Here is a 62,449-nt window from a genome sequence, read left to right on the forward strand (position 1 = left end):
TGTGAAGTAGATCAATAAAAAAATAAAAAAAATAAAAAATAAAAAAAAGAGTATTTTTTGGAGTTTTTAAGTGTGGAAGATACATCAAGACAATGAATTTTTAATTAGTCACAAGATGTACTAAAGTTTATTGATCTTGATATTGATAATGTGGGGGCACAAGGTTATGATAATGGATCCAATATGAGAGGGAAACACCAAGGTGTACAAAAAAGATTGTTAGACATAAATCCTAAAGCTTTTTATATGCCATGTGGTTCTTATTGTCTTAAAGAAAAATATTTTTTTGGAGCGTGTCAATGTATATATAATGTGTTTTCCAACTCTACAAAGCATTGGAATATTTTGCTTGAACATATTGATGGTTTAACTTTGAAATCGTTGTTAACTACTCAATGGGAAAGTCATATTGAAAGTGTTAAGGCAATTAAATCCCAAGTGTCCAGAATTATAGATGCTTTGTTTAAGCTGGTGGAAATTACGAAGAATCTCCAATTGAGCAGGGATGCATGATGCTTAGCATCATGAGAACTTTCAAGTTTTGACTTTGTATTAAGTTTGGTTATTTGGTATGACATTTTGTTAAAGATTAACATGGTGAGCACAAAAATTACAATCTAAAGACATACGTCTTGATATTGCTGTGAAGGCATTGGAAGCACTTGTTATGTTTTTTGAAAACTTCATAAAACTGGTTTGCTTCTACCATGAGTAATGCTAAAGAAATTGCACTTGATTCAGAAATTGGCCATATTTTTCAAACTAAACATCATAGAACTAGAAAAAAAGATCATGATGCAATTGTTGGTAGTGAGAGGGAACAACAGTCTGCTGAAGCATCATTTAGAACAATTATTTTCTTGTTATTATGGATATTGCTTTTTCACAACCAATGTTTGAAATATCTTGGATATGCTCGATATTTTCACGGAAATATTCAAAAATTTAGGGAACAATATGGAAAGAATGGGGTGAAGTACGAGATATTTTCGGAAATCAGTCAATTTCCTCGATATTTTCAGGAAATATCCAATGTTTGCAGACAATTTACAAAAAGTTTGCAGGAAATATCCATGAGCCTATTTATTATTTATTTTTTAAATTCTTTCTTTATGGTATTAGTTTACTTCAATAAAACTTGTACTGCTTTCATGAAGAAAATTTCAATTAAATTATGTATAATTTATTCTTTCTGGTGAAATGCTTTATCTTATTACTTGTCACTAGAAGGAAGTTTTTCTTCTCACATATCACATACTTATTGGTTACACAGTAACTAATAATTAATTCTTGATTCATACATGTGTTGTGGCTTCATTTGACATTCCCTAAAAACTAATTTTAAATTTTCATGTTTTTGAGCAAATTTCTATTATTTCTTTCAATATCGATATACGATATATTCATCGATATTTCCACAAATTTGTCTATCGATATTTCTACAGGTATTGATATTTTAAACAATGTTCTCAACTAAAACACATGTTTGAACAGTCGAAGAATTTTGAATCTATTTTTGACTTCTTATTCGATACAACAAAGTTAATTTCATTGGATGATCAAGAGCTAAAAGAATGTTGTATGAATTTTGAAGCACATTTGAAACATGGAAATTCCATTAATGTAGATCGAGTTGTCTTATATTCTGAATTATAGATATTGTATACGATGTTACCTGAAGAATCATTTCATTCTAATAGGCTTTGGACATCTATGGAAATAACAGGGTTAGCAAGAGAAATTGACATGTGTCCAAATGTGTTGATTACTTGCTGTGTATTGTTGACCGTACCTGCGACTGTGATATCTGCAGAAATAAGTTTTTCAAAATTGAAATTATTGACCTCTTACTTGCAGACCACTATGACTTAAGATAAGCTAAATGGATTACCAATCTTAAGCATTGAAAATGATGAGGTTGAAGACTTTGGAGTATGATGATATAATTGTCACATCCCAGCCCGGGCGGGATGTGACAATTTGGTATTAGAGCCTAACCCTGGCCGCGTGTGTGCCGACGAGGACGTCGGGCCCCTAAGGGGGGTGGATTGTGACATCCCACATCGCCCAGAGGAGTAATCCTTATATGTTTATTCCCATCCCAACCTAGCACGAGACCTTTTGGGAGCTCACGGGCTTCGGGTTCCATGGGAACTCCAAAGTTAAGTGAGTAGTGCACGAGAGCACTCCCAAGATGGGTGACCCATTGGGAAGTTCTCGTGTGAGTTCCCAGAAACAAAACCGTGAGGGTGTAGTCGGGGCCCAAAGCGGACAATATCGTGTTACGGTGGTGGAGCGAGCCCGGGAAGTGATCCGCCCCGGGCCGGGATGTGACAATAATCGATGATTTTGCTTCAAAATAAAAAAATGCAAGAAGATGATTTTGTAAAGGTTGAAATTTCAAAGAGTTTTGTGTGGATTGGTTGTATATGATTTTTCTTTTAATCGTCGGGGTTTAGGTACTATGTCCCCCCTTATGTATTTTTTTTTTTAGGTAATATAATAGGGACATGAAGGCCTAGTCCCCCAACTTTGGTTGGGTTCCAGCCCTCTTAAATTGTTTTTTATTTTTTATTTTTTTTATTATTTTAATATATGTTGGTGTATTGAAAAAGGATACTTTTTTAGCCTTCGACCCAGGCACCAAAAAAGACAAGATCAACCCTAATCTCAATATGAGTGGTGCATGTTAAGAAACTTCAAGTTTTTATGGCACTTTTACAAAACTTCAGGTGCATAATACCTGCAAACAGATGCAGTATCTACAAGACAATATATATGACCAATTGAAAACAAACATGATAACATTGGGTCGCTTCAGAACCTTTTTGTGTGAAAGTATAGGAAATGGCCATAGAGCTTCAGGTTCAATAAATTATTATTTTAATCGCTAGACAGTAGGCTAGCAAGAAAGAAATTAGGTTGATAGAACCCAGGCCCAAATATTGGGCTAAGAAAGAAAAAGTGAAAAATGGCTCCCATAAAATGGGGCAGTTTTTAATGAGGGCCCAAAAGAAAAAATCTATGTTTTTCGTTTGCTTGTCTGTTGGCCATAATAGCAAAAATGGGCTAAGAGTCCAGGCCACAAAAGGGCTTCTAGGTTCAAGCAGCAAAGGCTGCTGGCTTCCAAGTCCAAAGAAGAAAAAACAGATATAGAAGCCCAAATTCAAAAATTGAATGGGTTGTTTAAGTTGCAAGCCCAATTAGGGCTGCTAGCCTTTTGAAATCCAAGCCCAACAATGCCTAGTTTTTTACTAGGAAACCTCGACGGAAAAGCCACGGCAGGTTACAGTTCACAGACACGAACAACAAAAACGGTGTTGAAGAGTTTGATCTCAGACGAGTTAGATCCGGGATTAACTAGAACTCTTGATTTCATGACAAAGAGTAAATATTAACGTCGGGATCATTAAAAAGACGGCTGTGGAGGCAACCTCGAGATGCTCGAGCTTCAACAAGCATGGAATTTGTGTGCTATTCCTTAATCCTTGTGCTTTTATTTATAGTAAACCAAGGAGCATTCATTTCCTTACAAGTAATACAATCATAAAGGGAAAGGATCTTCTAGTATCGTAAAGAATCTACTAGATTTACACAATCATACATATGCTAAAATTATGTTCACAATATCCCATTATGATTTTGAGCCCATTATGATTTACATGTTTAGTGAGAGCGTTGATTTGGAGTTATGGGGAGAATGAATAATGAGGGGAAGGCATGTTGGGTGTACGTTGAGAGTGTATGTAGGGGTGTGAGGGTAGTATAGAAAAGTATGCGAGTGTGTGTTAAAAAAAAAATTGATTGAAAAAGTAAATGTGAGGTGTATTTAGTATGTGGATTGTATTCAACAATATACAAACAATCCAAAAAATTCATCATTTATATCTAGTAGTGCCATAATATTTCAGACGGGGGTTCTTAATTACCTTTGCGATGATGTTAATGCTTTGTTACTTCATATCAAGAGTTTTGGTCTGAGTGGCATCAATATATCAATTACTAAAAAATATAGAGATAGGTCGCAAGATAAAATATATGTATACATAACTACTTAAAACAATGCATAAAATTGCTTCGCTTCAAATGTCAAGTTACACATTCATAAAAACAGACTCTTATTTTTTAGGATAGAAAATAAACTTCAGAAGAACAAAAAAAAAAAAAAAAAAAAGGATAGGATTATTAGGCATTTGCATGTTGGATTATCAGGATCATAACCCAAAACTTATTTTTGAAAGCTCTCTTGTCTACTTGTAGAATTCCATGACCCAGAGATTAGCAGCAAAACATTCATATCTGATGCCACTAAAACCAGCACCAGTTGCTAGGGCCATGAATTCTTCTTGGCTCCTCTCCATCCCTCCCGGGGTTTGAGTCATCATATGCAGATCCAGTTGGGCGTTGGTCCTCACAGATATGTTATTATCTGGTTTGATTGGGAGAAGTGCCTCCACCACAATCACTTTTCCATCGTCTGGAATTGCATTGTAACAATTTTTCAACAATTTTATGCAGTCTTCATCTAACCAATCATGAAGTATGAACTACAAAAGAAAATGGAATTATTAATTAAATAGAAAAGCTTCAATTAATGATCATTTGATTTTATGGCACTATAGAAGGAGGTTTCTCATAGTATAAAAGATAAAATAAAGAGACAAAAATCCAACTTATCATATTTCTTTGCTCAGGTCAAACAAAATATTATGCAAACAAAAATAATGCATGAATGAGGAGTTTAAGAATCACCTTCAAAAAAATGGCATCCCCATTTGGAATACTTGTAAACATGTCTCCTCCAACATTTTCAACCCCTGCAAAATAAATTCACTACAATCTTTTAGAAAGGAAAAATATAGAATCCAAATCGTAGATCATAACATTATAACTGTAAAGTCATACCCGGATAAGAGGTGGCATGTTTTATAACATGAGGCAAGTCAAAATTGATTCCCTTAATGTGTGGATATTTACAAGTGATTAGACTAATTGCCCCTCCCAGATTACCACCAACATCAACAAGCTGCTTAACGTGCTCAAAACCTTTGTAGAGATGAAGAATTCTCTTCATAACAATGGTGCTATGGTTGAACATTGCCTTGTTGAACATTTTATTAAACCGAAGGTCGACACCTGGATACTGAAAGTGGTGCATGCCATGGGCTTTGTCAAATGCAATTCCTCCTTCAATAACTGCATCTTTCACTCTAGGCCTGTTGATATTCACAAAATTAAAGTTAGCTAGCTACCTTTAATTTTTTATTATGTTCATTGTTATTTTTGAAATTTGGATACATTTTATTCATAGTTTTTATGCTATTTTTTTCTTGAAAAAAAATGGGACAACTGATGGCAAGTCACAATTATTCATCACTTCTAGGTCCAAAGAGGCTATGAGAAATTTCACCCTACTTGTGGCCATAGTCAAATAATATTTTAAAAAAATAATAAATCATACGCATATATTAGAAATGATGAACATATTAATATAATACAAAATTGATTGGATGTATATAAAAATGTATACCAAATATTAAGAATAAAGAATATGCATATATGAAAAAGTTCGAGATATAAAAAAACTTGTCAAATATATATGAGTTCCAAATTTTGTTCTAAAAATTCAAAGATAACTCCAATTCCAAAAAATTATGAGTAATAGAATATTTTGGAATTTAAAATTTTCGATCTCATCCAAAAATTTTGGAATAAAAATTGTAAACGAGACATTTTATTCGAACCCATATAACTTTACTCTGCACCCAACTTAAACTGTAAATGTGAATAATCTTATTTACTCTATTGCATAACTACCATCAAGTATAAGATGAAATTAACAATGAAACTAAAATTTTTCAATAAACCCACACCTAATAATCAAACCATACTATCACGCAATCTTTATCTTATGTTCATTCTAGCTAAAACAAAGTGTTCCAAAAGAGATAAAAAATAATAATAAGAGACAAAAGTTTTGAGTTATCTAAAAATATCATTTATCTACTTACCATGACAAGTTCGGAACCATGGCTCACGAATTTTCAAATTAAAAATCAAAACTCCAATTGGATTAAATTCTTAAGTCAATACTCCCTTTCTCATCAAAATGTGATCATGACAACCAACACTTTACGATAATTTTTTTTCGTATTTTAAAACATAAAAAGAAGCAAATAACATGGAGATGGAGACTATATATACTATAAAATTTTAATTTCCTTGGCATCAATTTATGTTTTAACAATCAAGGCCTGCAATTGTTCACCCCTTTGCTGTACCTTGCTGTTTTTGGTATGGACCTTCTTTGCAACATACACTACCAAGAGGCTAGGGCGAAGGCTGACCATGTTAATTGCTGGGATTTTCTTCGGAGTTGGTAGTAATGCTTCATTTCAAGTATTATACAGTTCTTGATTTTGGATTTGTATTTTTAAATGGGTGTGAAGATAACTTTACATATTGAATTAGGTTTGTGAGAGTAATTTAGGAAGTAAATTTGGGTTTAAAGAGATATTGATCGATTAATTAAAAGAAAAACTAACAAAAAGTCCTCAAAAACTTTAGTTATAATGAAAATGACAAAATAAAGATGTGAATGAATAGTGTAAAAATATCATTTTTTGTTAAAAGTGAACAGTAATATGGGTGTTTCATTAAAACTACCTTAATTAAAAATAATATGAGTGTAAAAAGTAAGTTGGTGTAAAAAAAAAAAAAATTATATGAATCCAAATAAAATTTTCCAATTGTAAACCTTATTTCCGATCCGATCCTTCAACAAGTATGGGACTCATTCATGTATGTCCGACAAATTTGGGACACTTTCATTCCGCAAATTGGGCATTGATCAACTTTATACATACATGAAAATGCCCAATTTTTTAAATTGAATTGACCCTTATTAAATTTACTGCCAATTTAACCAACAAGTCTTGACCAAAAAAACATACCAGCTTTTTAAGAAGACCTCATCTTGAACCATAGTCAACACAGGGGCTAATGAAACACCATCTTCATCGGTCACAAAGTGCTTGGCCACAGGGGTAAGGCTGTATAGCCTCCGGAAACACTTGTCAACTTTACCGTTAACAACCGTGCAATCGAGGACGGAGTTGCTGGCCAGGACAGCTAGAAGGCGATCTAGCATCATGGGTCCGTCAGGGGTCTTGGTGCCGATGTGAGTTGCAATCTCAGATGCAGAGAGCTTGGCATTTGGACCCTCTTTCGCTATGATGTCAAAAACGCCAAGCTCAATTGCCGATTGCATGGAGAAAGACAGCACAGAAGAAACCACCAGCTGCAGTGCATGGCAGTAGCTCTCTTCTTCTCTCCTTGCTTCATCATCAAGAGGAATTTTAGGAAGGCCTTTTGGTTCCTCCAGAGAAGCCATTGGATTAGTGCTTGTGCATCTAGTTAAGCTGTCTACATTGATTTATATGCTAAAAATTCTTGGATTTATTAGGGTAAATGTTCTCTTTTTCTTTTTCTTTGTGTTATTTTTAACTGGAATTTATTTTAATATTTTATTTTGATATTTAATATATTAAGCTAACAAGTTGTGAATAATCAAACCAAAATATCTGCGCCGGCGGGCATGGATCCAAGAAATTTGAATAATCAAATTATGTAATGGGAAGTAATTTTGTGAATGACAGTAAGCGTAGAGACTATTTTATATATATATATATATATTTTTTTTTTTTTTTGACAAACCATAAAATATCTATGTTAAATTAGTGAGAGAGGATTTCAAACTTATAACTTCAGATGTAAGGATAAATGCTATAACTAAGTGAGCTACATAATATTATATGATCGAACAACATACATATATGAATATGAGAATGTGAGTTTTTGTCTCTAAATTTAGTAACACATCATTTAGTTTGCAATTTTAGTCTCCAAATTTAGTCTCTCTATTAATAGGTAATATAGATACGTAGGTTTTAAGGGAGTATTTTTGCTCACAACCATAATTAAGGTGTATACTCACTGTACACCTAATTATTTATCATGTGTTTTTTTCACCGAACTCTAGTTAACTTTCACATTAAATATTCCCTTTTTAATTTTTGAAAAAAAAATTAACCAAAATTAAGTGAAATAACGCGTAACACATAATTAGGTGTATGGTGAGTATACATCAAAATTTAAGTTAAGTAAAAATCCTCCCTAGGTTTCCGAAAAGGGATCCCATGATGGGGATCGTCAATGGTACATTGTGCAGTTAGAAAATTTTAAATTTTAAATTAAATATAAATAGTACTTAACGAAAACTGACTACAAAATATACGATAAACGATTCCGATCACGAAATCTCTAAAATCCTCAAAAAAATAATCCGACAAGGGTCCTATTCCCTAGGTTTCAACCTTGAAACATAAATTTTTTTGAGTAGCAGACTAGAATTCTCCAGACGACTAGTTCAGCTAAAGTTGCTGTGGAATAACGGATACGTTTGACTGAGCAGCCTAAAATTCTCCAACTACTAAGTCAATTAAAGTTGCTGTCGAATTGCTGATGATGAATTGCTGATTACTAATTGATTTCATTTGACTGAATCTGTACCAATGCGACGAACGGGTGACCCTTAGTCAAAATAAATACTTGATCTGGATTAAGCACACGATTTGTTAGTCAAAACAAATTATTATTAAATTCGTTTTTCACGGAATTTGAATCTCACACATTTTATTTACAATAATTATTTTTATATCTTTAAACAATCTTTTCCTACCGAGTCATGGAATCCATTGTTTGTTGCTTTTTCAAGGCCTCTGCTATTGCAATTTTAGAACCATACAACCAAATAAAGAAAAGAGGGCTGCCAGCATGAGTTGTTAGAACAGCCGCCCCCTCACTTGCGAAAATGACTTGGCTCTTTAAGATGGAGAAGGAGTTCTTCTTCAAATAATTTGTGATAAAATATGAAACCTCATGTTTATAATCAGAATTGTTTATATTATAAATTATTATGTAAAGATTATTTTTACAAAAAAAAATAAAATAAAATAAAATAAGGTCATTTAGTCAATGACTCAATCAACCGTAACAATTAGATTTGTAATTCTTTTACCAGATTTGTCTATTGCCTTTATACAGTTTAATGATTTTTTTTACTGATTTTTTGCATATATGATCTTTATATAGTGATTAATAATATGAACAGTTTCGATCATGATTATGAAATTTTGTAACTAAGTATTTTGAGGAGAAACTCCTCCTCAATCGCAAGGAGCCAAGCTAATTCCCTCACTTGGTGGAAAAGACTTGCCTCTCTCAAGTATTGAGGGGGAACTCATTTTTAAGAGACCTGGTGGTCAATTAATAAGGATCGTCTCTACAAGAAATAAAAAGAAAAAAAAATATAAGATCATTTAGTTATCAAATAATATAAAACAAATGGTTAGTACTAGCAAAAATTTTACGAACCATCTATCTCTTTACTGTTGGATATATGTCAACAATCTGTGATAAAATTATATATGCTAATAAATAACAAATGTGAATAGGCAATTAACAGAGTATGAACAACGAAATAATATTGAACAGAAATATTGAAGATCGAGGCTTGCGTACTGTAACGTCCTTGAAACAAAAATTTCATCCTTACTCAGTGCTTGTAGTTCTACGAACGTATGCTTCACCAGGATTCAACGATCAAGTCATAATTCCAACACCGGAAAATTTGACTTCTTGCGAATTTCTATTTGGTTCTCTCAGTAATGATGTTTTGGATTATAGAAGAAGAATTGTTTTTTCTGTGTTCTAAATGCCATGTAGATGTATGTATATATAATATGATTATGCATGTTCGCAACAGGTATGAGGAAGGGATGCATCTGTTGGGAGACATCTTCTCAAAGGGATGTTTTCTTTCTGCGTTTTTTCACACTTCAGACTTCATCTGAAAAGATGAGTCTGTTGGTAAGAAAAATAATTAATTAATTAAATTCGAAATTAATTAAAAATAATTACTTAAATCTGAAATTAATTAATTAATTTAATTATTAGAGCCCCAAGGCCTAAGGCCCATCTTTTGATAAATAATTATATATTAATTATAATTAATTATATATTAATTACCAATTAATTAGTACACCTCAAAACCCAACCCCAAGGGTGAGCTCAATTTTAGTCTCCAAGGCCTGTCACTCCAATCACTCTCTATAAGGGACAAAGCCTTATAAAGTGAGGAAACCTTTTGGGAATGACCAATGTGGGACAATGAAATTTTTACTCAAAATTTTCAACAATACCCCACATTTGAGTTGAAATTTCATTCAAACTCCAACAACTACCCCACATTTGAATGCAAATGTATGACTAGGCTACCTAAAACTGAGAAAGAATAGACATGATATGCATCGGGTGAAGTGTCTTTTGGACTTGAACTTACCCTAGTGAAAACATATCGGGTTTACTTTGTGACGCAGTGGATGTGGAAGATCTTGAACTGTTCACCGCAGTAGTAAACCGAGACAATATGCTACACACATATCATGTCTGCCACACGTCAATTCATACAGTTGTGTTCATTTCGGCCCTGAACAGATCCCGGATTTCGTAGGAGCTTTAGAGAATTTAGCCATTTCAATTCTCACAAATGCGGCCCCATTTACTCTTATATAGGTGACATTAATTAAGAATAGTCTGCCATAGTCCTTTTGATAACAAGATATTAATGTCATTAAATGTATAAAACATAACCCTTCAAACTCAACAAACAACACACATTTTACCATAAGAATGGATAAGTTGTGTGTTCAACTTTTGAATCAAACTTAACCAGTTGGCCAATTGAACCTAGACCATGGGATCTCCAATCAGCTAGGTTAGGTTTCTGCCTAGTTCGATTCATTGAATTTGCTTGAGACCTATCCTCTCGATGTAAATAATATTTGCTCTCTTGGTAAGCCTTTTGTCAAAGGATCAACTATATTTTCCTTTGACTTTACATAATCAATGGATATTATTCCATTGGAGAGCAACTTCTTAAGAGTATTATGCCGACGCCTGATGTGTCACGACTTGCCATTGTATACATGACTTTTGGCCTTTGATTGCACAACCATACTGTCACAATGTATACATATAGCAGTCACAGGCTTTGGCCACATTGGAATATCCTTCAGAAAATGTTTGAGCCACTCGGCTTCATCTCCAGCCAAGTCTAAAGCTATAAACTTTGACTCCATGGTGGACCGAGCTATATATTTCTGTTTAGAGGATTTCCAAGATATTGCTACACCTCCCAAGGTAAAAACATATCCACTTGTTGACTTGGATTCTGTAGTGTCAGAAATCCAATTGGCATCATTGAAGCCTTCTACAACAGGTGGATACTTTGTGTAGTGTAATCCGTAGTTAAGTGTATTTTTCAAATACCTTAACACTCTTACTAAAGCATCCCAATGCTTTTGTGCCGGATTACTTGTATATCTACTAAGCCTACTTACTGCATACGCTAAGTCAGGCCTAATTGAATTCATCAAGTACATTAGACTTCCAATTACTTGAGAATATTCAAGTTGAGATATGGCATTGCCTTTATTTTTCTCCAACTTGCATCCAGCATCAAAAGGAGTTGCAGCAGGTTTGCAGTCAAATTGACCAAACCTTCGTAATATTTTTTCTGCATAATGAGATTGTGTAAGGACATGCCCTTCACTATTTCTCTTAATCTGAATTCCTAAAATGACATCGGCTTGACCTAAGTCTTTCATGTCAAAACTTGAATTCAACATTTTCTTTGTTTTGTTTATTACATCTTTATCGCTTCCCATTATGAGCATATCATCCATATACAAGCAGACAATAACACAAGCTTTATCATTACTCTTAATGTAGACACATTTATGAGATTCATTTATTTTGAACCCATGTGTCAACAAAGTATGATCAAATTTCTTGTGCCATTGTTTTGGTGCTTGTTTAAGTCCATATAATGACTTAACTAATTTGCACACTTTGCTTTCTTGTCCTTTAAGCACAAACCCTTCAGGTTGTTCCATGTATATTTCTTCATCTAGTTCTCCATTTAAAAATGCTGTTTTGACATCCATTTGATGTATATCAAAGTTGTATACAGCCGCAATCGTTATTAACATCCTAATTGACCATGTATATCAAAGTTGTATACAGCCGCAATCGTTATTAACATCCTAATTGACCTTATGCGAGAAACTGGAGAATAGGTGCGAAATAATCCAACCCTTCCTTTTGGCTATAACCTATGGCTACTAAACATGCCTTGAACTTATCAATGGTTCCATCCGCCTTAAGTTTCTTCTTGAAAATCCATTTATGACCAATTGGTTTACTACCGAGAGGTAAATCAACCAATTCCCATGTGTTATTTTCCATAATGGATTCCATTTCACTTTTAATTGCTTCCTTCCATAAAGGAGCATCGGAAGAAGACATTGCTTCTTTAAAAGTTCTAGGTTCATTCTCAGACAAGAAAGCAAAGAAATCTGGTCCAAAGTTTTTAGAAACATTTATTCTTTTTCCTCTTCTTGGTTCCACATCTTGGACACCAAAAGAAGAGGCTTCATCATGACTATGATCATGAACCCTCTTTGTATTAGAACCAGATTCCTTGTCTTTGTAAGGAAATATATCCTCAAAGAATTCTGCATCCGCTAATTCTAATATAGTGTTAACATGTATGTCAGAAATGGATGATTTTATAGCAAGGAACCTATAAGTAGCACTATTATTTGCAAATCCAATGAATACACAATCAATAGTTTTAGGTCCTAATTTCGTTCTTTTTGATAACGGAACTTGCACCTCTGCTAAACAACCCCACACTTTGACGGTTTTGTAAGTGGGTTTATGTCCTTTCCATAGTTCATAAGGTGACTCGTCAATCTTCTTTTAGAGGAAACTTATTCAATGTGGTATTTGCAGTAAGTAAAGCTTCATAAGGTGACTCGTCAATCTTCTTATACTTTCTCTCCAGGAATTCCCACAACTTCTTTGCTGTCTTGCACAAAGAATAAACGTCGTAGAGATTGTCATCCAAACTATTCAGAATATAATTTCTGCAACAAAACTCAGAATGATTCCAAGCTTCAATTGCCATTATAGTTTCTTTCGTCATTGGATTCTAATTAGACTTCGGAGCTTCTTCCTTGACAACATGAGTGAGATTCATGGTTATCAGGAAAAACAACATCTTCTGTTGCCATCTCTTGAAGTCCAACCCTTTGAACTTCTCAGCCTTTTCAAAGTATTTTGGCATAGCGCCATTCACAGTCACAAATTATTGATCCATTTCTGTTTCAAGATTGTTGGATATATGTCAACAATTTGTGATAAAATTATATATGCTAATAAATAATAAATGCGAATAAGAAATTAATAGAGTATGAACAAAGAAATAATATTGAACAGAAATATTGAAGATCGAGGCTTGTGTACCGCAATGTCCTTGAAACAGAAATTTCGTCCCTACTCAGTGCTTGTAGTTCTATAGATGTCTGCTTCACCAGGATTCAACAATCAAGTCAGAATTCCAACATCGGAAAAATTGACTTCTGGCAAATTTCTATATGGTTCTCTCACTAAGAATGTTTTGGATTATAGAAGAAGAAATGTTTTTTCTGTGTTCTAAATGCTATGCAGATGGATGTATATATAATATGATTATGCCTGATCGCAACAGGTATGAGGAAGGGATGCATCTGTTGAGAGACATCTTCTCAGAGGGGTGCTTTCTTTCTGCGTTTTTTCACACTTCAGACTTCATCTGAAAAATGAGTCTGTTGGTAAAAAAATAATTAATTAATTAAATTCGAAATTAATTAAAAATAATTACTTAAATCCGAAAATAATTAATTAATTAAATTATTAGAGCCCCAAGGCCCAAGGCCTAACTTTTGATAATTAATTATATATTAATTACCAATTAATTAGTACACCCCAAAGCCCAACCCCAAGGGTGAGCCGAATTTTAGTCTCCAAGGCCTATCACTCCAATCACTTTCTATAAGGGACAAAGCCTTATAAAGTGAGGAAACCTTTTGAGAATGACCAATGTGGGATAATGAAATTTCTACTCAAAATTTCCAACATTTACTATATAGTTAACTGACTAAAAGACTGTAATTTTAATTGAGTTTTTACAGTGATGATCGTTATAGAACAATTTATAATATGAAATGTTTCAATCATAATCATGAAGTTCTGTGAATCATTCACTAAGTATCTTGAAAATAAACTCTTTCTCAATGTTGAGTAGCAAAACCTTTCATCTCACTTGCTCCATGACCAACTAACACGTGGCGATCCTTTTCCAGTAATATAAGATAGGGATGTGATATTCACACACCGCTTTTTACTTCTCACACATAATGTGCGTGGATAGCACATCCCATTTATACAACGGCCATGCAATTTTCAATCATTTGCTTTCAGCCTCAAATCAAATAAGCCCATAACTATTAGGGTGTGTTTACTAAACCGGAATGGAGATAGAAGAAAAGGAATTGAATTCCTCTCCAAATGATTCCGGCATTTACCAAATTTTGGGAATGAAAAAATTAGTAGGCTCCACCCAAAATCAGTGATCGCATTCCTGATATCCTCGGAATCCAAATACTGACTTGAAGGTGGTAATTGAATTCCAGAAGAAAGCCAACATCAAGAATCAAACTTCTCTACTGAAATTTCCCTGCCCCTCCCATCTGCCTCCCACAATTCAACCACCCAAAGCACACCCATCCCCATACGCAGACCACCGCACCACTTCCCAGACTGCCAAGACTTAGCACCAACCCACCCTAACAGTTCTACAAACAAACTTCGGACACCCCAGATCCAAATTCGGATGGGGAAAGAGAGATGTAGATGAGTATAGATAAAAGAAAAACCTTGTCACTTGCCCACTGCGGATCAAATTTCGATTGTAGACGTTTTTGCAAAGAGCATAACATAAAGCATTGAGCAGCTGGCAAATGCTATTTTTCGATTACCCCGAACCTTTCTTTATTATTATTATTAATTTTTTTTTTTGGTTGAGTTTTTTACTTCTTTTCCTTGTTGAATTAGGTTTTTACTCTTTAAGACCAAACCCAACCTTAGGCTAAATGCTATTTTTTAAGGTTTATTCCCCCACCCCCGGCGGGCCCAAAAAAAAAAAAAAAAAAAAAACCCAACCCAACTCATGCTAAATGTGTGGGCTAAAAGTTAAAAGCCAAACAAAAGTCAAATTCCTCCTAGGATTTAGCCCAAAAAATGGTGTGGGCACCACTAGCGGGACCCCATCCACATGGGCATGTTTTCTAGGATTTATTGAATCCAACGGTTGAGATAGAATATAATCAAATTTAACAGTAAAAAAAAAAAAAAATCTAATGGCCTAAATTTAAATCAAACGGCTAAAATAATTAAAATCGAAATTTAAATATTTTTAGGTTAAAATGTTCATAAAATTAATTTATGATAGTGTACATATATTTTTTTTTAAATTACTTTAAAAGAAAAAAAATTAGCCTAAATTTATTCTTTAATAATCTCATGCTAAAAAATTTAGGCCAGAAAGGTTGGAGCAGAAAAATAAATATATGAGAATTGGTAAGATTTTAATAAAACTATGTGTGTGTGTGTGTGAAATTGTATTAAAAATTATGAATTTTTCTATTATTAAGATTAATGGTATTTTAGTAATCATATTAATTTTCATTCCGATACAGGTGAACTGATAAACAACTTAGATCATTTCAACTCCGATTTTAGGACATTATAGTAAACAACTTTCTCAGGAATTCGATTCTGACTCATTCCCATTCCAATTTCTTCTCAATTCAATTCTTCTTTAATTCAATTCAATTCCTCGTATTTTGATTACGGATTAAATGAGCCATCAGAGTTATCATTTTGCATCAAGCCAATAGCATGATTGTCCCTTGTGGATTAACTCAAGCGGTACAAAAGGCTTCGATTTTCTTACATGATCAGTCAATACCATATTAGAAATTGACCGCCAGATCTTTATTTCTTAAATATTTGATAACAAAGACAGTGCCGGTCCTGATATTTAGGGCCAAGGGCAAAATTTCAAAATGATGTGGTCATGAGAATTGACATTTTTAGTCATTTAGTACTATAGTTTTGTGGTATTATTCTTTGTTTTTATGTGAAAAGTCATAAATTTGATTATCATCAAAAACGAATTTAAACCACATAATTAGTTGCTCATTGTAAGGCTAAGCCTAGTTCCATTAGTATAAATAGTATCATTTATTTAAAAAAAAAAACAATTGACCAACAAATTAATTTTTATTCCACTAATAATATATATCACCAAAAGACCACGAGTACAAGCTTATATCAAAAAAAGAAAAGAGTACGCCAACGAGAAAACGTTACATGCTTCATCTCCAACCTTAAGATGATTCAAGCAAAACTACACCACATGCATGCACCTACGAAATAAAAATAGCAATAAAACTCCAACAAAAAATATAATCTAGAGTGCCTATCCTTTTCAATTATATTTTTATAGTCAATGTATTTTTCCAACCTATCCTTTTCAATCTATAATATTGCTAATCTATTTGACTTATCTTGAGTCATGGTTGGTGGTTCGCAAGTAAAATTTTAACAATTTCAATTTGAAAAAAAAATTCTTTCTACAGATGTCACAGTAACAAGTAAAGTCAATAATGGAACCTGGGTTTGCTTTGTGGTTCAATCAAAAGCCTCGTGCCTCCTCCATCAAAACAAAAATGCATAAACTAAATCCGAATTCAATTTAATCAGTGCCACTGCAGGCACAAGACTTGTGATGATTTTGCCGTTTAATTTGATTTTTCAAAGAGAAGAAAGAGGACACTGATGATTTCTTAGTGTTACTTCATATTTCTTTTGTGGTGTGGAGAAAATTGAAAATTGGAAGAAGAGTTGGAGAAGTTGACTGGGGGAGGGAATGTTTTTCTCTGTTCCCGCTAGCCTCCTTGGAAAGCAACGACGCAGCGTGCGAGTTTAACTATCTTTTTTTAGGGGTGTGCGGACCCTTTTTACTTCTCACACACCATTTGTTAATTTTTGTCTGTTGATCTTCTTTAATTCATCCGATTCGACGGCCGAAAATTAGAAGGATGTATGAGAAGTAAAAAGAGGTGTGTGGATATCACACCCTTTTTTTTAACCGGTTCTTTTCGCAAGTATCATTTGAATTTGCAAGTATGTGCAATAGTATTATCCCAACTTTTCATTTTTATTTTTATTTTTTACCACATGGACTTTCTTAACGGTTGGAGTCTACCATCTACGTTACTTTCCATCAATTTTGCTGCTAAAGCATGTCACCTATAGGGGTATTTTCATTAATTAATTTCATAGGATGGCTAGAATCAAACTGGTTCCAAAACAATTCTGCTTGAGTTAATGTGGCGCCAACATTAGGTATTTCTACAGTCCCATTTCGGCAATTTTCTTTATAAGAGTTTGAAATTTTAATATTTTAATAAATTAAGATGAACCATAACTACTTGCTAACCTACAAAAAAAATCTTTAAAACTCATTGTAAATGAAAGACTAGATTTTTGCATAACTTTTTATTTTAATTCCTCAACAACCCTTGTCAAAAATCAAACTTGAAAGCAACGTCTCTCTTTCTCTTTATGACCCGACTCCAACTCCGCTACAGAAAAAATGCCTTTTGCCTTCGTACTATTGGACTTCAGTGATTCCTAGAAAGTGAATTGATAAAAATATTTCTCCACATGAGGGGCGCATGACATGTTTTAACGGTAAAAGGGACGGAAATTAATGTAGGTAGTAGATTCCGTCAGTTAAAAGAGTTTAGGTGGTACAAACTGAAAATTGAAAATTCAGATTGTATTGACGCACATGATTGCAAGTTCATGTGGTACTCATACAAAATTCTTTTTTATATTTATTATTATACATGTATATGGGCTTATAAACATATTTTGTTGCCCCCTAACGTTAGGGCCTAGGAGGTTGCCCTGGGCTAGCGGCAATAATTCTGCGTCAAGTTGACCTGAAGAGATCAGCAGGTGTGACCTTGGGGTTATGGAGCTGAGATTGAGGAGAGTCGCGGTGAATGATACGTCCCTCGAAACCTTGAACTAGTGTCTTAGGCCATATCCCACTGACCCGGCCAAAGGGCTGTAGGCCAAAATATAGCCTGTTTTGACACAAAACACGTCTTCAACTGAAGGTTGAGGGAAAAGGCTTGCAGGCCCCACTGGGCCATAAAACAGCCACAAGGCTTGTGGGCTGGCCAAAAAAAAGCCAACCAACCAACCCGATTTGGGTAGGCCCAGTCCACTACCAATGCTAACGTGACGTCATGTAGCCATTGGAATTGAATAAACACCAAAGCCATTTCTACACCATTTCTCACATCCTTCTCACCATTACATACTATCTTAACTCATTTTATTTCAATTCTTCACATTTTATTTTCTTACCTCTTCCAATAATCTTTCCTTTAATTTTTCCAATAATTTTCAAATGGCTACATCTTCAACCAAAGGAAAGGCTTGGACCTAAAAAGAAAATGAAGCTCTTTGCAAGGCTTATATATGGGTCTCGAAAGATAGTGTCAAGGGTATTTCTCAAACAAGTGAAGGCATTTGGACTCATACGTCTAAAAAGTACTATGAGTACTACGAAGGCACCACTCCACCGAACCCTAAAAACTACGAGCGTTGTTCTTCAAGATGGAAAAAACATCTTCATCCAAGTTTGAATAAATGGCATCAAGCCGTGATAAGGGTCGTAAGGAGACATGAAAGTGGAGCTAATCTATATGACGAAGTAAATGTTTTCACTAGTTCTTTTAAATATTTAATTATATTACATTTAATTTCATAAATTAATTTCCTTTAATTTTTGTACTTATATTTTCTAGGAATGTCAAGCGGAGCAATTGTAAATGGATGACATGAAAAAACCCTTTACTCATCAAGGTTGTTGAGAAATTTGTAAAGGGTTGGTGTTATTTCAAGATCTGCCTCAAGAAAGATTTGGTCCAACGCCAATGTTCAAAAATGTTTCCTCAAATACAATTGGGAATGAACAAGTATCTCCTATCATTCAAGAAAGAAGGATAGAAAATCCGTCTCCAGGTCAATCTTCCATACCTAGGGCTACGTGACGAAACAAGGCTAGAAAATTGATTGGAAAAAAGGCAAGGCAAAGGAAGAGTTAGCCTTTTGAGAGGAAATGTCCTCCTTGTTGCGATTAATGGTGGAGCAAAATGCCATTGCCGCGGAAGAAAGGAAGTGTAGACACGAAGAACGGGCAAAAGAAATACAAGAAGAGATGGATGATAGGAACATGGAAAGGAACACTATGAATTACACTCCAATGAGTAAGGCATATTTTGATAGGAAAATGAGGGAAATTATGTCTCTACGGGAGTTGTTTACATCTGATTATACTCCTACAATGGCGGATGAAGATGATGATTATAGTCTTTAAATTTAAGTTGTTGTACTCTTGAATATTTAAGTTTTTGTACTCCTTAATATTTAAGTTGTAGTCTTTAAATTTAAGTTGTTTATAGTCGTTAAATTTAAGTTGTACTCTTTAATATTTAAGTTGTTGTAGTCTTTAAATTTAAGTTGTTGTAGTTTTAATATTTAAGTTGTTGTACCCTTTAATATTTAAGTTGGTGTAGTCTTTAAATTGAACTTAAACAATATTTAACAACATGAAACTTAAACAACATTTAATAAATAACACACAATCTCCACCCTACTAGTACTTGGGAGAGTTATTGAAACTTAATTAAACAACATTTGGTCCATTATGCCTACTCCATTATTCTTTTGGCCCAAAGATGTGCAACAAGATCATGTTGTAGGTACTTGTTTGTAGTACTCGAACGTATCATCCTATGACACCTCATGTACTCATTTAAATAGATGTTACCAGTTCTTGGATCCAGAAGTAAATTAGACCCATCATATATTCTCGCACGAACCCTCCTTGACTTATTTGGATCATCTTAGTCGTCATCAAACTCTCCATCAATATAGTCATCTCGTTCATTCTCCATAATCATGTTGTGTAATATGATGCACGACATCATGATGGAGTTCAATTTATCTTGACTCCACCCTCTTGTTGGTTCCTTAATGATTTTCCACTATGCTTGTAGAATACTGAAAGCTCTCTCAACATCTTTTAGGTACACCTGCTAGTGTAAGGTAAACCACCTTTCGGAGTCATCCATAGGATTTGCAATTGCTTGGACAAGTGTCATCCATTTTGGGTAGATGTCATCTGCTAGGTAATACCTCATATTGTATTAACGCCCATTGATGTAGTAGTCAAGTTGAGGTGATTTACCCTCTGTTAGGTTATTAAAGAGGAGTGAATGCCCGAGTACTGTAATGTCATTTTGGGATCCTGGGACTCTGAAGAAAGCATGCTAGATTCATGTGTCAAACGAGGCAACCGCCTCTAACACAATAGTTGGCTTTCTTGATCTTTTGCTAAATCCTCATTGCCATCTAATGGGACAGTTCTTCCACTGCCAATGTAAGCAATCTAATAATCGTATCATGCTCGGAATGCCATATTTTTAGCTTTGTGAATGAGTCGGGCAAGATCTGCTTAATTTGGTTCACGGAGGTACTTCTCTTTGTAAATCTAAACAATTGTGTGACAAAATTGAGCAAGATTATCAAGGAATGTAGACTCCGACATACCATATGTATCATTCATCGCATCAGCTGGGGAGGCATAGGCCAGCATTTGGAGTGCAATAGTAACTTTTTGGTGAGGTGAGAAACCAGGGCTGCCTGCTCTATCAACTTTCTGCCAAAAGTAGGGATTGACATGTTGGACATGATGAAGCAAACACTCAAAGACATTACGCCTCATCTGGAAGCGACGTCTGAAATCCTCTCCTGGGTACACCATATTGGAGTTGAAGTAGTTGTTCATCAGAGTCTCATGTGCGATCTCTTTTTTTTTTTGTGGTTTGTAAGAGTGACCAACAACAGAGCCACCCCATTGAGGTTGTTCTCGAGTTTGATCACACACCATGGCCTCACCCATGGATGCCATAAATGTTGTGTTGCACCATGCTTCATCTTCTTCATCGGACTCCTTATCTTCTCATCTCCGCTCCACCCATTTATCCTCCAATTCAGATTTGGATGAGGACCCAAGTTGGAATGCAAAGAGGATCCAAAGTTGGAATTCATTGTAAACTTGAATTGAAAGAAATATTGGAGAGGGCAAGGATGAAGGTGTGTGAATCCTACCTCAACATCTAGCCAATTTATTAACATTGAAGGTTGAAGATAAGAAGTGTCATGTAGATAAGAATCCTATCTAAAATTTGCATAACCAATTACATCTCGGCATGTGACACTCAAAATCCTATCCAAAAGATTATTAAGATTACATAAAGATAAGCAATATGGAGAATTACTCACTTTAGCGACACATGTCACTCAAAATCTTATCCAAAATATTATTGAGATTATATAAAGATAAGAAATCCGGAAGGTTATTCATTTAGCAACAAGTGACAGTAAATATATGTCCGAAAACCTTATTTTAATATGGTAGTTTAATTCAATTAACTATATTATTCAATTAAAATAATAAATTATTGAGGGGTTCAAAAATAACCCTATTTGGTTGGAGATGATTTTTTGTCAAAATCGCTATGTTTTGACCTATGACCCTTTAGACCGCTCGATTGGAGATAGTATATAAATATGGCCTGACAATGTCCATTAAAAAATAATTTCTTCTAGGACTATATCTAGACGAGGGCTAAACATGGCCCTTTCAGTTGGAGATGACCTTCATAGAAGAAATGGCCGATGGAGGAATGGTGATGATGACAAAAATTAGTAAAATGAAGGAGTTGAGGCCATGGTGATCATGACAGAAATTGGTATCTTTTTATATGTTTTTTGATGTTGGTCCATATATGGTTGAATTGTTATGCAATTACCATACAAGGAAAATATTTACTTTGTATTCTTAAGATTCTAAATGGTAAGACAATTTTAAAAATGATTAAACTATTTTGTGATGGCCATGCGAATAAGAAAATTTAACGTTTTTGCATTGTGAGAGCTACATGCATAAGTTTTACAAAAAAAATTTACATGCAACAAAATGTCATTATAGCAATATTTCAAACCAATCATATAAATACATAATAATAAGTGATCAACTTAAAATATCGCTACAATAATATTCCGCCGACATATAATTAGTTCTACTCTCCAATTATGGCATATTAATGTGTAGACTAGAGCGCATAAAATGTAAAGCAACATCATATTGTTTACCCAAAAAACGCTATATAGCTTTTGAAGTTTCTAGTTCATACGACATATTGTCACATGTCGTTCTTTGTAAACGACATGTGCATAGTATAGTATCAACAACCATCCACCGACGAACGAAATACTGAAAAAAGGATCCAAAATCTTCATCCATGGAGGTTCTCTCTCTCACTTCACCTTTCCCGCAAATTAGAAAACCTCATGGAACAACATTCCTAACCCCAATTTTCGCAAAAACCCATCATTTTCCATCCATTTACTCTCCTGCAACAGCAGAAAGTTTTGAGCTTTTGAGCAATTTGGTGGGCCCACCAGTTGCACAAACTTGCTTAGGAAGAAGCTCACTGACGACCAAAAGGTGAACCAGAATTCCGCTCCTTTAAACCCAAGTTCTGAGTTTCTTTCAGTTTTCCACTGGAAATATTGTTGATTCGCATGGTCAATTTGGTAATTTGCTTTCTGATGATAATGTGAAAGAGAGCGAATATGGTAATGGGGTTGTTTATGATAATGTAGTTGAAATGAGTAATGTGGAAGAATCTAATCTGAAACTTCATGGGGATTTGGTTTTGTTGAGTAAATCAGAGAGTTGGATGAAGTAGCATGAGAGGGATACTAAGTACTGGGATATTGGTTCGGGCCATATTTTTTATTTTGCTCTAGATTTTGATGGTAATGTGAAAGCGGTTTCGGTTATTGAGGATGAAATCTTGAGAAGAAGCTGATTTGATTAAGGTAAATTTTGCAGGCTCAGAGTTTAGGCAGAGAGATGGAGAGCGGGAACAACGTTTGTTAATGAGCGGGAGTGAGCAGACTCTGATTCTGATAACACATATTTAGTTTCCTCAACAATCCATTCATCATCTTCAATGTGTCTGTGCAATTCATCCAACCAAGAAAAGTAAGGATAAGAGATAGTACAAATTGCACCTTCCATTGACTAATGTTCTTGAGAATCCAGGGAAGTAGGCGGGGTATTAGAAGAAGGGATTCTTCAAAAAGCATCTGCCATTTGATTTCTAACCTCTCTGTAAACAATCTCATGATCAAAACCTAGCAACTTAGACACCCACTTTTGTTGAAAAGGCATATGAGCTCTATTTTGGAAGAAATACTTCAAACTATGATAATCTATCTTGATGATAAAATGGTTTCTAGCCAAATATGATTGCCATTTCTTCACAGCACATAAAACATCTACTTCAATAAAATGGTTTCTAGGCCCCAAAGCTTTACTCATGAATGGAATCGGTCTCCCATCTTGTTGAACAACTGCACCAATACCGATCCCTGAAGCATCAGTTTTGATGGTAAAAGGTTTGGAGAAATCAAATAAGGCGAGAACCTTAGGTGACGGCATGGCCTTTTTAGGCAAGGATAAGGCAGTTGTAGCATCCTCAGTCTATTCGAAGTAGTCTTTCTTAGTGAGAACAGTTAAAGGGCTAAATCTTGCTAAAGTAGGGGAAAAATTTTCTATCAATCCCATAAATCTTCTGAGAGCTTTGAAATTAGTAAGCATAGGCCAATCTGCAATGACTTGAAGTTTAGGTAGATCTACAGCAACTCCTCTAGAAACTATATGGATCGAATACTTTATTTTTGTTTTATCAAAAACACATTTAAATTGCTTCATGAACAATTGATGTTGTTGTAATATCTATAAAAACTTGTCTCAAATGCTCCACTTGTAAGTCACAAGTTGGACTATAGATCAATATATCATCTAAGAAGACCAATATAAATTTTCCCAAAAGGGGTCAAAAAATTTCATTTATAAGCCTATGGAAAGAGGCATGAGCATTGATTAAACCAAATGGTATAACTAAAATTCATAATGGCCATCATGGGTTCTAAAGACTATTTTTTCAATATTATCTTCATGTATACTAATTTGGTGATAACCAACCCTAAAATCCAAATTAGAAAAAAAAAAATTGAGCACAATATAAATCATCCAACAATTCATCAATGACATGTATTGGATATTTATCTTTAATTGTCAGCTAATTCAGTGCTCTGTACTCGATGCATAATCTCTGAAGCCTTCTTTTTCCTTCACCTGGAGGACTAGAGAAGAGAAGGGATTGTTGCTAGCCCTTAAAACCAGAAGCCAAGAGTTCCTTTACACTTTGATTTTCTGACTTCTGAAACGGTCATATTTATAAGGCCTGGCACTAGGCGGCTTGCGTCCTAGTAATAAGGAAGTTTTGTGGTCATGTGATCTTCATAGAGGCAATGTAGTAAGGGTCTGAAAGATCGCCAAAAAAATTTCAACAGTTCTTTCGATTCAATTTATTGGGATAAAGATAAGGAAGAATCTTGTGAAACTAAATAGCTATCCTCCTAGATCATGAATAAAATTGCCCCTGCAGTCCTCATTTTTGTTGAAGTTTATCCATCTAAAGATGAGTGACTGCCTGAGACTCTTTAGACTGAGGATTGGAAATGCAATGTGACCAAGAGTTCTCAACCATTGTACACCCAATACGATCACATCCTCCCAAGGGAATATCATAGAAATTAGTAATGCATTGGTAGTTATGAATCTTGATAGGAACTTGAGAGAAACACCCTTTGCTTTCTAACTTTCCCCATCAGCAATCTTTACATTAAAGGAGTGTGTAGTGTCCAACTGACCCTTCAACCTCTTAACCAAAGCAACATCCACAAAATTGTGGGAACTACTAGAATCAATAATGAACACTACTAAACCATTCTTGGTTAAACCATAAATTTTCATGGTTCGAATTGATAGAGGTTTAGGAGTCCCATAAACTGCACAAACTGTAACTTCAAGTTCAAAATTGTCTTTGCCATGATTAGCAACTTCATTCATAGAATCATACACATCAATCAATATAAGTTGTTTTTTCTCACAAGAATGACCAAGAGTATATTTATCTGCACAATGAAAGCACAAGCCATTCTTCCTATAATATTGAATAATAGTGTTCCATGTCATTTAGTTTGAAAGATTTTGTCTACAAATTTAGTTTCCCTAGCATTACCCTTCAATAAAACATGTCTTTCTTATTAAATAATAAATAAATGTCACGTTGATTGTTCTTCGTGTGGTACTAACATACCTTCAAGCAGCGAAATAGAGACAGATGCATTAGAGAGGCATGAGAAAGAAAGGGACAGAAGGATCAGAAGAACCAAAAGAACCTGATCTAAATCTCCTAGCTTCTTATTCTAGTTATCGTCGTAGTAGAAGTATCGGCAACATCAATGATCCGTGGAAAGAGGTTTCTGAAGAGGTAGTTGAACATATATGCGCATCGATTGATTTTGATCAATCTGTCTTTTGAATCAATTAGTCTCTTATCATGTTAACTACCTTTGTTGAGGGTGGATGGCCTTTCAACCGCTATTCGCGAGAGGTATTGTTGCTGAGTTTTTCACCACCTTCATACGCCTCAAGGTTAATGGGCATCAGCATGCTACAGAATAAGCAAATAAAAATGCTGATGAGAAAGATGAGAGATGCATCAACATCACAGTTTGACCTGAATAGAAAGACATGGATGTCCTCCAGAAATGGAGAAAAATGTATCACCAGCACGAGACAGCAACACATAGGGGCTGCTGAGACTAGGACTTGGCCAAGGGAAACTCAAGGCTCGTCAAACGGGATTCAAGCCTTACACGAGGTGCTTTGTAGAGGCCAACGAGAACGTAGTGACCAATGCCAGCAGCCGCTGGGAAGAGAAAGGCCCGAAGAGTCTATAGATGCTTGTTTTGACGATTTTTACTCATCGTGGCTATTAAATACAGCCTGCAGAATTGCCCAGAAACCCTTGTGTTCTTGCAAGTTTTACAGGAGACAATGTGATGTGATGAGAAGCTTTTGCACATATACATGTTTTCATAGCATAAACATTTTCCTTTTGTTCGATGGACTATGGAGCCAATAGTAACTATAACCCTTTCAAGTCTCTATGCTAATCCCCTAACCCTAACTTTAGATCGCTTTGCCCCTTGTGTGTTTCTTCAGCTTATTTTATAGAGCCTGTTTATGTAAAATGGGTTATGGGTTTACATGTTAAGTTCAATCCCCTTGTAAGTAAAAGTACAATATATTTTATACTATTGTTATTTTTAAGATTAATACATGTTGACGTGGTTTTCACATGAGTTATGCAATTTCAATTTTCTTACATTGCACAAGGTTTTAAAATTGTATTAATTTATACATTTTACCTGTTTGAACGTCCAATCTTTCTTTAGATTGACGAGTTTCTTTTGTTAATGTACAAATGTAACTTACATGTCAGCCCAATTAAGAATTCAACCCTCACCTTGTCATCAATTTAATAAAGATCAAATAATACATTAGACCAAAAGCATGCATTGATATAATATCAATGCAATTTCAATACCTTATGATGTAATATGAAAAAGTTAAAAACTTCGTACCCTATTTTCAAAGTCTCTCCAAACTTAAAAAGGTGTAGAACGTAGTTAATCCTTATATTTTTAGTAAAGAGGAAAGAAAAGGAAGAAATAGTGGTAAAAACTAAACAGCGTGAAATTTGGCATTTACTGTGATAGCCACCCTTCACAAGGGAGAAGTTACCACCATTCATATTTACAGTTGTTTTGTTTCCATATAAACTCATGCAATCAAGGCCATCTGGTTCCTTCCACATTTGCCTTCCCTGCTGAGGCTATTATATACCGTCCCCTATCCAGTCATGTGATAGAGCCATTTCTTGCTATCATCCCCAGAGTTCAAAACTTCCTGCCGATCTGACCACGATTTACCCGCATACCAGTAATATTCACAGAAAAAGCCAGTTTGTCAGTAATGGCTGTACAGAGGCAGTCATATTTACTTAGCCGAGGAGCCAGGGGTTCGCACAGGAGCAGGCTGTGATTTGAGAAAATTGATCCGACGGGACTCCAAATGCAGAATGTATTGTTGAATTCGCTTCTTGTTGGCAGGAGTTAGGGAAAACGGAGGGTTTAGTGGCAGAGACGTTGCTTCTCCTGTAATAAAAGAAAGGAGAAGCATAGCCTTGGAGTACAATGCTTCGGCACTAGCCTTGTTCTCCATGTACTCGTCTACCTGGAAAAACATAAGTCAGAATCTAATTGGTCAAAGATTGTGCAATCTGAAAGCAGGATTAGAAATGTAATTCGAAAAAGTAAGATGGCGGCACTTGTGCAAGTAAGTTTACTTACAGCACCCCTTGTCCCAACTTCTAGTGCTTTTTGGTAGATAATTTCCATGGCATCTGGCAATTCAGCAGCATCTGCAATGTATACCACATAATCAGCAGAATATAAGCAGAAAACTTAAAAAGTGCGATCAGACAGTTTATTGACAGACTAACCATCCATATCTTGGATACGATAGGATAGCTTCTCTGCTCGATCAAATGCAACAATAAACCTTTGCTCTGCCCACACCGAAACAGATGAAGGCCGGCTAAAATCTACATTTTCTGAGGCATTTGTTGATGAGGCAGCACCTCCCTGCACAAGTGAGGATTCATTTGCTGAGCTGCCTTCAGGTGATTCATCCTCTTTAGATGATGCCAGCCAAGTGCTGCAAATTTGAAGAGATTTCTTCCATATGGCCAAAACGACAAGTTGAACCGAAAATGAGTCTAGAACTAGTCCTGCGTTGTACTGCAACCAAAAGTAACAATTACCTTAATACAGACCCCCAAAAAAGTCGAGAGGAGTTGTCTAACCATGCTAATATAGTTAAGTTCCTTGATACACTCTTGTAAATAAAACATATTATGATACTGAACTGAGTCTAGTGCAATAAAAATTAGATGAGCACATTCCACGATGTAGAACTGTAACTGACGCACCTTCTCCTGTGACAGATCTGCAAGAACCTGAGCATACTGATGTAACAGATGGACCCTAGTAGATGGCTGCAGTATAGATAGTCCTTGCACTTCCAGTAACAGTGTTGATTCACAAGATGCTGGTAATGTAGCTGATCCGCTGGTTTGTGAACTTTCCGCACTAACAGAACTAGCTGCCTGCTCTTCTGTTTTCATTAGAACTGTTTTATCATGATGGTGCTGCTTTGACGCACTGATAGAAGCTCTCGTTGTGGAATGATGTTGCAGGGAAGATTCAAGGTAATACGAGAAAGAATTGACCATAACATAGTCTTTCTCGATGGACTCCATTGAATCAGAAACTGGAAAGGCAAGGCAAACCAAAATAAATAATTCAACAAAGCACAAGCATAATTAGGGAATCCCAAACACAAAAACAGACCTCGAAGCTGATCCGGCAAGTTTGGATCTCGGGTAATAGATTTCCTCATCCTATGAGACGCAATATCTTGCACCTGCCTTTGAACACTCCTAGTGCGGGATGTACTGCCATAATTTCTTTGTAACAATTTTTGGTCATGTGCAGATGGAAAATCTGAACTCAGATCTCTACTAGATGAGTTGGTGGTTTGCCTGGAACGCATTTGCAGTATCTTGTCAGAGACAGAAGAACTAGGCTGTTCGACCGTTGATTTAAGTGATGGAAGTACTGAAGGATAATCAACATCCACTTGATACCTATATATTATAAATAAGAAACAATTGTAATGACTGCATACGTATAGGTAGGTATAGGTAGTATTCTTACTTACTGGTATCTAATTTGTACAAAATGTCAAATGTACTATAGCTAAAATCCATGCGGTTTGAAAGCTATGAAACTAAATGCTTTACCTAGAATCTCTGAGGAACTTGTGATTGAAGAACTCCATAAATGATAGTCGCTCAACTGCAAATCGAAGTATTATTTTTTACATGGTAGCTTGGTTGAGGAAACTCTTGATATTCACATGTCACTAGTAGTAAATCACACATTATTCAGCTCTGAAATGTAATTTAATCAAATTACACAGGCAAGCATAACACCAGATACTTAATAATATATCAATCATGACCTGGATTTTGACGTAACAGGCTTCTGCAGAGATCTATGCAATGTGGATGCAATTCTTCCAAAGCACCTTGTGGAAACCTCAGTTCAGTCGATGTCAGGATATTTTCGAAAAGCTGCATATTGTATTAACCATTAAATACACAAGATAAGACTTTCTGGGTAGAGTATGTGATTCAAATCCTAAAATCTTATGACCAAAAAAGAATATATGTATTAAGATTTCATCAGACCTGCAATTGACTATTCCCATCAAATGGTGGCTTCCCGGTCACCAGCTGAAACAAAATTGCTCCAACACTCCACAAATCAGCCTGCAAAGACCATATAACAAATTAAAGATGAATAAAAAGGGTAGAGGTACCAAAAACTTTGTCAGTGATGTCAGATTCACATCCTATCACCTTTGCATCATACTTTTGGTTCCGAATAATCTCTGGAGCCATGTACAGCGGTGAACCACATAGTGTGTCAGCCAAGCCTTGGGGCGTGAGGGATCTGCAAACAGGAATGTCAGGACAATGATCAAGTGCAAAATACATATAGAAATACTTGTCAACAATATTTTACTTCCATATATTGCCAGCTGAGGTTGCTTCGGATCATTTTAAAATATTGAGTGTTTCTTTAGAGAGGAGGTGTTGAAAAATTTAATAAACCTCTACATACCATCGAAACAGTTCATGCCATCTCAAATTTCCACAAACTACAATATATAGCATCTCTCAGCAGTAGATGTTAATTTCATAAACCACAGGTTATGAATGGAAGATTTGGTTAACAGAGGGAACACAGACTCTGACGTTCAACAAAAAAAATCCTCCTTAGCACACGGCCAAGTTGAAGGTCATACAATAGTAAAAGCTTTTGGATAATCCGATCACAATAATTAAAGTAAACGACAAAAGAAATCTTTTATCCTGCTTATCAGAAAGCTAAATAATTGGGATAGTGCTGAATTGGTATTGGTTGAATGTGTTAAAGCATGATATCATAAAAGCACCACAAAGCTAAATATGTAAACTTATTCACTTGGGTTGCAGCTTCGAATTCACAAACAATGTGGAAGGGGAAGTGTCGAAAAAGATCTTAGTAGTTTACCTTGCAAAACCAAAATCCCCTATCTTCAATAGTGGGGTATCTTCAACCGTTGTTGACAAGAGTAAGTTCTACAATTTTGGCCGGAAATCAACAAGTTAAGAGACAAGAAAAACAAAAACCAAATTTTTCAACAGTAATCGACAATGTATCGAATGTCATAAACATATCACACGTCTCACGAATCATGACTCGCGACAAAACAAAATAGCGCAATACCTGCGGCTTTAAATCCCGATGAATGAGGTGCTTTTCTTGAAGCACTTGCAATCCTGCAGCTGTTCAGGAGAATCAAAATCAAACATGTCAAAATTCCCAGTAGCAAAAAAGGAAGAAAACAGCTAAACTATCAAATTAAGAACATTCCCACCAGCCTAATTAGCCTAATCATCCAAAAATTATTTCTATTTCTAACACATAACACAAACCAAACTGGCCTACCATTTAAAAGAGATTGAACTTCTATCCATCTAACGAGCCAGAATTCAATCCGAAAAGTGTTGGGGGCAAACCCAATTATCCAAATCCCCCCAAAATATGAACTTTCATTAAAAACTTGAATTAAAAGCAGAAGTGATTACAAAAAAAATTATAAAAAAAAATAAAAAAAATACCCAATTGCCTCATAAAGTGCCTGGCAACAGTTTCTGAGACCTTCCCCTGTCGGTGAATATACGCCGCCAGGTCGCCGCCGTCACAGTACTCCAGCACAAGGTAGATTCTGTCCTTGGTCTGCCAAAACCCCCAAACCACCAACATTGCACATACATAAATAACTCAGAAAGATAAGGAAACAAAACAACCTCGGAATAAGCAAAAACAATACCTGGATGGCCTCGAAAAGGCGAGTGATGTTGGGGTGGTTGATGGTGCTGAGAATGGAAATTTCTTTGAGTAGGTTGTCGCTGACTTTTGGGCTGAGCTGCGTCTTGTCAATTTCTTTGACGGCAACTTCAATACCGAGTTGTCGGTGGCGTGAGCGCCAAACAACCGCGAAGGAACCAGACCCGACTCTGGGGCCAAGTATGTAGTCTCCGATGAGGCGGGACTGGTTGGGGTCGCGGTGATCCATGTCCGCCGCCGCCGTGGTGGTGGGTCGAAACTCTAATCGTCGCTGCGGGAGAAGATCATGGGTCAATTTTTTTAATTTGGGTGTTGACTAAAGCTGTGAACTTGAGTGTGGGCTTGGGGGGAGGAGGTTGACGGTGGTTATTGCGGAAGTGGGAGTGGTGGTATTGTTTTTGTGAGGATAATAAAAAAGAGGACAATGGTCATATCGGAATTTGGAAACAAAACTAAACAAAGTGTGAGACTTTAATTACATTTTTCTTGTGTGTGTGGAAAATCGACGCCGATTGTCAATGCTAAATCAGAAAGAGAGAGAGAGAGAGAGTCCTAAAGCAAACACTTTTTGCTGAGAGAGAGAGAGAAAGAGGTTGAGTGGAAGCAGAGAACACAAGCATAAAAAATATAAAAAAATAAAAAACAAAAACAAAAAACAATTGTTTCTTCCTTGATTCGTATGTACTATGTATGGTGTAGTACATGTTCTGATTTTTATGTTTTTAATTTGATTTTGTTCATCCTATTTGAGCAATTATGCCTAGATTAAAATTTACATGATTTTAGAACTTAAACTTTCACGTGATAGTAATGACGTCATTAGCATACATACATCCAATTTTAGCAATTATTTTTTTTTGGTACAAGGGAGGGCAAAGCCCGGCAAACAAAACAGAAAAAAATCAGACAATAACAGCCCTAGGGAGGGCCCTGCCAATAGAGTCAGAAACTAGACAATTGCTAGCAGTGGTAGGAGGAGAAACAAAAACATGAAGGCCAAGAGATAGCCCATGACCCAAGTCAGCCATGTGATCAGCTGAGGCATTCATTTCTCTATAGATATGAGTGACTTCACATCTCCAATTTTTTCCGATGGCTTCTTTGCAGTCAATAATGAGGTTGTAGAGCGGGTGCGAATCCAAAATAGGTTTTTGGATCAAAATAACAGCATCCCAGGAATCACATTCAAGGATTACATCCCTGCATCCCTCATCCCAAGCTATAGAAAGGCCCATGAAAACACCCCAAAGCTCAGCTTCCATGATGGTTCCTCTGCCCAAATTAGCAGCAAATCCCTTAATCCAATCCCCTTCAGAATTGCGAATCAAACCTCCAGCACTTATGTGCCTAAATGGGTCCTTACAACTCCCATCTGTATTGATTTTATATCTACCAATTGGCGGGTGGATCCAATGGATAGAGATGATTTGTCTAGGAGGCTTACTAGAAGAGCACTTGTTGGCATTATACCAATCCCTTGCAAATTGAAAAATGAACGTCTGGGGTGAGACAGGCGGTTGTTGACCTTCATTGAAGACAAGATTGTTCCTCCCTTTCTAGCAATACCAGAGAGTTGAAGCAAAGATTAGATTCCAGGGTAACCCATGAATGGTAGAACAGTGTGACCTAAGGTTTATGGCCATCCAACTCTGGAAATCAAGAGCAAAGGAATGGGCAACTTCAGAAGGGATTCCAACACCGTTCCAAAAGGAAGGGGAATGCCTACAAGACCTGAAAATATGATCCATTGATTCCTCAATATTAGGGCAGATTGGGCAACACGGGTTATTAGTAAATCCTCTTCTAGCTCTCTGCACATTGGTGAGAATTTTCCCATGGCCGATAGTCCAAAGAAAAGTCACTAATTTGGGTGGGAGCTTGAGTTTCCAAATGAAATTCCAATTCCAAGGAATGATATCATCATCGCCAAAGAGAGAGAGATAAGCAGTTTTCACGGAGAAGGTTCCAGATTTAGTGAGGCTCCAAATTACCTTATCATCCCTATGATTCGCAGTTCCAACATGTAAACTGAAAATATGTTCCACAATATCAGGAGGAAGGCAGGAATATAACAAGTCTACATTCCAACCATCATCAGTAAGAAAGTCTTCAACAGTCCATTCAAGCATGTCAGCTGAAAGAGGGATGGTAGCAAAATTTTCAAGAACGCCACTCTCAAGCCAGTTGTCTGTCCAAAAATGAATTTGGTTTCCAGTTCCGACTCTCCATCTCATACCATTAGGGAGGATTTGGGCACCAAAGAGGATTCCACGCCAAGTGTGAGAACAATTAGTGAACTTAGCAGAGCAAGCACCCACCATGTCGTAGTGTTTGAGATATTTTCCCTTCAAAACTTGAGCCCAGAGGCCCGGGTCTCTTTGCATAAGTTTCCAACCAGTTTTAGCAAGGAGGGCTTGGTTCATAAAATGAGTATCTTTCAAGCCTAAACCACCCATAAATTTAGGCGTGGATACTGCCTCCCACTTAACAAGGTGAACCTTGGAATTATCCTCAGTGTGACCCCATAAGAAATTCCTGTTCAACTTATCAATTTTATCACATATGGAAACTGGGAGGCGAGTAGATTGCATTGAGTAGATTGGAATAGCTGAGGCAACTGATTGTAGGTAGACAAGCCTACCTGCCATAGAGAGAGTATTGCTCTTCCACGCAGAAAGTCGTCGTTGAACTTTTTCCACAATGTTTCCATACGTCTCTTTATTGACTCTAGAATGCAGTAACGGAACACCCAAGTAGTGTCCTAGATCAGAAGTGAGAGGAGAACCACAGATGTTGGCAATTTCAATAGCCTTACTTCGAGAGATATTAGGAGAGCAGTAAATACAAGATTTATCAAAATTCACCTGTTGACCTGACACGGCACAAAAAATATCAAGACAATCCTTCAGTAATCTGGCTTGAGTTGAGGAGGCTTCCGCAAACAAAATAAGATCATCTGCAAAAAAGAGATGAGAGACAGGAGGCCCATTGCTAGATAGCTTAACTGGCTTCCATTTCTTAGTAGTGATGCAACCATTAATGATATGAGATAGTTTTTCCATGCAAAGCACAAATAAATAGGGAGAAAGAGGGTCTCCCTGTCTGATTCCACATTGAGGGGAGAAAGAATCAGTGAGCTCACCATTAACAATGGCTTGGTAATTGACTGTGGTAACGCATTGCATGGTGAGTTCCAAAATTTTCCCTCTTAGCCCAATCTCCCATAGAACTTCTCTAATAAAACTCCACTGAAGACGATCATAAGCTTTGGAAAGATCAATCTTCCAAGCAATGAACCCTTTTTTACCTTTAGTGTTTCTGTACTTATGGAGGATTTCTTGAGCAACAATGACATTATCAATAATTTGCCTACCCGGGACGAAGCTCACTTGAGTTGGGCTAACAAGTTTATGGAGAAACGGCCTCAATTTACCCACCAAAATTTTAGAGATGACCTTGTAGAGCGTAGAACACAGACTGATAGGCCTCAACTGTGTCATGCTTGTAGGGTTATCGACCTTAGGAATCAACGAGATGAAGGTGTTATTAATGTTGTCAGGGAGTTGAGCTGTATTGAAACAAACCTTAACCATATCACAAACATCCTTGCCACAGAGATGCCAAAATTTTTGATAGAATCTAGCAGGGATACCATCAGGTCCAGGTGCTTTGAGCCCACCAATAGCAAACATACAAGCTTTAATCTCATCATCGGTGACATCCCCATTTAGAACAAGTAAATCTTCACCAATAAGACACGGGAACATGTGAGGCAGATTCTCCATAGTTGACGTCGTTATGCGAAAGGAGAAGAGATCTTTGAAATAGTTGACAACAATCGACTTTAAATTCTCTTTATCAGCTGTCCACACTCCTTCAGAATTATTGAGGCCTTCAAGTTTATTTTTCCTTCTTCGCACCACCGCAGAGAGATGGAAGAACTTGGTATTTTTATCTCCCTCCCTAAGCCAAGTATTTCTTGATTTTTGAAGCCAAAAGAGTTCTTCTTGCTCAAGGATAGTACTATACTCATTGGTGAGCTGTTTTTCTAAATCAAACAGATACGGCACATGGCAAATGCAAAGAGCCTTTTGGATTCCGCATATACGAGCTAAGAGCCTTCTTTTCTTTTGAAAAATACATCCAAAGACATTGTGGTTCCAACTTTGAAGCTCAGAAGAAAGAATGGTAGTTTTGCAACTAGCATCACCTTGAACACTACTCCAAATATCATTAACAAAGGATTCAAAATCCGGGTGAAACATCCACATAGCTTGGAATCTGAAAGCTTTCAAATCAGGGTTAGGAATATGCTTGGAATGAAGGCCAATAAGCAAGGGGCAATGATCAGATTTCACTTTGGCAAGATGTCTAACATATGCCTCAGAGAAGAGGTGTCTCCAAGCTATGTTGCAAAGGCCTCTATCAAGTCTTTCCCAGACGATTTCACCATGCTCATTTTTCTTGCTCCAAGTAAATTTAGCACCAATGAACCCAAGGTCCACCAAGCTATTCCTAGAGCTCCAATTACCAAGACCACTATTTTTATTAACAGGCCTACCCCCCTTTTTCTCTGAACTATGAATCAATTCATTGAAATCCCCTGCAATAAGCCAAGGCAAGTTAGAAGCTGCAGAAACACCATCAAGATAAGGCCATAAGTGACTCCTCACCCGGGGGCAAGGAGAGGCATACACCACCGTTAGCATCCACTGAATCTGTCCATCCATTACAACAGCTGTGATTGTTTGGGAGGAGCAAGCCACAACAGTCAGTTTCACAACCTCATTATTCCATAAAAGCCAAACACCACCAGAGAAACCATTGGCATCAACAACATAATAATTTGAAAAACCCAAACCTTTTATGACTTCAATTGCCCTCTCCCCACTGATCCTGGGTTCCAAGATAGCAAAAATATTCACTTTGTTCAATCTGACGAGATCTTTAGCAGTAACAGAGAAAGGTTTCCCTCCAGCACCTCTTACATTCCAGACCATAATCATCATAAAATCAATAAGGATAGGGAATACCTGAGTTATGGACCCAATCAAGATGAGGATATTGGCGCCTCTACCAGAGTAGAGGTGGCACCCACCACACCAGCTTGAACATCAATCATGGCTTCTTGAAGCCTATCTCTCTCTACAGACACAAAGCCATCATTAACATGTCTTCCATTCTCCAGCAAGTTCCCAACCGACATATCCGTAACATTTTTATCAATATCCGGCGGTTCATGCCCATAAATTTGAGTACTTTTGTCTGCTGCGTCAATGGCAGCTTGAGGATCAGCAACATTAAAGTTAAAGCCCCCCAACTCACTTTCTTGAATGTCCATGCCATCAACTTGTACGCCGTTGGAAGAATTTGTGGCAATCTTAGACTTGGCATTGGTTTTCCTCAGAGAGGATTTTGGCTTCGGGGACGAGGTGTTTCCAAGATTTAATTTGGCACTAGCCGCCCCCATACTAAAACCACTAGAGCCTCCTTTCTCCTTGTTAGAGCTGTCCCCTAGAGCCTTCCTAGGTCTGCCTCTTGTTTGTTTCTTCTTTTCAAATCCCATGGTATTCTCCAATATATGTTCCTTGCCATGTACAGACTTAGCTTTATCAATAGTATTCGGATCAACATCCTCTAAATGTAGGGGACAGAATCTTGAGCCAGAATTACTCAACTTCCTGGCATTTTGGCCCAACTCATAATTATTGGTTGGCTTGGTCCGACGATTATATGTCACAATACTCCAGGGCCCAATCAAGGCAGAATCATGAATCTTCATATCCTTCCCAGCCTCAGTAAGGCAACTCTTCTCTGATTTACCACCATTTGAGCTCCTAACTTGGTCTTGAACTGACCCCTCATCCATAGGTTGGATGGTCTCTGCATCTGGAACAGGAGTTGTAGCTTGTTTCCTAATCAAAGAAGGACACTGTTCACGACGATGACCATAGCAACCACAGTTGAAACAAACAAGGTGAAGACCCTCATACTCCACAACATACCAACAGTTTTCAACTTTGACATTAGCAATTAGGGACTTTGTTAAGTCCAATTCAACACAAACTCTAGCATATTTACCTCTAACTTGTGAGGCAGTGTGCGCATCTACACGAAGAGTTGTGCCAATGAGGTCCCCAATTCTTTTCATGGCTTCCGGATTGAACCACTCAACGTGTAGCCCAACAATTCTCACCCAGACAGCCATACGGTTGATCGACTCACTATGAGGGTCAAACCCAGCTCTCCATTTTTGCATAACCAAATATTGTCCTGCAATAATCCAAGGTCCTCCGCACAAAATATTCTTCATATCACTTTCTAGAACAAATTTCACAATAAAGAAATTATTTTCCAAATCGATTAGCGAGAAACGCCCTTGGATCGTGCTCCACCGTTGTTGTAAACGGCCAAGGACGAAATTGTGAGTATGAGACTTACCCATGATCTTGATAATAATGGCATTTCGCCATGGACGAAGTAGTCGAGACTTGACAGAATCAGTGAACTTTATGCAAGGTCCAAGTGTTTCCTCATAGGTTTCAAAATCCCCATCTCCAATTTTAAATTGGTCAGTCTCCTCACCTGGAAACCCTTCCATCCGTGGGTTAGCATCTACAAGACCCATCAATTTGGCCTTGAAGTCCATTTTTGGGAGTGGTTCCAGAGGAGAGTTGGTCGCAGGATCCATCGTGGCCACCTCTCGCTCAAGCTGGTTGTCGGTACGAAAACGTTTCATACCAATCGATTCAGGTTTTTCTCTGCTACCCGGTAGACCAGGAGCAGAGAAAATAAAATTAGGACCAAGATTCGCCACCGCAGAAGGCACTCACGAGGCTACAACAATAACTGTGTTCACTGTTCAATCGGCAGTATCAGTACGAATCAGATCTCAGATGGCGGAATTAGCGGAAGCCGCTGTGGAGCAGATCACTGCAAAAGCTTGAAGCTCGAGGAGCGGTTGCGTCTGAGAGAAGAGATTGCAGGTGGGATCAGACTCGGAAGCCGCGGCGGATCAGATCACTGAACAGACTTGAAGCTCGAGGAGCGGTTGCGTCAGCGAGAAGAGGTTGATGGTGGAATCGGGCTCGGCGACCGATCGGAGATAGCTGAGAAGGCCGCGGATGCTGAGGAACGAGAAACGAAGGAAAGTCTGGGAGGCCGCTCCAGGAGCGAGAACTCGAAGGAACGTCGGGGAGGCCGCTCCGGAGCGCGAGCGTGACCTTAGGTCAACCCACCTAGGGTTGCGCCGTCACGGAGAGAGAGAACAGTCCAATTATTGCTAGATTAAAATTCACAAGATTTTAAAACCTCAAACCTCCACATGACAGTGATGACATCGTTAGGATACATAAATACACACATATATACAGACATACTTACACACACACACACACACACATACATACATACACACATACATTGATGATCTAGCGTATTACATTGTTAAATTATCCTTCTGAACCACATATTTAAATATTTTGTCAAAAAAATTTATGCATGCATTTAAATTTACCTAATCAGTACTATATAATTTAGAAATTTAATTACCTTGTTTTTTATGTGTAAATAGTAGATTATCTTGATTGTTATAGTTTTATTGTGCAACTTACTGCGTTCTAGATTAACGTAGAATATTATGAAAGAGATCATTGCCTAAAAACCCAAATTAATAATGGTCCAATCCTTATGCAGATGGGATTAGAACCCTGGCCCAAATTAGAAATCTTTTGATCATAAGCATTACCCAAAAAAAAAAAAAAAAAAAAAAGAGGCTTTTATTTGATGTGGACTTACTGCACTTGCCCAATATTAGACAATTACAAACAACAAACTCAAAGGCCCACCCACAAATGACTGAGGTTTGAAAATGAACTTCAAGTTTGGTTTGTGTAGTGTCCCAAACATAGTAGTATTGAATATTGAATGTTGGGCATGATTTGAAGTGGAAATGAATCTGGACACTCTTTTGTTTTGGCAGTAGGGCAATGTATTAATACAACTAAATGAAAAAACCCCAGAAAAGAGGATTGTTGAAAATTAACGAGCATAGTTCTAAGGAAAAACTAATGAAAAAGGGGTTCAAAACTTTAAGTTTTAACAAACAAAAGAAAAAAATAATCTATTAACTTTATTTAATGGTAAGGATAAACGATAAAGGAAAAAAAAAATAAACAAACTAGGACGCGTGCATAAACTTCAACCATGTTTTGTGAATTGAGATCACTGTTTTTATATTCCTAACAAAACCTTAGGACCGCTGTTTTTGTTTCTTTATACTTGGGACCACTGTTTTTGTTCTTTTTTGTAATTATATATAATTTTCCTTATACTTTTTGTAATTGTATATAACTTTTGTTGACATCATCCTTAAAGATTAGGATGAATGTCATATATTGATTTTTTTCTTTTTCTTTTTGTAACTGTATATGATTTTCGTTTTTTTAATTTTTTTTTTTAATTCAAAGCGGTAAACGTGTTTGGTTAAGTCGAAGAGGTGCCTTCACTTTTTTTTAAGTGTTTCCCTTTACAACTTAAAAGAGTCTACAAGTAGTGGTCATTGTTTTTATAAATAGTGAACGTTTTTAGAAATAGTGAACGTTGTATCTAAAGATATTCACACTGTTTCTAGAAATAGTATCACTGTTTTTAGAAATAATAGAAATAGTGTCACTGTTTCTAAAAATTGTGTCACCGTTTCTAGAAATTGTGTCACCGCTTCTAGAAATAGTAGTACCATTTCTAAAGAAATTTAAAAAATTAAAAAGACTAAAAAAGCTGACTAACGGCTTGAATTGTCAATAGTTTTCATGGAAATATATTATTTTTAAGAGCAATATTGCTTATTAATAAAATTTTAGTAAGTGCTTTTTATTAATAATTGTTGATATAACAAAAAATAAAAAACAAAAGGGAGTGGAGGAAGGAGGGACATGAGGGGGAGATAAGATAGATGATAGTGATAAGGGAAAGATGAGACAGAGATGATGGTTATAGTTAAAAGGGGAGAGAGATAATGGTGACAGGTAAAACAAGGAAGAGATGATATTGATGAGTGAAAAAGGAGAGAGATGATGGTAATGGATGAAGAGAGATGTGATGGTAATGGGTGAATCGCATGTCCGCCCACTTTCCTCTCTCTTCCACCCTTCCTCACACATATCTCTTCTCTCTTTTGTTTTTGTTTTTCTCTTATTATTGTAAAATTTTGTCATTTCCACTAAAGTTTAAGTTTATTTCATTAAAATTTAAGCCGTTTTATTAAATAAAATTATTATGTGGTGTTTGGTTAAGAAAAAGTTTGAGGAAGCCCTTTTTGTTAAAGCTCCATAGTTCTAATGGTACATAGATTACAACCGGATGATTATACATTGTATCAAAATACTTATTTTATGAGAAGAAGAAAATAGAACAAATTGCAAATCATTAGTGACTATTTTGTTGGATTCATGTCCAAATGAATTTGCGTCTTAAACCAATCACACGTTATCACATGACTTTTTCACATAGCAATACGATTGAGTGCAAGTTGAGTTGGTACAACCGTAAATCCACACAACTTCCACCCAAATTCACTAGTAGAATTAGGTCAAAACCTCTAGAACCCACTCGAACTCAATCCAATGTTTTTGGGTTGGGTTGGGTTGGTTGAGGCCTTTCCGTCCTAAACCAGACCCAAGAACCTAAATTCTGATGTATTATATTTATTTACTCATTTATTGGGGAAATAATAAACAATATATACATTTAGGCTCCTTTACCACACCAAATTTGTGCACTAAAAATGTGTAATAAATGATTTGTCACCATTCAAATTTGTATTTTGACTCAAGTTGAAATTTGATTAATAATTGTAGTTAAAATTTATGTGGTGTAGAGTGTGCCACATCATTTGGGGCCAAATTTTGTGCACCAATTTGGTGTATATAGCATCAACCTTTACTTTTAGTTGTTTTTTGGTTTATTTTTAGCTACGTCCCCTGTAACTCTATTTTAATCTCACTTTGCCCCTATAACTCAAAAGTCATCACTTTACTTCCTGAAACTCCATTTCGAGTTCCAAGAGACAAAGTGGAGCGAAATATGAGTTTCAGCGAGCAAAGTGTTGACTTTTGAATTACACGAAGCAAAGTAAGATTGAAGTCGAGTTACAGAGGGCATAGCTAAAAATAAGCCTTGTTTTTTTTTTTTTTTTTTTTTTTTTGAAATTTGGTTTAATGCCTATAAAAGAATATCATTGTATAATAAAAATTAATTTCATTTGTTTTAAGTGGTTGTTTATTTATGTATGGGCTCGTTCGGAAATATTTTTAAAATGACTGAAAATGTTTTTAGAAAATTTTTTTTTGTGTTCCCAAAGCACTTACTGTGTTTTTTTTTTTTTGCAAGAAGCACCAGCTATGTGCTTTCTGGAAAAAAAACACTAGTTATGTGGTTTTTGTAAGAAGCACTTCAAGTGTTTTTTCAGGATTCACTTGCATTTCTAATAAAGCTTAGTTTCAAAAATATTTTCACAAAAAAAACTTTCAACTATTTTAAAAGTAATTCCAAACTCCTATTAAGGCAAAAAGCCTTATGATTAAACATTCACAAAACTTCAAACTTGCCCTTCGTTTATAGGCCTTTGAAAAAACAAAAGAAATCATATATTGCGGTTAATATCCTAAAATCAAATCCTTATACAAACCCGAACCCAAATTGTAGAAGATGAACGTGCTCTAGCACGTTCTATTTCTTCCTTATTTAGCCTCGTTTTTTTTTTTTTTTCCTTTGTAACAAACGATATTATTTATGCTAAGGGAAATGAGGGTGGACTTAGTCTTACAATGAACTAGCAATAATGTGATTCAAAATTGCCTTTGGTGAGAATCGATTCTAAAACCTCTCACTTACAAATAAAGAGGAACACTGATAGACCAAACATAGGCTTAAATATCAATTAAATACGATTAGATTGTCAAACATTCATCCCACAGAGGAAGTACAGTCCTTCACTAGAAATAGCACGCAGATTGCTCTCCTCCTCATATTACAATTGTGAAACCCAACTGTGCCCCAACTGCCATCCTTTTTCTCGAGCGGCCAGAAATTTGACATGTTGAGCAGCCCTAATATGATCAACCTTCATCACGCAGCACAACACCCACCCCGGCCCAAAAGGATTTTAGTAGACCAAGAAAGACACAGAAGCTGCATTAGCATTGATAAGCTTCATGGCCTGGCTGTATTAAGCATGAATTTTGGTGATAAAAATCTCATTATTGTTTAGTATACAAGTTTTGTCTAGGTATTCACATCTTGTTTTCTCTTCCTGCAAAGTTTATGGGCAAACGATCAAGAGAGAGCCTCAGATAGGGTTGTCTTTATGCCATAAACAATTACAAAATATGTTGGACTTAACGCAATTCTCCTATTTTATGAGTGTGTTGTCGCATGAGGCAACTCTACTCAAGAATTTCTCTTCTCAGAGAGGGTTGTCCTAAAGATGAGGGTGCCAAATCATGACATAAACTCTGTTTTTAATTACCTAATTGTAATGTGCTATGTGTACAAGTTAGTTAGAGTTATTATTGTTGTTATGCCTATAAATACCACTTTATGTAATTATTTCAGAGTGTAATGAAAGTATAATATTTCATAAAGATATTTTCTCTCTCAGTTTCTTTATGGTTTCATCGCCGATCGCCTCACGGCTTCTCTCGATCCTCTTCTCTTCCACTCTTCTTCTCTGATCTCTACCCGATTCGATCCAATTTCTTGCTGATTTTGTACTTTGATCTTCGATCCTCGTTCTATTTTCTTGATTTTCAATGGCATCTCCGTCTATGACTGCTTCTCCTTCTGAGTCGGTTCCAATTCCAAATCCCTCTTCAAACCCTAATTCCTCTCCTTATACCTCTCTCACAATCCAAAATATTGGTAGTATGGTGCCAATCAAGCTCAAGCGATCCAATTACCTCCCATGTTGTGCTCTTTTTGCTCCAATTCTTCGGCGCTATCGCCTTCTTGGTATCGTTGATGGTACCGAACCCTGTCTGTCACCACTTATGCCTGATCGCTCTCTGAATCCGAAGTTTGAAGTTTGGTATGAGAAAGATCAAAACCTCCTGATCTGGTTCAATTCCACATTATCTGAAGAGGTTATTCCGTTCACCGTTGGTGTTTCGTCATCTCGTGATCTTTGGCTCAAACTCGAGTAACGATTTGGGGGTATTTCTGATAAGCATGTTCATCAGCTTCGATCGCGTCTTCAAAGCATTCAAAAAGGATCACAATCCATGTCTGATTACCTGCAAGAGCTCAAAGAGATCTCATATTCTCTCACTGCTGCTGGAGCCCCAATCTCTGATCACGATCTCATCGCCGCCACTCTTGCTGGTCTTCCTGATGAGTTTGAGTCCTTCACGGATTCCATCATGCTTCGCTTATTCACCACATCTTTGGATGAATTGCACGGCCTGTTACTCACCAAAGAACTCTCTATGATTCGTCGCAAGAAAACTGCCTCATCCACTCTTACTGAACCCTTTCATGCTTTATCGATCAACACTCAGCCACCACTACTTCCTACACCGCCTCAGGCGTATGTTCTTCAGAATCAACCACTGCAGCACTCCTTTCGGTATAATTCGAATCGTGGAAAGTCCAATCGATTCTCCAATAATCGTGGTAATCGGGGTCATTATCGTGGCAACAATTTCACCAGTAACTTCAATCGCACCAATACTGCTGCTCACTCTCGAGGCTCTTCTTCTGGTCCTCGAGCCCCTTGTCAAATCTGTGGCAATTCCAGTCATGAAGCCATTGATTGCTATGACCGTATGAATCCGGAGATTTCTGGTCGAATTCCTCCTTCCAAGCTCCAAGCGATGTGTGATCGTTACAGTGCCAAGTCCTCTCCCACTTGGTTGATTGATTCTGGAGCTACCTCGCACATCACCAATGACATATCCAATATTCACTCTCCTACTCCCTACACTGGTGAAGACAAAGTATACATCGGTGATGGTAAAGGTTTGTCCATTTCTCATGTTGGCTCCTTTACATTCCGTACCTCTGCTACTTCCTTTAAAACTGAACAATGTTCTTCATGTACCTCACATGAAGCATAATTTGTTGTCTGCTTTTCAATTTCTCCGCAACAATTCTTGTTCATTAACTCTTGATTCTAATGGATCCGTTGTTAAGGATCGTTCTACGGGGAAGACGCTTTTGCGGGGTTCAGTTGAAGACGGTTTCTATCCTCTGCAGTCCTCTCATTGTCCTTTATCTGGTAAAGGTTCTCTTTCACTCTCTGCCTCAGCTTTCGTCAGTATTAAAGCTCCAATCAAGATATGGCACAGGCGGTTGGGTCATCCTTCTTCTCCAATTTTTCGCAAGGTTCTAGCTCGGAATAAACTTGATGTACACAGTTCTTCTTCAGTTGTATTTTTCTGCTCAGATTGTGCTATCGCTAAACACCATAAGCTTCCCTTCAAAGCTGTAAGTTCCTCTGCATCCCACAGTTTGGCATTACTTCACTGTGATGTTTGGGGCTCTGCTCCTGTCCTTTCAGTCAGTAGTTTTCGATATTATCTGTTGATAGTAAATGATCATACTAAGTATAGCTGGTTTTTTCCATTGAAAGCAAAATCTGAGGTGTACTCTACATTTGTCGCCTTCAAAACATATGTAGAAAATTCTGTTGGCAATAAAATCAAGGCTATTCGTTCAGATTTAGGGGGTGAATTTGTCAATTCTTCTTTGCAAGCATTTCTTCAATTACATGGCATTTCTCATCAACTTAGTTGCCTACATACTCCTGAGCAAAATGGTTGTGTCGAACGCAAACACTGGCATCTTGTAGAGACAGCTCGTAATCTCTTAGTTGCATCTCATGTTCCTCACAAATATTGGGTTGAGGCTATCTCTACTGCTCTCTATTTGATCAATCGCTTGCCTATATCTGGTCTTCTTTGTTCTCCGTGGGAATTGTTGTTTCATATTGCCCCAGATTATACTCGCCTTAAGATCTTTGGCTGCAGTTGCTATCCTTGGTTGAAGCCCTATGTATCTTCTAAGTTGGATGGTAAAAGTAAGGCATGTGTTTTCCTTGGCTATAGTCTACAACACAAGGGCTACAGATGCTTGGATCCTCTCACCAACCGGGTATACATATCACGGCATGTCTTGTTTAATGAGACAGTCTTTCCTTTTTCACACCCTCCTATTTCTTCGGGCTTACCATCACCTGATCCTGCTCCTCCCATCGTTGATCTTCACTTTCCTTTTTCTTCTTCTTCTCCTTCTCCTGCTCTTCCTTCTCCTCCTTCTGTTGTTTCCCATATTTCCTTACCCTCCCCTTCTCCATCTCCTGATCAATCTATTGCTCCTTCCTCTTCTGTCACCGTTCCTAACCATCATCCCATGGTTACTCGATCCAAAAATGGTATTTTTAGACCTAAAGCTTACTCTGCTACTAAACACCCTCTACCATCCACTCTTGATTCTATTCCCACTACTTATAGTCAAGCTTCCAAGCACAGTGACTGGCGTCTAGCTATGCAAAATGAGTTTAATGCTCTTCAAACTACTGGAACTTGGTCCTTAGTTCCTTCTTCCCCTTCTCAAAATGTGGTTGGTTGCAAATGGGTGTTTCGAATTAAGAAACAGCCTGATGGTTTTGTTGAACGTTGCAAGGCCAGATTGGTTGCCAAGGGCTTTCACCAACAACACGGTCTGGACTATCAAGAAACGTTTAGCCCTATCGCTAAACCAGTCACTATTAGGATTCTGTTAACTGTTGCAGTTCAGTATAATTGGTTTCTCAATCAGATTGACATCAGTAATGCATTTCTTCATGGTGACTTACAAGAAGAGGTGTTTATGCACCAACCTCCTGGTTTTGCTGATTCTAATCTGCCTAATCATGTGTGTAAACTCCACAAGTCTCTCTATGGCCTCAAACAGGCTACTCGGGCATGGTTTGGTAAACTCTTTCAAGCTCTCAAGTCCTTTGGTTTCACTCAATCCTGCTCTGATGCATCTCTCTTTGTCATCAAAGTTCCTGTCCTAGTTATTGTATTGGTTTATGTGGATGACATCTTGATAAGTGGTCCTGATCCAACAGTGTGCCAGCAGGTTATTCAGAAAATTGGATCTCTGTTTCCTGTCAAGGACTTAGGTCCTCTTCATTTTTTCTTGGGTTTGGAAGTTCAACGATCATCACAGGGATTATTTCTTCATCAAAGCAAATATCTTCTAGATTTGCTTCAGAAAACCAAAATGGACGGTGCCAAGCCCTGTTGTACTTCTCTGGGCACTACTAAACTAGATCACAGTGGCATTCCTCTCTCCAATCCTACTGAATATAGATCCCTGGTTGGTGCCTTGCAGTATTTGACTTGGACTAGGCCGGATATCTCTTTTGTTGTCAATCAAGTATGCCAGTTCATGCATCATCCCACTGATCTTCATCTGCAAGCTGCTAAACGGATTCTCTGCTTCCTCAAAGGCACCTCTGATCATGGTTTATGGTTTCAGAAAAGTTCTCTTCATCTTTCTGCTTTTTCTGATGCCGATTGGGCTGGTTGTTTATTCGATCGTCGTTCCACCAGTGGATTTTGTGTATATCTTGGCACAAACTTAATCAGCTGGAGTGCTAAAAAGCAGCCTACAGTGGCTCGATCCTCCACTGAAGCTGAATATCGATCTCTGGCCCATACTGCAGCTGAAATTACATGGATCTGTAAGGTGTTTCATGATTTTGGTTTTCCCTTATCTTCCAAACCTACAATCTGGTGTGATAACGTTTCTGCTATCTCTCTTGCCTCCAATCCTGTCTTTCATGCTCGAACAAAGCATGTTGAGATAGATTATCATTACATTAGAGAGTTGGTTCTTGCTAATCTGCTGCAAGTTCAGTATGTGTGTTATGAGGACCAAATTGCCGATATTCACACTAAGTCTTTGACCAAGATCCGGTTCCTTCTTCTTCAATCCAAGCTATCTCTTGGAACTCCCACTTCTTCCAAGCTCAGTTTGAGGGGGTGTAAAGATGAGGATGCCAAATCATGACATAAACTCTGTTTTTAATTACATGACATCAACTCTGTTTTTAATTACCTAATTGTAATGTGCTATGTGGACAAGTTAGTTAGAGTTGTTATTGTTGTTATGCCTATAAATACCACTTTATGTAATTATTTCAGAGTGTAATGAAAGTATAATATTTCAGAAAGATATTTTCTCTCTCAGTTTCTTTATGTCCTTATGCTATAAACAATTACAAAATATGTTATACTTACACAATTCCTCTATTTTATAAGTATGTTGTCATATGGAGCAACTATACTCAAGAATTTCTCTTAAAGAAACAGACTAAGGAGCTATCGAACTTGTCTGCATGTACATGTCTCAAGAAAGCCTCAAGACTCCAATTACAAGTACTGATTTCAGCAGCCCCCAAAACTCTGATTATTTGCTAAACCCTAAACATATCTGAGCTGGGAACATGTAAGATTGAGCCACGCAACCCAGGCCAAATTTGGCATCCCAACACATAGAGTTAGGTCACAACTCACACAGTAACATTACCAAGATTGCTAAACCCGAAAATCTAAATTAAAATTAAAATTTCATTTGACCAAAATTTGAAATTAGGGGGAGAGTGAACTCAACTCAACTGTAAAATATATTACAGATATCACAGCCTTGTTGCAACAAACGCGGGTATGAAAACCCCACCAAGCGTGGCGTTGGGGATAGAGAACCACTTGGTTGCATAGTCCAGCAGCAGACTATATATATCGAGGATTGTTAGTAATGTTTTTGTTGTACTTAATTATTTTGTAATATGGTATGATGACTTAAAACGTTTATTTTTAGATGACTCCTTCCAATATCAGTTTTGCTAAAAATAAACCAAATTCGAATCAGTTATTTAAAACTATTATTCAATAAATAGACGAACTATGTTCTTTCAATTAAAACAATGAAATTTTAACAACATTAATCAAATGATTAAACGATTTTTTATTTGATTAAATTCTTTTGTAGAGTTATTTCATAAAATGTTTCCTAAAAAACAGATGATTCCGATTCTCATTAAATATTATATGATAAGAAAATTAGTTGAAAAGATAAAACCAGAATGCATTAACCATCTTTTTAAGAGCAAAGATAACATAATTTCGTGTGTTATAAACTTATAATATTTTCGTAGATCTAACATTCCGTAGTTCTCAAACTTCATAACTTAATCGTACGTTATTCCATTATAAATACCAAATCTCGAAGCCCATGCAAAATAAATAATATATACGTGAATCGAAAAGCTCACACTTGGGCCACGCCCACAGCATGCACGGCATTCCATATGAATATACGGTACGAAATGTAGGCCATTCCACAGACCATAAATCCTCCCCTCTTTTTCAAACTCCCAAGCAACCCTCTTTCAAGTTTCAACATCCAATTACATTCCTCACCTTGCTAGTCACCTAGCTCTACACCATCGTGGCCCCACCTCCATACGAGAAAATCTTATTCTGTGGTTCTAGAATACCAGTTCATAGTATACTCAGTTCTCGTGGTATGATGATGATTGACGATCATTGGAGCATATAGGGAGAGGAAATTGAAGCACTTGGTAAGTGACAGTGTTAGGTGACATTAATTAGTTAAAAACAGTCATGTTTTCAGCCGTATTCTTTAATTGAAATGCTAAAGAGGATAATGTTTAGAGAAATGATAGGAGAGTTGCAAAGATGTTAATCACCATAGATCGTGAACCCACCTACAACAAAACACAATAAGCCACAACTTAATGTTGAACACACCACAAACATGTAAATATCATTTTTGCATTCATGTGAGTCAAATTTAAGATACTCTCCAACTAGACTAACTAATATAAAGACCGTATGCTGCTAAACCAACTGATTTTGTATAAACTATAAAGATGACAATGTTGAATGGCATGATGATTATTGTTAAATATAAACGCATACAATTATTCAATTAGACAGTTATACCATATAGCAGTGTCACGGATAAAATAGTATCCTCACACTGACATTTCTTCTATTTGACATGGCATTTCATGAACTTCACTTTGTATGGAACCCATGTATGAATCATATTACACTACTAAAACTCTCTTTCACTTGCTCCCAAAAATAAAAAATAAAAAATAAAAAAAAATAAAAAAACTCTCTCTCAGTATTCTATTTACCACTAGCATATAAGCATAGGCAACAAAAATACCAAGTACTTGCTAGGCAGTCTCATCAAACCTGCACTCTTTCTTCTTCCTTTGGTATACATTTCTTTCCAAATATTCTCTGCAGTTATCAGCAGTTTCAGTCCTGGCAATGTTACCTCTATTTCTACCTTCCCTTCTTCTCCTTGGACTCCTTAATTCCTTACCATTTTCTCATTCCCTCCATGGCCAACAACAAAAACTAGAACAACCCACTTTGCCTCCCAACCAGCTTTGCAATGAAAAATGCGGGCAACTTCAACTACCCTTCCCATTTCACTTGAACAAGTCTTGCAGTTCAGTTTCTGATGCTTTCCACCTCTCTTGCCAAAACTCAACAACCCTTTTCCTCAACATTGGTTCCGAAAGCTACCGGGTGCTAGAATTCTTCTCTGATGGCCTACTAGTGGACTTTCCGGGCTCCTCTTCGTGCCGCCAGTACAACGACTTGAACTCCTTCGATTTCTTGGGAAATGACAATTTCGGAGTCGCGGTTGAAAATGTGGTTGGCTTATATGATTGTGAGGACTCTTCTTTGTGCAAGACAGATTGTGAAACAAATGACTTGCCTGGTTGTGATGGAAATGAGAACAGCTCTCCTGCTTGCTGCTACCCTCTCTCTGATCATAGCGTGTGGCATCTTGGTGACAAGTTTTCGGTTTTTGCCAAGTTTGGATGCAGGGGCTTTTCCAGTTGGGTTGTACAAAGAGGGTCTAACTTGGGGAAGAGAGGGGTAAAATTGGAATGGGCAGTGCCAAAGAACTCATCCAAGGGAGTTTGTGATAGCAGTGCTTATATTACTAATGCAACAGTAGTTGAAGGAGGGGTGAGATGCATGTGTCCAGATGGGTTTCTTGGTGATGGCTTTGCAGCTGGTGCAGGATGCTTGAAATGTGAGTATATTGAAATTATTTTGTACATTTTTCACTTTAAAAATCACATTGTGAGTATTAATTGCCTCTAAGATTGAATTACCGAGTACGTACTTCAGAGATCGTCGAGTCAATATTAGTGTATTTTGAGGGTTCGTCTGATAATCAATTCCGTTTTCAAGGCAACTCTAAACTATTGGAAAAAAGAATTCATTTTCTTCTTTCTGCAGGTTTATTCATTTTTTTACTTTTTGTGGTCTATTGCTATTCTAACATGTCCCTTCATAAAGATACAGCGGTTTGATGTTCTTTAATCCATTGCATGCCTTTGAAGAAAATTTTACTTTTTTTTAGTAAATTAGAAAAACACTCTGACAACTATGTCAGATTGTTCAATTGAAGAAAACAATTCTTCGACTGAAAACTTGTCATGTTCTCACTTATTCTTCGGTTCAAAATTCCTTCAGTGCCCGACTTCCGTTGAAATGTCGCTACGGTTTTTTTTAATTTCTTTTATGAAGTATTAGACATGAAATGTTTTTTGTACAGTGTAATGTTATCAGAGGCTTCTATGTCAAAAGCCCTTTTATTCTTTCACATTGTTTGTGTTGCTGAAAATTATAGGTCAACACTAGTATAACAATGGCATTACTTATATATGTGACATGCCTTTGGCAGCATGCATCAAGGACAGAAAGGAAGCATATGGCAATGATTGCTTAAAGATAAAGCACGGTGGCCGAAAACTTGCAATTTTAGCCGGTAAGTGATGAAAGAATAAACAAAATAAACCAATCTCTCCATTAAAGCTTCCTATTCATTGTTATGGAATAATTTCATGACATGTTGAACTGCAGGAATTCTAGCTCCAGCTTTCATCATAGCCTCCTTGATTTCACTTTTGTATATATTAAAGCGGCCTGCTAAACCCAGAACATTTGATCCTGCTCGGAAAGTCCATTTTCACAGCACCATGTCATTCCGAAAAGCTAGTAGGACGCGGTTATTCACATACCATGAGCTAGAGGAAGCTACGAAAGGGTATGAGGTGTGTCAGAAACTTGCAGATGGAAACAATGGCACAATCTTTGCTGGGGTTCTTGGTGATGGATCGCATATTGCGGTGCACAAGGTAGATTGTGAGAATGAAAAAGACCTAATTCAAGTCCTATCACAAGTCGAGGTTTTATCTTCTGTTTTGCACCGAAATATCGCGCGATTTATTGGGTGCTGCATTGACTTGGCCTATACTCCATTGCTGGTATATGAACATCCAGCGAATGGTACCCTCGAGGATCATTTGCATCAAAACGGAGGACAAAATGTTGCTCTTGACTGGTACAAGAGGCTGAGCATTGCTGCTGAAACAGCAAGTGTTCTTGCCTTTTTGCAATACGAAATTTCTCCTCCCATTTTCCACTGTGATCTCAAATCTGCCTACATCTTCATTGACGCTAACTTTTCTAGCAAAGTTGCCGGATTTGGGTTACTGAATTCCAGTCCTGGAGATAGTTCTCAGTCACACAATCACAAAGGTTCGCATTTTCAGCGCAATGATGTTTACGCTTTTGGTGTCATGCTATTTGAGATGATTGCAGGCTCAAATTGCTTGGACTTGCCGGCAGTAGCCCTGCAAAAGATAAGGAGTGGGAAGGTGGAAGAGATTGTGGATCCACTTCTCTACTATCATGAGCAACCTTCGCACAGGCGTGAGCAGATAGAGGTGGTTGCAGACCTTGCCATGAGGTGCCTGTTGTTTGGTGGAGATGGGAAGCTGGGAATGTATGATGTTGCGCGCGAATTAGTACATATTAGAAGGGACAGCAGTGATGGAGGGAGCAAGAGAGGGCCTGGACTAGAGGAAACATTTTCGAACTCAAGCCTGCTTCAGATGATTTCAATGTCTCCTGATTCGAAATATGTGCCTTGAATTTGTTATAATTGGTAAAAAAAATATGTGACTGGAGCTCAACAAAATTTGCAGTTCATTTCACTTTCCATAGAGGTTTTACATGTATTTCTTTGCTGCTTCTATGTGTTGTACACCAGCTGATCAGAAGGGAATTCAAAGAGATCAAAACTTGCATCTCTTATATATCAAACCTGCCTGCCTGCCTGCCTAAGTGCATTAAACGAAACTCTCATTGTTTGATCGAGAGTTGAAAAAATATAGTAACCCTAATGTTATAAACTCTCTTTCCATGATGAGTAGTTTTTGAATCTGATGCAAATTATAATTGTTAAAACCCCACATGGTGAAAAAATTTGTGCAATTCAAAATACTTGACATAGGTTATGGTAAATTGTGTATCTTCCTCCACAGCAGAGAAATTTTTGAGTGTGACAATCACATCACAATAGAATTCAATGAGTAACATCACGTGGAGGTTGATTAAGATAGCCTTCTGAGTCTTAGATGCAATGAATTTGGACATGCTAATTAATTTAGGATACATTTGTGGATTGTCCAATGATGCAATTTAAATTGTTAATCCTCCTGTTCATGCACCCAAATTTCATCCAAAATATTGCTCAACATATCGGCTAAAACCAGCAACAATAGAGGCTTCATCACCATGAGTCTGAGAAAATTATAAGCTAGAATGTTATAAATCCAACTTCCAGGGTTAAACGTTACAGATGGAGTCTGCTGCTAACTCCTCTCAGAGGCTAACACGTGGCACTGCCTCAAAGTTTTGACCAATCCCAGCCTTTCTCTGTCTATCTCTCTCCCTTCCCCTCCCGATTAACCTACTATAAAATATGAATATCATTCAAAGGCAAAATTCTTGCACTTATTTCTTATTCATCTTCTTTCTTTCTAGTTTCTATCTCAACCCCCAAACGTCCTTAAGGTGCGTATGCTTCGACCTAATCTTGTAAATCATGATCTTGTCTTTGGGTTGATAACTCCAATCCTCAATTCCGATTTTTTTTGTTGATAAGTTTGTTAGTGAGAAAGGGTGTTAGCTTGATATACAATGTTGAGTCACTTTCTGACTCTTTAAACTTTCAAAGTTCGATCATTGTTTAAAACCTTTTCTTATCTCAACGAGTCGCTGATTAAGGGAAGCTATATTGAAGATTATAAACTGGAGTATTGTACCGAAATGCATAAATTATGAGGGCCCGCGCAGGGGGATATGCCCAACATTTGTTGTTACATCTTAGCTGTTTGCATGTTTTAAGACTGAATGCATGTTTTCTGCCTATGGTTAAGTAGATGGCTTCTGAAGATCACCGTGAAGAAGCTAAAGCCGCCATAAAACGACACAAAAAAGCTCCTAAATTAAATGAGAGGATTCTTTCTTCTCTTTCAAGGAAATCAGTTGCTGCACATCCTTGGCATGATCTTGAAATTGGTACATCTCTCCCTATGTTTTTGTTGGAAGTCGGATCTCCATTTGGTTTGTCAATATTCAAATTTGACTCTAAAGCTTGCTGTAATGTTGTGGGGCTTGCATTCTTTTGAATGTGTTGTCACATGCTTAAAATTGGATGTGAGGGACCGAAGGATTTTCTCCATGACACGAACATCGTCAAGCTTCTTGCCGTTCCTTTTTATTTGATTCACAATTACAAGTAGTCGAGAATAGTAGTCAACCGAGGTCAATCTCAAGAGTGGAGAACTGCTCAAGGAAAGGTGCATATCCAGTTTCACCACTGCAAGCAATATGGATATTATGCCAATGAATGTTCATATAAAAATGGTGAGCATGTCAACATGGCAGAATCAAGTGCAAATGCTGGTGAGGAACTTACGGTCTTACTAGACACCATGATTCCAGTAGCTAACAAGATGTTTGGTATTTGGATTCTGGTGCAAGCGACCATATGTGTGGAAAGAAGGAGTTCTTTGCCGAACTCAAAGATGGGGCCTATGGATTTGTGAGTCTTGGTGACTCCTTAAAGTTGTCAGTTGAAAGCTTTGTTTGGCCTCAAGCAAGCACCACGAGCTTGGAACTCAAAGATTGATAACTACCTTCATCAAAATGGATTTCAGAAATGTCCATATGAGCATTCAATTTACATGAAGAATGGTGCAAAAAGGGAGTTCTTAATTCTTTGTCTCTATGTAGATGACTTGTTGTTTACAGGAAACAATGAAGCAATGTTCTGTGAGTTCAAGCAATCCATGTTCAATGAATTTGAGATGATTGACAATGGATTAATGTCATACTTTCTTGGCATAGAGGTGAAGCATGAAAGTGATGGTACATACATCTCTTAATAGAAGTACATAAGAGACATATTGGAGAAGTTCAATATGGACAGGTGCAATCATATCAACACTCTAGTAGAAACTGGATTTAAGTTGTCCAAGGAAGGAGAAGGTGAGTTTGTAAACTCAACTGTGTACAAAAGTCTCGTTGGAAGCCTGAGGTACCTTACAATCACAAGATCAAATATAATTTATGGTGTTGGACTCGTGAGTCGGTACATGGAAACACCAAGAGAGTCTCATTGGTTGGCTGCTAAGAGAAGTTTAAGGTACATAATATGTAGTCTAAACTATGTTATGTTTTATAATTTTGGTGGAGATGCAAAATTATTTGGTTATTCAGATAGTGAATGGGGAGGTGACCAAGATGAAGGGAAAGCACAAATGGCTATGTGTTTTTTTAGGATTAATAGCTTTCTCATAGGCTTCAAAAAAGCAATCAATTGTTGCTTTGTCGTCGTGTGAAGCTGAGTACATTGTTGTAGTTTTAACAGTGTGTGAGGCAATTTGGTTAAGAAATCTGTCGAAATCTTTATGTCATCCATAAGTGAAATCTACTATATGATACATGTGGATAACAAATCAGCAATCAAGCTTGCAAATAATCATGTTCAACAGGGAATGAGCAAGCACATTGATACCAAGTTCCATTTTCTGAGGGACCTTGTGAAGCAAAAGACAATTGAGCTTGTCTATTGTCACACCAAGGAACAAGTAGCTGGCATCTTCACAAAGCCACTGCCAGTTCAACCATTCAATTTGCTGTGTGAAACGCTAGGCATGAAGGCATTTTGATTTTAAAGGGGTGCGTTGGAAGTTGAAAGCAAAATCAATGCCAATAGGAATAGGAATAAATGCCAATAGTTGAAATTGTTGGCTGCACAACTATCTTTTCAGCTAGCATGTTTTTTAACTTTTTGTGGCTGCCTTGTTTTTCAAACAACAATAGTTGTGCTTGACTTTTACTTTGATAGCATTCAATGCTATCTTTTATGTTGTCTTGTAAAATCTCTATAATAGAGATACATGTATGTATGTTCCACATACCCCATTCCAGCAATAAGAGTTGCAAACTCTTCCAATATTTCAGAGTATTTTCTTAAAGCTTAGTTGCTTCTTTTCTTTCTGTTGGTCCAGTTTCAAAGTGAGTGAAGTGAGAGGTGTGATAGAGTTACTAAACTTATCACCCACATATTTTGGTATTGCGTTAGTAAACTTTTAAATACCAGTAGTTATATACTTATCTATTTATATGTTAAGATCATTCTTACTGTTTGAGCTATTTTTTAGGTTGATCGGATTTTGTATCCATCAGTGGTCTATCCTTACAACTACAGTTTCATCTCTCGCACATTATGTGAAGACAATGATCCCCTGGATGTGTTGCTTCTCATGCAGGTACTTGTTTGCTCCATATATATCCATCTATTCTGCAAAATATCATCTGCTAAATTACATCAAGGGGTAATGGAAATTAGAATAGATTGCCAAAAAGGCAAAAAGACAACATAATATAACCAAAGTGCTACATGTACCTTGAGCATTGAGTAACAAGTTTCTATTATGTCTCATTAGCCAATTAGTCTATTCATAATTTCATATTAGCAAGTTGATCCATAAATATTTATCCAAATCGGTCAAGTTAAACAAGAACATGTTCATCCAGGCTGTTTTCTACAAGCCAAAGAGATTGGACTAATGCCTATGATTGACCAAGTACGCCTCCGTAGCTCCTTAGCAAATTGAAACTCTACCACTACTTTCTGATTTTATTTTTTTCGCTGACTTTTATTGATTCATACTTTTAATTAGGGATAGAAAGATGATTAGATCATTGCAGTCTGTGTCGATGATCCTGCATATAACCATTACACTGACATCAAAGAGCTTCCCCTTCATCGCCTCTCTGAGATTCGTAGGTTCTTTGAAGACGGCATCCTTTACAATTTTACTTTCAAACTTAATGTATTACTTCAGATATATATATATATATATATATATATATATATATATATATGAATGTTCTTTTTTACCTAAAAGTACATGTGCCACCTCCATAATTTTCTTGATTATTTTTGGCTCTACAAATGCCCCCACACCTGTTAGGTTGCTCACAGAAAAGGGTAGCAGGTATAGAGATCTTCCCTTGGCTTTAGGAAACATAAGATTGTTTCCTATTTTGATGCAGATTTCCACATTAATTGGAAATTAGATCCTTCTAGGAAAAAGAAATAAATCACTTCCGAAGTCTATTTAAGTCTAACTTAAGTAGATAATTAAATCAACTTCAGAGAGCAATTTATTCTACCCTACAAGAGAGAAAGCTAGAGGACATTTGTTCCCCCCTCCCCTAGCTATCTTCTACACTTGCCCGTGCAAAGGACCATATTTCGTTGCTTTCTTCGTCTTCATGTCGCACCAAGGTAAGAAAAAATAAATTTGTCCTTGTCTTCGTAACTTTTGGGAGCCTCGGGGGTTGAAATTTGGCTCGACAGGGGTCGAGGATGTGTGAAAAAATGGCTGGAAAACCACGGCATGGCTACTGCTATGGGTAGCTTGGTGAAGCGGCGGTTGGCTGGGCTAGGTACGGCTCGGCTTAGGCTAAGCTGATAAGGCTCTAGGGCCCAGGACCATACCAAGGAGGTGTGTTTCTCCTTCCTTTTTGGGCTTGGACCCGTATGCGGAGAAAGAATGAAAGAGAAGGAAGCAGGTCGTGAGGCCTTTGGGCCGAGAGGGTGTTAAGCCAAGAGGGAGGAATGGGAGTCAGCGCGGGTTAGGCTCTCGATGTTTTTTTTTTTTATTATTTTAAATTTTTGCATCCATTTAATGATTCCTCCTTATTTCTTTGTAGAATTTCTTCGAGTATGTTTTCTTCAAGCCATAAGAATGACGCTGGTGTGTAGTCGTTGTATCGCCAAGGCGGGTGTTTGAGTAAGGTGGGCTGCTTCAAGGCTGCTCACTTCAAAATTGGCTCCGATGACTCGTTCAAATATTTCCTTGAGGCGTATAGGCATGCCATTCCATCGGGGTGCATGTGAAGAGTGTCAAGAAAGGTAGCAGCCGTGAGCCATGTAGCGAGGTTCGGAGGTCCATTAAGTTTCACCCCTACTACTTTGTGTTAGGATTTACTTTTCTAATACTGTGTTTCTTCCAAAAAGTGCTTTGCTCCATGAAGTGTGCCCCCGCTCAATGTTTTCCAAATACTGTATGTGTGATGGTGGAATTCCTTAATCTAAGCCAATTCTTTGACTTGGATCTGACCATCAATGAATTTTGGTATTTCTTTGACATAGGCCACATTGATGGAGTTGGGTAGCTGCAATCCCACCATAAGTTCTTTAATAATTCGAGCAGAGAAGATCATGACTAGGCCAAGGAGACTTTGGAGATAAGTTGAGAGTAAGAGTCTGATTCTTCCCCTGAGCTACACATTCCAACAATTTTGATCACTGGTAAGTAGACTGCTTAGCCTTTAGGCTGCTTTGTATTTTTGCTGAGCTACTATATGATTTGTTGATTGTCCTCCTCTACTTATGTAGATTCAGAATTTAGCTTAACTCCCAAGACTTCTCCAGATATGAAGAAGTTATATGTTGTTTTAGGTATCCTTGCTGAGTACCGTGAATGGCGTTGGTTGCTTAGTCCTATTTGCTGAGAGAAATGTGGGCTGCCCCCAAGAAAGAAGATAAAGCAGATCAAGGCGGAGGCATTAGCTCGTCCGATTGTTATCGTGGAGCTTGCTGTGAACAAAGGTGGAAATAAGAAGTCTTCCTCACCTGCTTAGGAATGCCGTTTGAGAAAAAGTCGAAGACTTCCTCCGTTGCTCGTGAGGGTCCGCCTATTGCCGATAGGCTTGTGATTGACTTGACTTATTCCAAGGGGAAAAAAAGGTGAAGCTGCTAAATTTGAGCTGGTAACACCTGTCATGCCAAAGGTGGCTAGTATGATTGCTAATAGAATTGCTCAGCGTAGAGGTTCTATCGTGCCCCTAGTACCAAAATTTATGACAAGACATTCGTTAGGGGCTAAATTCGGTTCATATTTGGAGAGGCTAACTATTATGAAGAGCGATAAGTGGACTTTACTGCTAAAGTGGCGCCAAGACCCACTCCCCTTGCTCTTGAGACTGATTCGCCTGCTGAGAAAGATATGACTGCTCGCGTGGTCAGTTATGAGAAATCTACCAAACCTGTTTATGGGGAGGCTGTTGAGATTCGTGCGCTCTTGAAACCAGATCTGCTTGAAAACATGGATGTGTGTGCCAAGCTTGTTGATAGCATTAGAGGGGTTATTTGCCCAAGTTCCTTTTCAAAGCATACAACCCAATATAAAATGACTGCCCTGCTTGTTATGGTGCAGAAAACAGCGATTCTGGCAGCCAAGTTTATGTTCCTTGATCAAGAGAATACCAAGGCTGCCAAGGAAATAGCAAAGAATATGGCAGTTGAAGCTTATTCCTCTGCTGAGAAAATCAAGAGGTTGGAGTCTGAGCTCGTGCTTTTAAGCGGTTTAATATCTCTGCCCCCACTTCTCTGCATCTTCAGACCGTTCGCCAAGAGATCGTTGACTTGAAGACTAGGCTTAACGTGATCCAAGTTAAGTATGAAAGTGCAGAGAAAGAGATTGGATGTTACATACCTCATATTCAAGATCTTAAGCGTGCCATTTCTAGCTTTGTTCCATTGTTTACGCAAAGGATGAAAAGTTGATTGCTGCTTATAATTAAGTGATCCATTTCAAGAAGATCGTCAATAGTTTGAACTCAAAGTGTTGGAACTCTAATGTGCATTGGAGATCAACGAAAGTCTGAAGAAGGAAATGGATGAGCTATGGCGCATCCATGTTGGTCTGTTCAAGGAGAACGAGCAGCTGAAGGGCGAGAAAGATGGGCTAAAGGCTTCGCTTATTCAAAGTCAGGCTGATTTCTACAAGCTGGGTTACGTAGGTCATCTCTTTGGTAGGCCGTCTAACTTTGAGTTTGTTGGGAAAGACCTTGAGACATTCTCTATTTCTGTGGAAGACTTGTTTGCCTTTACTTTTGAGGCTTCCATTGGGGAAGTAATCGGAGAAGTTGGTGCCCAGGTTGGGGCAGCCGGGGTAAACCGTTGGATGATACCATTGTTGAGAGTGTTGCGGCTGTTGAAGGTGTGACGACCGAGTAGTCGTGGGATGTCCAAGTTGCTGAAGAGTAGACTTCCAGGTAGCCTTTAGGATTTTCTTTGTTTTCTTTATTGCTTTTTTCTTTGCTTGAACTCATTCGGCCTTTGCTATTTGTTTATCAATTTTGCTAGAAAATTTAATAAACTTACTTCCTTCGCTTTTCTTCATCTTCATTTCTTTTATTTACGCCCAACCTTTGACCTTTAGACCAGCAGCATGCGTGCTGCTTTTCTATAAGCAGACAAGCCCACGTAGCCTATGCAGGCATATATGTTGGTGTAGAACTTTTGCAAAGTTGTTAGCCATAGGGTCGGCAGCCAGACGCCTTACTTACAGAAGCAGACAAATCTGTGTAACCACTTATTTGTTAACCTTAGCTTTCTTTAATTATTTGAGCTATATGACCTGCATCACAACATACTAAAGATTTTTGGATCATGAAATTCGTTAACCTTTCATATCAAAAGTACGCAGTTGTATAGAATTTTGTAAGCAAATATCCGAGAGAACTTTTTGCCTTTTATGTTAACCAATTACGTGGGTTGCATAGCAAGTATCACACCACTTTAGGAATTAGCGTATATCTAAACAATCATTCCGCGCTTTGGCAAAGGTGAAGCTTATCGACTGCATAGCATGTCGTCAGTGGATAGAGCTTCGTACATGCACGCTAATTGTTTAACCTTTCATAAAAATGTGTGATGTTATAAGTTTAGCACAACTTACTGCTCAAAGGTTAAGTTGTAGGCAGTCTTCTGGAAACGGTAGGCTACCTTAATGCACTTAACAGCAGCAGCTTTAGGGTTCCAAGGTAGCTATTCATAGGGCGTACTACATAATGTGCCTCTTTCGTCTCTAAAGCCTGGCTCCCCACAGATTAGGCTAAAAGACCAAAAATCCTTTAGTCAGCTAAGCCTTGAAAAAGACCATTATGGCAACTTCTAGGAATCCTGACGTAAGCCATCGTGCACTTAGTTACACCAGGGCAACCCGACTCATCCACATCTGGATATTTGGAGTGTATAGTTTATCCTCTCACATCAGAGAGCAAACCTATATGGGTGTCAAGGAATTAGTTTACCCTCTCACACTGGAGAGCATGTTTGGTTCATAGGGGGTGCAATTCCTACGACAAGTCCCTAAGAAGGGTGCGATCTTCTTTTGAAGTGCATGAGTGGTCAATTGTTGTAAGCATGCAACCGAGCCAAGTTGTAAATTACTTTTGAATTCCTTATTAAAAAATGAGTGAAACAAACGAAAACTTAGTTGTAAGGTAGGAACTACATAACAACTGGATAGTCCTCGGCTTGCGAGGTGGTGCCCGTCGAGCTACTTGAGTCTTCGGGGTTTTGATGTAGCGAGAGATCACGCATAATACTTTATCAGATTGTAGGCATTCAACTGCTTTTCGATCTCTTTGTCATTCATGGTGGCAAAGGTGTAACTACCATTGCCGCCTGCTCTGCTGATCTTGTACGGACCTTCCCAGATAGGATCCATTTTTTTAGAGCCTTCTTTGTGGGCAGTGATGAAAGCTTTTCTTAGGACTAGATTTCTAGGCTGGAACTGCCGGATCTTAACCCTTTTATTGTAACCAGAGAGAAGTTGCTACTGGTAGGCTGCAATGCGGGTGATGACATTCTCGCGTTTCTCATTTGCCAGATCTAATTTGTGGCCATCTCCTTTCTGTTTTGTTCGATGCTTGGCAGTAGAGTACCGATACATGGCATGATGACATTGGGAGGAATGATTGCTTCTAAACCAAATGCCAAAGAGAAATGAGTATCACTGGTTACTCGTTGTTTGGTTGTGCAATACGCTCATAGACATTCGGGAAGTTTGTCTGGCAATTTTCCCTTTTTATCGGAGAGGGATTTCTTGACGCAGTTAAGAATCATCCTGTTGGATGCTTTGGCCTGCTCATTGCCTTAGGGATACCTTGGCGTGGACATGTGCTACTTGATGCCATATTTTTGGAAGAACTTCGCCAAATCTTTGCTTACGCATTACGAGCCATTGTCTGTGACGATGGATTGAGGGATGCCAAATCGGCAAATGATGTTCCTCCATATGAAGCGCTTATGTCCGTTTGAGTTGTGGTTGTCATAGGCTCTACTTCCACCCATTTTGTGAAGTAGTCAGTTGCCACGATCATCATGCATCTGCCCCATGTAGCAGGTGGCATTGGCCCTACCAAGTTGATTGCCAATTGTATAAATGGTCAATGACTCGTCAGTGGGCAGGTAATGCTGGTACCGGTTTATAAGATAGATCGTAGGTGATACTGAGTCAAAATGACGATCGAACTTCTAAGCTACAACAATTAGAGCAAAAATTAGCTTTTCAATCATCGGGTATCTTGTTTCCGCATAAGAGAGCTTTAAAAGTGTAGAATACTGGTAGTTGGGCCCCCAGCTCTTCTCGTATGAGGGCAGAGCTTACTGTTACATATGAGATTGCCAGATAGATGTATAATTCTTTGGCTGCCTTCGTTTGGATAGTAGGGATGGGATGTCAAATATATGTTCAAGTCCTGAAGTGATTTCCCGCATTCACCGTCCCACTAGTTTCTTTGTGCTTTCTTGATGGCCTTGAAAAATGGCTTACATCGATCTGTTGAGCACGAAAGGTAACGGTTGAGCGCAGTTGGGCTTAGTCGTGAGTCGATTCTAGCCATTTTATTCAGATGCTTGGGATAAAGAATGATGTAATTGGCGTCCTCTTCTGGCTTCCATCTTTTTTCTTCTGTCGGTGTGTCCTTCTGAACATCATCATCTTGATTCATCT

General features: G+C 37.4%; 4 protein-coding genes across 4 annotated transcripts; 1 reads left to right on the forward strand and 3 right to left on the reverse strand.

The window, feature by feature from the left end:
• Positions 1–4,009: 4,009 nt before the first annotated feature.
• On the reverse strand, positions 4,010–7,585 carry LOC137735295 (cathecol O-methyltransferase 1-like). Its single transcript, XM_068474709.1, has 4 exons — positions 6,954–7,585; positions 4,906–5,216; positions 4,753–4,817; positions 4,010–4,547 (listed from the first exon to the last, which is right to left on the reverse strand). Exons 1-4 carry the CDS (start codon positions 7,391–7,393, stop codon positions 4,251–4,253), a joined length of 1,113 nt encoding a protein of 370 aa, XP_068330810.1. The 5' UTR covers positions 7,394–7,585; the 3' UTR covers positions 4,010–4,250.
• Positions 7,586–26,821: 19,236 nt separating this feature from the next.
• On the reverse strand, positions 26,822–31,686 carry LOC137735001 (serine/threonine-protein kinase ATG1a-like). The gene is made up of 13 exons (XM_068474351.1): positions 31,151–31,686; positions 30,939–31,056; positions 30,544–30,602; positions 30,328–30,395; positions 29,631–29,724; positions 29,460–29,540; positions 29,231–29,342; positions 29,010–29,064; positions 28,558–28,853; positions 28,137–28,477; positions 27,648–27,945; positions 27,496–27,566; positions 26,822–27,379 (listed from the first exon to the last, which is right to left on the reverse strand). The coding sequence occupies exons 1-13, from the start codon at positions 31,394–31,396 to the stop codon at positions 27,143–27,145; spliced, it is 2,076 nt and encodes a 691-aa protein (XP_068330452.1). The 5' UTR covers positions 31,397–31,686; the 3' UTR covers positions 26,822–27,142.
• Positions 31,687–32,069: 383 nt separating this feature from the next.
• Positions 32,070–37,858, reverse strand: LOC137734372 (uncharacterized). Its single transcript, XM_068473649.1, has 4 exons — positions 37,609–37,858; positions 36,245–37,488; positions 33,159–36,200; positions 32,070–32,723 (listed from the first exon to the last, which is right to left on the reverse strand). Exons 1-4 carry the CDS (start codon positions 37,856–37,858, stop codon positions 32,070–32,072), a joined length of 5,190 nt encoding a protein of 1,729 aa, XP_068329750.1.
• An 11,662-nt stretch (positions 37,859–49,520) lies between these two features.
• LOC137733413 (probably inactive receptor-like protein kinase At2g46850) lies at positions 49,521–52,276 on the forward strand. The gene is made up of 3 exons (XM_068472564.1): positions 49,521–50,301; positions 50,959–51,042; positions 51,138–52,276. Exons 1-3 carry the CDS (start codon positions 49,521–49,523, stop codon positions 52,208–52,210), a joined length of 1,938 nt encoding a protein of 645 aa, XP_068328665.1. The 3' UTR covers positions 52,211–52,276.
• Positions 52,277–62,449: the final 10,173 nt, after the last annotated feature.

This window comes from Pyrus communis, chromosome 5 (genome assembly GCF_963583255.1).
Source record: "Pyrus communis chromosome 5, drPyrComm1.1, whole genome shotgun sequence".
NCBI classification, from domain to species: Eukaryota; Viridiplantae; Streptophyta; class Magnoliopsida; order Rosales; family Rosaceae; genus Pyrus; species Pyrus communis.

Excerpts from the sequence above, each read along its gene's own strand:
- LOC137734372 (XM_068473649.1), bottom strand. The coding sequence starts at position 37,858 with ATGGATCCTGCGACCAACTCTCCTCTGGAACCACTCCCAAAAATGGAC. Across the intron at positions 37,489-37,608 it reads CATTATTATCAAGATCATGG|AAAGTGATATGAAGAATATT; the intron begins GTAAGTCTCATA and ends AATTTGTTCTAG. Across the intron at positions 32,724-33,158 it reads CGAATCATAGGGATGATAAG|AAAGGGAGGAACAATCTTGT; the intron begins GTAATTTGGAGC and ends TGGTATTGCTAG.
- LOC137735001 (XM_068474351.1), bottom strand. The coding sequence starts at position 31,396 with ATGGATCACCGCGACCCCAACCAGTCCCGCCTCATCGGAGACTACATA. Across the intron at positions 30,603-30,938 it reads GCACTTTATGAGGCAATTGG|CTGCAGGATTGCAAGTGCTT; the intron begins GTATTTTTTTTA and ends TCTCCTGAACAG. Across the intron at positions 29,725-30,327 it reads GGGGATTTTGGTTTTGCAAG|ATCCCTCACGCCCCAAGGCT; the intron begins GTAAACTACTAA and ends TCCTGTTTGCAG.
- LOC137735295 (XM_068474709.1), bottom strand. The coding sequence starts at position 7,393 with ATGGCTTCTCTGGAGGAACCAAAAGGCCTTCCTAAAATTCCTCTTGAT. Across the intron at positions 4,818-4,905 it reads ACATGCCACCTCTTATCCGG|GGGTTGAAAATGTTGGAGGA; the intron begins GTATGACTTTAC and ends TTTATTTTGCAG. Across the intron at positions 4,548-4,752 it reads GGGATGCCATTTTTTTGAAG|TTCATACTTCATGATTGGTT; the intron begins GTGATTCTTAAA and ends TTTCTTTTGTAG.
- LOC137733413 (XM_068472564.1), top strand. The coding sequence starts at position 49,521 with ATGTTACCTCTATTTCTACCTTCCCTTCTTCTCCTTGGACTCCTTAAT. Across the intron at positions 50,302-50,958 it reads TGGTGCAGGATGCTTGAAAT|CATGCATCAAGGACAGAAAG; the intron begins GTGAGTATATTG and ends TGCCTTTGGCAG. Across the intron at positions 51,043-51,137 it reads AAAACTTGCAATTTTAGCCG|GAATTCTAGCTCCAGCTTTC; the intron begins GTAAGTGATGAA and ends GTTGAACTGCAG.